Source organism: Ursus arctos, unplaced genomic scaffold (genome assembly GCF_023065955.2).
Source record: "Ursus arctos isolate Adak ecotype North America unplaced genomic scaffold, UrsArc2.0 scaffold_11, whole genome shotgun sequence".
In the NCBI taxonomy this organism is placed as follows: Eukaryota; Metazoa; Chordata; class Mammalia; order Carnivora; family Ursidae; genus Ursus; species Ursus arctos.
Window position 1 is genome coordinate 45,831,109 of NW_026622775.1, and position 72,089 is coordinate 45,903,197.

Sequence of the window (72,089 nt, forward strand, 5' to 3'; positions counted from 1 at the left end):
CTAGGAGGGCTAGACTGGATTAAGTGAGGGAACGTCATAGAAGGAGATGTCAGAAGACAGCTTAGAGTAAGGCCAATGCCTTGTAGGTCATTGTAAAGACTTTGGCTTTTACTCCTAAGGAAATGGGAAGCCATTGGAAAGTTTTCAGCTAAGGAGTGGACATGATCTAAAAACGGTGGAAAAGAATCACTCTGGTTTGTTATTTTAGGAACAGTCTGGGAGGTTTGTGGGGGCACAAGAGTGAAAGCCAGAAAACCATCTGCAGGCCATCAAAATAATTCAGATTGAGATGATGGAGGCTTGATCCAAGGGGCTCAGGATATAGAAAAGATGTCAAGGTTTGAAGCCGACAGTCAAGAAAGAATTCTTGTGATGTCTTTGGGCAAAAATATGGTTTTATTAAAGCACGGGGACAGAACTTGTGGGCAGAAAGAGGTTCAATCAGGTCATGAGCAGTAGCCCATTATATACTTTCAAGTTGGGAGGTGGTTAGGGATAGCATAAGCCTCCCAGGTTGTTTGAAAACAAGGTTTCCAGGATTCTGAGGGAGCTAGTTATTGTTAGGAAAAGGTGATTTATTACTGTTTAGTAAAAACTCAGTCATGAGGCCCTTCAGATGTATATCAGTAGGCCATATGCTTGGAGGATGATTGCCAACATGTATCTTGAGGGGTAGAGATAAAAGTAAGTTTCCAAAGGCATTCTTATATGTTAAAGAAGATTTACAGGATCCTATGGGTTGGGCTAAGATTGCCTCTTGCCCTTAGCAAAGTAGTAACATCAAGGCAGCTGAGTTGCTAGAAGAATGTCACTCTGCCCATTTCAAGGATTTGTCAATGGGCTGTAAGTAGTAAAGAGATTTAATTTTTCTTTTGCCTTTGTTTCCCACATCAGTCACAGTAGAGGTGATAAGACGAGGTCAGATCCAAATATATGTAGTTAAGCTGAAAGAATTTCCTGACAGTTTGAAGATAGGGTATGAGAGAAAGAATGGAGGCAAGGCTGATTCTATGGGCTTTGATCTGAACAATTATTTAAACACTTCTTTACTATTTCAGGAAATCATGATTGTGCCAGGCATTATCCTAAGCCCTTTGCCAATCACAACTCACTTAATCCTCATAACCCTATGAGACAGGTGTTATTAGCATTCCCATTTTATAGATGAGGTACTTGCTACACAGATTGCTTAAATAACTTGTGCAAGGTCCTTGTGAATGTTGTTCCTACTAACTGAGATGGATCAGTGTAGGAGTGGAATGGATTTGTAACAGCGTTAGAAGCTTACTTTTCTACTTTTTAAGGTCTGGAGACCACTAACTGTCCAGGCTCAGTCTACCTGTGCCTTCAGCTGCTATTAGTTCGTAGTATATATTTTTTACCTACAAGGGTTAAACTAGGTACTCTAGGTTGGCACCAGGACACCCACAGCTTGGGCTTCCACTGAAAATAATGGTATGCTGATAATAGTTACCAGTCCTTTGGGGGAGAGGGGTATAGCATCTTCTGAGCATTTGCTGATTTCTGTGATGCAAATATTCTCACCATAGCCAATTTCAAACAACACAGTTTTATTGAATATGGAATTTGGAAGAGATGTACACAATTTGCCCTCAGTTATAGCACACCACTAACTGGAACCTTCATAATGATTTGAAAGTGCTAGTGAACATCTAGCAATGGTAATTCAGGGCTCTCAAATGAGAAGGAGAATTTATGTTTGGAGACATAGCCAAACTAGCTGGGAAAAGTAATTTACACTTGAACCAGAAGTTGAAGTATAGATGATAAAGCAAGAATAGAGAGAATAATCCAAGAATGTGGAATAATGATGGGGCTACGTAACTATAGGAGAGGTCAATGATTGAAATAGTTGATTCCTGGTGGTTGGCACAAGGGTCCAGAGCAGAGATGACTAGGATGTAAGATTCAGCCAATCAGAAGTCTCAGGAGTAGGTAGAGGAATCCAGTCAATGTAGAAAAGAGGAATCAGAAAACTTCAATAGCAGGCAGTAGCTAAAGAGACTCAAGCATAGTGTTTGTCAAATCAGTGCTTCTTCAAACCATCTGCTTCCCAATCTCCAAAAGGTATTTTAAAAATATTTCTGATGCAATGTGTCTGGGTTGGGTAAGGACCTTCTTAATATACACAGCTTCTTAAAAGCTCTGTAAGTGATTTATATATAATACTGGGTTTGAGAACCTGGTAAACAATAAAGGCAGGAGGAATCAGTTTATCACAGCATCCTAAGACCAAATAAAAGACACCTAATTATGAGATTAGAGTTTAGGACCAGTACAGTAATACCTGAAAGGAATGGGACAAAGGTAATATGGCAGCCAAGTAAATGTGATACACAAGTAAAGACTGATGCTGAGACCTGAACACCAAGGAACACATAAGGCATCCTCATCAAAACTACACAAAAGTTCCTGTAAACATCACCAAGAAGTTATCAGCTTCTTAGCAGTGAGTGCCAAGAGAAAATTTTGTTCAAGAAAATGATACCACCATTCTACTTGCACAATAGAGTGGAGGATAGAATACAAAGAAACAAGACTGAAAGTAAGAAAACTAATTAGGGGAGTAAATGAAGCAGATGACAATAAAGGCATGAACAATGGCTGTGACAATAAGGTTGGGAGGGTGAGGTTGGTTTTAGAAATATTTTAGAGTTAGAACTCACATAGGATATTTGATTGGGTATGGAGAGGGAGGAATAGGCAGAAATCGAAGAGGATCCCCACGTGTCCAACAAGGGTGATTCAGCAAACACTTGCATTCAGGTAGATAGGCACCTAAGAAGAAAAAGAGAGGTGAGAAAGTGTATATTCATCAAGAATCTTGATTGCCAATGAGAGAAAATAACTCAATTGGCTTAGGGGAAAAAATGGCTTTTCTTACTGCATGAAATTGAAGAAAGGACTAAACCAACAATAGTGTAGTGAACTATGATAGCTATGGCGTAGTCTTCTTAGAACGTATTTTAATATCCTTTCTAATAAGGGTTCTCATGTTTTGAATACAGCTAAGTCTGACCTACCCACGCACACAGACGTAGCATGTGAACTGGGTCTGGCCAATCAGAGTACCCCATGCATTTGGCCAGAGTGATTAGCTCAGAGGTGGTAGCTCATAAGACATGAGCTGAGCCAATCAAGGGCCCTCATGAGACTTCTTATTAAAACTGGCAGAGACTTTCCTCTAGAGCTTTTGTCTTTGGGGTCACCATTTAAGAAGAATGAAAGACTGGAGCAGCTCACAACTCTCTTCCTCAGCAACCTAGAAAAAGCCTAATTGCATGAAGTTCAATTGAGACCAGCTCAAACGCCGAGGCAAGCAGAGATGAGAGATGGATAAAAAGAGATCCAGCAATTCTGTAGTGTCAGTTCCAGGCATAAATAGAGGCCTGGTGAATGCAGTTATTTCACTGATCATGTTAGCTACTTTAATCTCCTTCCTAACCACATAAGAAAACAGATTCCTTTTTTCTCCCCTAAGCTGGTTAGCAATGGGTCTCTGTAATATAAAATATAAGATTCTCCATTAAGACCTTGAAAAGGCTAGAGATACAAATGGGCCTCAGGAAAACTAGATCAAGGGACTGAAATATCATTGGTCCTCCACCTTTCACCTACCTCTCTCTGGACATTGGTTTCATTCTCTCTCACTACAGACCACTTTCTTTTACATAGTTGGAAATATGGCCAAAACAGCTCCCTAGTTGTACTTTTCATAGGTTCTATCTCTATTTTTGAACTTGGTTCTATCTCTATTTTTAAACTAGGTTTTATCCCTATTTTTGAAGTTGGAAGCACAGAGAGTAAAAGGCAGTCTTACTCTCTGCCTTTTACTCTCTGTGCTTCCAAGTACAAAAATTCTAAGAAAGGATTCTAATTGACCTACCTGGGTCATAGAATAATAGACCAATCAATTGTAACTAGGGTTTTGAAATACTGTTATTGGCTTAGTAGGGGCCGGGCTGACATCCCTGAACCAATCAAATGAGGCCAGTGGGGCAGATTCCTATAAGAAAATAGCAACACTTAGGGAAGCTCAAGGAGGCGGCACAGGAACAATCCCAAGAAGAACCAAAGTACTATTCCCAGAAGAAGGCCAAACATAGCCATCAGTGTCCCTTACTGGAAGGATGATATTTTAAACACGTTGAATTTGAGGCCCGGTGCAGGGCCAAAAGTTGGCCAAGGAAATGTGGCCTGTTAAAATTGGAAATGTGGCCTGTTAAAATTATCAGTCAGGTCTACCAGGGACAATGTCTGGATATCATTGATTCTGATGAAATAGATCACTTGGGACTATAAACTACAAATTTAAACTGTAACCTATATATAATTTAATTTTACCCCAAGATTACCTAGAACTCCAGTGCTCAAAACGAGCATGCACAATTTAATACGGTTATGTGCTATGGTAGACTGGCATTGTGAGTTAAGAGAAAAGGTTGGGAATCACAAAGGCAGGGCCTTAGGAGCAAAAAATCCTGATCTGTGTCTCTCTCCTCTTGGGCAAGAGACCAAGAGATGAGGTCATGGACTAGCAGAGCCTCAGGACCCCCAAGATTTTGGTCTGAACCACTGGAATAATGAGATTGCCATTGACCGAGAAAGGGAAGATTATGAGTAAGGCAGAGTTGAGGTAAGTTTGAGTTTTCTCTCAGACTTTTAAATGGAGATGTCAGGTAAGCCATTCAAAATATGACTGGATTTCAGAAGAGCAATCTGGGCATTCCGATATTAAGAGGTCGGGGGATGAAATGAGAAACCAGATTGATGAAGGAGCCTTCAGAGGATAGGAGAAAAACTGGGAGAATGTGGTGTTCTGGAAGCCACATCACTGAAAAACATCAAAAAGAGAAAATCAGCTGTGACAGATCCTGCTGACGGGTCACATAAATAATGACAGAGAAGTAATTGTAGGATTTAGCAATGTGGCTGCCACTGGTGATTTTGACAGTTTCCATTAAGTGATGGAAGCAAAAGACAAAAGTTACACTTTAGCCATGGATGCCGGCGGAAAAGACTGAAATTAAATGGGACACAGTTCTGGAAACCAGAGGATGCATAAGATGTAACATCTCAGGAACCTGACTTTTCCATGTTCATGATGTCCCATAAGCTTCACACTTCTCCCATCCACAGGGACACCAGGAGAGAGACAAAATCGGGTTTGGGGAGGTTATTTGATAAACTGAGCAGTGTTTGTATGGCTTTTATTTTGCTAAGAGAGATTGAGTATCATATGAATCTTCTGTTTAAATGAACAGATCAGACTAAGCTTTAAATTAAAGTTAATGTTTTTCCTTCTTACCAACAGTGAAGAGAAAAATCAAATCTAGTAAAGATAAAACTAAAGGAACTACATTTTATACTTACATTGGATTTGTTGTCTAAGTTTTTTGCCTTCGTGGATTCTTTTTATTATGTTTTTTCCAGGTTTATTGAGGTATCATTGACATGTGCATATTTAAGGTTATAATGTGATGATTTGATATGCATACATTGTGAAATGATTACCACAATCAAGCTAATTAACATATCCATCACCATACATACAGTTACCTTTTTGTGAGTGTGTGTGGTGAGAATGCTTAAAGTCTCTGTAGCAAATTTCAAATTTATAATACAGTATTATTAACTAGTCACTGCACTGTACGTTACATCCCCAGAACTTATTCATCTTATAACTGAAAGTTTATACCCTTTGACAAACATTTCCCCATTTTCCATACCCCCCAGGTCCTGGCAACCACCATTCTACACTGTGCTTCCCTGAGTTTGATTTTTTTTTTTAAAGATTTTATTTATTTATTTGACAGAGATAGAGACAGCCAGTGAGAGAGGGAACACAAGCAGGGGGAGTGGGAGAGGAAGAAGCAGGCTCCCAGCGGAAGAGCCTGACGTGGGGCTTGATCCCAGAACGTCGGGATCACGCCCTGAGCCAAAGGCAGACGCTTAACAACTGAGCCTGATTTTTTAACGCCCCTGATTTTTTAACGCCCCTGATTTTTTTTTTTTTTTTGATAAGTGAAATATATGAGTGGAATCATGCAGGGTTTTTTTTTTTTTTTGCCTTTCTGTGACTGTCATCCACACCCCCAATGACCTTTCCTCTTTGTCATTCCGCCATAAGTATTATGTTAACTTTCACCCTGTGAAACATTACTGAGAAAATCACATGGTCACACCAAACTGGCAGGGTATGAGAGGTCATATATGTTCATTGGAGGGCATGTTAAAGATTATTTACGCAAAAGGATATCCTGGCTAAGATTGGACTCAAAAGATTTTATATTTTTGGTGAGTAAAACTAAGTAAAAACTTTTAATTGAATGTGGCACGTAATAAGTTGTTGGTCTTCTAAAAGGTAGACTTTAAATTACCTAGATAAACTGTTCCCTTGTTTTTAGAAAATCAACAGGTGAGCCTTTTAACTACACAAATTTAAGGCAAGTCCTTTGTTCCTGACAAAACTGTGGTGACCTGTAGTTTAAAGTCAAGTGTTGTGGTTCGATCGGTCATTGTGTAGGGTAGAATCAGAGCTAGATCTGTGAGAAGATGGATTTCATTTCTTTTATTATTATTATTATTACTGGTTGACTTTTTCTTTGATTTTGTTTTTGTTTTCTTTTTGTTTGGTTATTAGAAGTTTTGAGGATTACTTGTAAGAGATAAGGCACAGAAGACAGAAGCAGCTTTCCTGAAACATAGCATGAGCAGAATGCTACAAGATCCAGAAGATACCATGGTGAGAAGAGACATCCTCTGAGGTCCTTATAGAACAAACAAGGCTCTGCTCCCTTGGTGAGCTGTAGCTATGAGAACATGGCTATGGTGTCACATACTCATCAGTTACAGCAACAGGAGATCATTTTTAGACTACTTGGATGGTAGTCGTTTTTAGCCTGGGGAAGCTAGAATAAGGAAGCAAGAATATGAAAATGTCACACTGGGAGTGTGAACACCTGGGAGGCTCCCTTTGGAGATTGGCAGACAAAATTGCGAGACACTTGGATGCTGAGGTCTTGTAAACATAGTGTGGGAGGCATTGTAATTTGGGTATTAAACATAAAAGAGGTCTAATTTTATATACAAAGACTGGTGATGATTTCTTCCAACTTCCTTATTAGGTACAAACTCTTTAAGTGTTTTGACCAAGATTACCCAGGAAGAGACCACGACTTATGCATCAATATTTTAAGCTCTAGGAAGTTATAATAATATCAACTAAGAAAGTAAAATAAAGCAAAAATCTTCTCTACCATTCATCAGTCCAGAATTGGAACTGTAGATAAAGCCAAGCACAACTTTATCAGAAAACAGTATTTCTCCTAAATACATGCTACAGCTGTAAAGCACCATAAGAGCCCAATTCTTAGAGTATCTACTGGTTTCTTACTGAGAAATCTTCTTTTCTAAAATCAGACTATCAGAAACACTTTTGTTTGAAATGATTTCAGTAGGAATAAAACAGCCCACTCTTGTCAGGAAGAGTTAAGTCGTGATGCAGCAAAGCAGCCTTGATTTCCAGGCCATGTGCAGAACTCCAGATAGCGGGTCTCTGCACAGAACATTTGACATCTATTTTAACGTTGTTTCCAAGAAAGGTCCATTTCACAATTCAAGACTGATGTTGGCCTCTTTACATACGGCACTGCTTTGCTCTGAGCCCATCAACACTCTACTGCATTTACATTGCACCTGAACTCCACTCTTTTGCAAAGTCCTTAACTCTTCCGTCCTTTGCTGAAACACTTCACAGTTCCTTTGATGTGCAGTCCCCCACGTCTCAATGAGTCGGTAAACCTGACTTATTTAGTCTACAGATTTGTCCCACAGGGTCTCAACTGATTGCGCTAGGAAAAGACCATGTCTTATATTTTAGAGTCTCCTTTAAGCATGCTAAATTATCTGTATTTTATCCTATTCCATAAGCAGAAGTAAAAAAGTGATCTGATTGCAAATCAAAGTATGTTTATAGCTCAAAGTTTCCATGTGATAAACACAAAAAATTCTTAAGACCAAAGAGAAAAAAAATCAGTCTTTAAAATGAAAACAAAACAAAACAAAATAAACAGAGTTGGTTTCCTTTCACTTTGCTAAAACTCAGGCTGTGCCTCTTAGAATACAATTGTCAACAAGGGGGGGTTTTCTCCTTATTAATATGATGAAGCAAGTAATAGGACATAACCACTGTATCACTTGAGAGATGCTGAAAAACTTGAAATATGAACTTCCAAAACCTCCTTCCCAGTCCTCATTCTTGACCTATGACCTTGTTTTCTATCTCACCGAGAAGCAGGAAAAAAAAAAAAAAAATGGAAGAGAATATGCTCCAACTCCCACCACTTCTTCCCACCCTCCCGCAATTGCACCGGAATATCGTTGCTACGGATGACCTCTCCGTGCACCTAACAAGGACTATCCCCTCTGCTTTCGTGCTTGATTCCATCTGCTCATGCCCGTGCAAGGGCCTTGTTCTAGTACTTCACTTTGTTTTTTCCCTGGTAGTCAGCATCCAAGTCAGTCCCCAGTGATCCTCCACTCTTGGTATCCATGCCCTTATGTAGTCTCTTCTCTCACGGAATCAGGGATGAACCGTGTGACCCATAGAATACTGCAGAAGCAATGATGTGTGACTTCAGAAGCTACATCATAAAGGACAATGACACTTCCACCTTTTTGAATTTCTCACCCTGGGAAAAGCTGCACCATGTCATGAGAACATTCAAGCAGTCCCATGGTGAAGGCCATGTGAAGAGGACCGGAGGTCTTGCACCACCAACTAGACCCAACTTGACAGTCATGTGAGTAAGACAACTTGGAGGTAGAGCCTCTAGACCCAACCACATCTTCAGATGACTGGAACCTCAGCCAACATCCGACTGCAACTTTATGAGAGATTCAGTGAGAGTCTGCCCAAGAGGCTCCTGGATTCTTGACTCACAGAAACCGTGAGAGATAATAAATGTTTGGTGTTCTTTAAGCCACTACATTTGGGGAAAATTTGTTGTGCAGCAATAGATAACTAGCACATCTCCGATGATTAAAATACTTTAGTGGCTCCCAATTTGCCTCAGAAAAAAAAGCCGAAGTCCTCTCGATGACTTGCATCCTGTTCTCCACCATTACCTCTCCAACTTCGTCTCCTACCACTCTCCTTCTCTCACCTTAGTCCCAGCTGTAGTGACTTCTTCACCATTCCTCAAATATGCCTCAGGGCCTGTACTCACCATTCCCTCCTCCCTCCCCCACCTTTTTCAGGCTTTTACTTAAATGTCTCTCTCTGGGTGAGGCCTTTCCTGGCTACCCTTCCAAAACTACAGCTTCCCTACATACACTCCACCCACACACATTCTCCATTATCCCCTCCTCCTCTGTTTTTTCTTTCCCTAGCGTATATTACTACTTAATATACTATATATGTTGCTTATTATCTGGCTCCCCTTATTAAGGCGAAAGCTGAGTCGATGCAGGGATTTTTGTCAACTTCCAGTGCCTAGGGAGGTGCTTGATTTATTATAGTACACATTCCATAAAGATTTGCCCAATGAGTATATGAATGTTCAAGCTGTAAGAATACTCAATTAACAGTAACTTTAAAAATGCTTCCAACATAGACCTTTTGTGACCCACTCCAACTTTATAAAACTGCTTTTTAAATTTACTGCTAGAAAAGGCTTCTTTCCTGAATAATTGTTTCACAAAAAATGCAGTTAAATGGTAAACTATCCTAACCAACTCCTTGCCTTTTTCCTTGTGGAACTCAGACCAAAATTGAAATCAAATTATAGTAATTATGTGAGTCCTTAGTCTGTTCCTTCTATTTTGTTTCGTCTTGATTTTTTCTTTCAAGTTTCCTGTTTTTTATCCTTTATCTGCACTATTTCATTGTATATTCTCATTCTACAGTGCTTCAAAGACATTATGAAATTAATATAAATAAAAACAAATAAGTAAATAGTGTTCGTGTTTTCTTAAACTCAGAATAGGAGATTAAAACCATCATTGGTTTAGTTTACTTAGAGAAATGTGAACTTTCTAAGGAGCAAAGCTTTAACTTTTTTGTGAGCCCTTTTAAAAAGTCAACATAAGGTAATAGTTTTATTATTCATCAAGATAAACCTTCTTATAAAATATTTCACTGACAAATATGCTATGAGTCAAGACAAGAATATTTATTTCAACATTAAGTCATCAATTCTCAGTACCATAGTTTATTTTACCCAGTTTCAAATAATTCTTGGAAAATTTTGTTTGCTTTCATTATATAATAAAACTCTTCTTAAAAATATTTGTGTTAAGTTGATTCCTTCTTTTCCCAAGAACCCAGGAAGAGCTCTTTTAAACACTAAAGTACATGATTATACTATCTGATGAATCAGCAGGGGTTTTTTTTGCCTTCACACAATTCATCATTTCTCATTATATAGAGAGACCCTCAAAATGGATCCCTGTAGGATCGTCCAGGATCACTTAGCAACTAGGGGAAGGAGAGAAAATCACTGAGATTTTTTTAAAGCTGTTACATCCACACATACCCCAAAGGGTCATGAAATGATAAACCCAAGTTCAGAGATTACATATGGGAAACATTGGCTTTGATTCCATAGGAAAGAATAAAATAGTACTTGACAGTAGATGTCTTACTTTATAAATACTTCTCATATTTAGTGAATAGTTGAAAAAGACAAATTATATATATATATATAATATAAAATATCACCATATGTTAAATTTGATATAGTTGGTATGCTTCACCTGACTGAGAAAAGAGTGTAACTGCTATGAAATAATCACAAACTCAAAATAATAATAATTTTGTAGATTTTATTTTTTACAACACTTTCAGATTTACAGAAAAAATGAGAAGATAGGACAAAGTTTCCATGTACCGCCTCTTTCCCCTCTTACATTTCCCCTATTATTAACATGTTGCATTAGTGCGTATCACTGCACATTAATGATGTGTTGCACATTACAATCATGAGCCAATATTGATACGTTACTAGGAACTAAAGCCCATAGTTTATATTAGGGCTCACTCTTTAGATTGTACAGTTCTATGGGTTCTAACAAATGTATAATGTCATATACCCACCATTATAGTATCATACAGAATAGCTTCAGTGCCCTTACAATCCCTATGCTTCACATACTCATCCATGAACATCCACTTCTGTCCTTGAACTCCTTGCAGACACAGGCCTTTTTCTGTCTCCATAGTCTTGCTTTTCCCAGAATGTCATATACAGTTGGACTCATATAGTGTGCCATTTTTTCTGGTTGACTTTTTTCACTTAGCAGTATGCAATTTAAATTCCTCCATGTCTTTTTGTAATTTGATAGTTCATTTCCTTCTATTTTTAAACAATATTCTATTGTACAATGTACCATGGTTTGTCTATCCACTCACCTATTAACATCTCAGATGCTTCTAGTTTTTAGAAAATATGAATAAGGCTGCTATAAATAGTTGTGTAGGCATAAGTTTTAATTCATTTGGACAAATACCTAGAAACATGATTGCTGGATAGTATGGTAAGACTATGTTTAGCTTTGTAAGAAACTGTTAAGCTGTCTTCCGAAGGAACGATACCATTTTGCATTCCCACCAACAAGGAGAGTTTCACTGGCTCCACAGCCTTACCATCAGGTCATATGGTCAGATTTTTTTTGGATTTTAGCTATTCTAATAGGTATACAATGGTTTTAAACTGCAATTTAATTTGCAATTGCTGTTTCTATTTGCAATTGCCTAGTGATATATTGCTTTGAGCATCTTTCCCTATGATTATTTGCCATTTTCGTATCTCCTTTAGTGAGATATCTGTTTGGATCTTTAGTCTACTTTTCAAGTTGTGTTGTTGAGTTTTAAGAGTCGTTTAAATATTTTTGGGTGGAAGTTGTTCGTCAGGTATATATTTTGCATATATGTTCTCCTGTATGAGGGTTGCCTTTTCATTTTTTTAATAATGTCTTGCACAGCAGTTTTTTTCTTTTTAATAAGTCCAATTCATCAATTGTTTACTTCATTGATTATGCTATTAGTGTTGTTTATGAAAGCTCATCACTAAACCCAAGTTCACCAAATTTTATCCTATGTTATCTTCTACAAGCTTTTAAGTTTTGTGCTTTACATTTAGGTGCCTGGGCCATATTAAGTTAATTTTTGTGAGAAGTGTAAGGTCTGCATCTAGCATTGTCTTGTACATGATGTCCAGTTGTTTTGCACCATTTGTTGAAAAGCCTAAACTTTCTCCACCAAATTACCTGTGTTCCTTCGTCAGAGAATGGATGATTATGTATGTGGGAATCTGTTTCCTCGGCTCTCTATTCTGCTCCATTGAATAGACAAGTGTCTACTGTCTATACCACATTGGCATCATTGCAATGCTTGATAGTAAGTCTTGAAGTTGGGTAGTGTCATTTCTCCAACTTTGTTCTTCTTCAGTATCGCGTTGGTTATTCTGGGTATTTTGCCTTTCCACATAACTTGTCAATATTCACAAGATAACTTGCTAGGATTTTTATTGGGATTGCATTGAATTGATAGACCAAGTTGTGAAGAAGTGACATCTTAACATTACTAAGTCTTCTATTCACGAACGTGGAATATCTCTCCATTTATTTAGTTCTCTGATTTCATTCATCAGAATTTTGTAGTTTTCCTCATATAGATCTTGCAAGTATTTTGTTAGATTTATACCAATTTTTTTATTTTAGTGAGTGCTAATGTAAATGGAATTATGTTTTTAATTATAAATTTTATTTTTCATTGCTGATATACAAGAAAACAATTGACTTTTCTATATTAACCTTGTATCCTGCAACCTTTCTGTAAGTGCTTATTAGTTCCAGGAGTTCTTTTTGGCAATTCTTAGGAATTTTCTATATATACGACCATATCATTTCTGAACAAAGACAGTTTTATTTCTTCCTTCCCAGTCTATATACCTTTTATTTCTTTTTCTTGTCTTATTAAATCAGTTAGGACTTTCAGTATAATATTAAAAGGCAGTGGTGAGAAGGGTCACCCTTATCTTGCTCCTGATCTCAGTGAGAAGGGTCACCCTTATCTTGCTCCTGATCTCAGTGAGAAAGATCTAATTTCTCACCATTAAGTACGTTTGCTGTAAGCTTTTGTAGATGTTCTTTATCAAGTTGAGGAAGTGCCCTCTCTTTTCCTAGTTTGTTGAGTTTTTTTTTTTTAAGATTTTATTTATTTATTTATTTGACAGAGAGACAGACAGCCAGTGAGAGAGGAAACACAAGCAGGGGGAGTGGGAGAGGAAGAAGCAGGCTCCCAGCAGAGGAGCCTGATGCGGGGCTCTATCCCAGAATGCCAGGATCACACCCTGAGCCGAAGGCAGACGCTTAACGACTGAGCCACCCAGGCGCCCCTGTTGAGTGTTTTTAACATGAATGGGTATTGGATTTTGCCAAATGCTTTTGCTGTAACTATTGATCAGATCATGCGACTTCTCCTGTTTAACCTGGTGGTATGGTAGATTACAGAAACTGATTTTTGATTGTTGAACCAGTTTTACATAGGTGGGATAAATCCCATTTGGTCATGGCATATAATTCTTTTTTATACATTGTTGGCTTATATTTGCTAATATTTTGTTGATTTTTGCATCTATGCATCTATGAGAGATATTGGTCTGTAATTTTCCTTCCTTGTAATTTTCTTATCTGGTTTTAGTATTAGGATAATGCTGGCTTCACAGAATGAGTTAGGAATTGTTTCTGTTGCTGTTTTCTGGAAGAGATCATAGATAATTAGTAGATGTTCTTCCTTAAATGTATATTCACCAGTGAACTCACCTGGACCTGATACTTTCTGTTTAGAAGGCTACTCATTATTGAAACAATTTCTTTAAAGATATAGGCTTATTCAGATTATCTATTTCTCCTTGAGTGAGTTTTGGCAGACTGTGTCTTTCAAGGAATTGTTCTATTTCATCTAGGTTATCAAACGTGTGGGCGTAGAGTTGTTCATAATATTCATTATCCTTTTATCATCCAAGGGATCAGTAGTGGTGCATATTTTTCATTTATATTAATAGTAATTTGTGTCTTCTTTTTTCTTTTTTTAATTAACCTGGCTAGAAGTTTATTAATTTTATTGATCTCTTCAAATAACCAGCTTTTTGTCTCATTGATTTTCTTTATTGATTTCTGGTTTTCAATTTTATTGAGCTCTACTCTAACCTTTTTTTTCTTCTCCTTACTTTGAATGTAATTTTTCTGTTTCTAGTTTCCTGTTGTATACATTTACATTATTAATTTCAAAGCTTTCTTTTCTGATGTATGAATTCTATGTTTTCCTCTAAGCACTGATTTCACTCATCTCATAAATTTCATAAATAGTATTTTCATTTTCATTTAGTTTGAAGTTTATTTTATTTTGAGAGCTTTTTTTTGATCCATGCATGACTTATTTAGGTGTGTTGTTTAGATTCTAATATTTTGGGATTTTCCAGCTATCTCTCTGTTATTTATTTCCGATTTAACTTCACTGTGGCCTGTGAGCATACTTTCTATGATATTTATTCTTTTAAACTTGCCAAAACATATTGAATAGCCCAGAATGTGTCCATGGTGGTCCATGCTCTATGTGAGCTTGAAGAGAATGTATAGTCTCCTGTGGGCGGATGAAATATTACATAACTGTCAGTTAGATCCAGATGGTGATAGTGCTATGCAGTTCGACTATATCCTTACTGCTTTTTTGCCCACTGGATCTGTCAATTACTAATGGAGGGGTGTTGAAGATTCCAACTACAACAGTGAATTCACGTTGATTTCTTCTTGCAGTTTTCACTGTTTGCCTCGTGTGTTCTGACACTCCGCTGTGATGTGCGTAGAGAAGATGGTCATGTCTTCTGGGAGAGTCAACCCCTTTACCATTGTGTTATGCCTCTTTGTCCCCAGTAATTTCCTTGCTCTGAAGTCTTCTTTGTCTGAAATTAAAATAGCTATTCCCAGCTTCATTTTACGATTAGTGTTAGCATGGTATATCTTTATCCATCCCTTTTAATCTGTGTCTTTATAATTAAAGTGGGTTTCCTGTTAACAGCATGTATCTGGGTTCCGTATTTTATTTGTTCTATCTTTTAATTGCTGTATTTAGATGGCTCACATTTAAAATAATTATTGATAGAGTCGGATTAATACCCACCGTATATAGTTTCCTATTTGTTGTCCTGTTCTTTGTTTCCTTTGTCTTCCCCCCTTTTTTTCTACTTTCTCTGGTTTCAATTAAGCATTTTATGATTCCGTTTTCTCTTCTCTCTTGGCATATCAGCTATACTTCTTGTGGCCATTTTTAAGCAATTGCCCTAGAGTTTGCAGTATACATTTACAACTAATCTAAATCACCTTTCAAATAACACCATACCTCTTCATAGATAGTGCAAGTACTTTATAGTAGAGCGTTCCCAATTCTTCGCTCCTGTCCCTTCTGACATTGCTGTCATTTATTTCCCTTAGGCTATAAGCTCTATAACCTTTTAAGCTATAACCACGTAATACGTTGTTGCTATTATTGTTTTATAGTTATCTACTAGATTAATTAAGAATGAAAAATAAAAGATCTTATTCTGCCTCCACTTATTTTTCTTCTCATGTTCTTCCTTTCTTCGTCTTGATCCAAATTTCTGAACTATATTTGTTCTCTTCTTTATAAAAATCTTCTTTTAACATTTCTTCCAAGATAGGTCTACTGATAAAAAAAAAAAAATCCACTCAGTTTTTGTCTGAGAAAGTCTTAATTCCTCTTTATTTTTTTTTTAAAGATATTATTTATTTGTCAGAGAGAGAGAGAGTACACGCAGAGGGAGCAGCAGGCAGAGAAGGCAGGGTGGGGGGGAAGCAGGCTCCCCGCTGAGCAAGGAGCTGGATGCAGGACTCGATCCCAGAACCCTGGCATCATGACCTGAGCCAAAGGCAGCTGCTTGACCAACCGAGCCACCTAGGTGTCCCTCCTCTTTACTTTTCAAAGAATAATTGCACTTAATTCAGATGTCTAAATTGATGAGCTTTTCTTTCAATATGAAATATTTCACTATACTCTCTTCTTGCCTGCATGGTTTCTGAAGAAAGTTTGATAAAATTCTTAACCTTGCTCCTCCATAGATAAGGCATTCCCCCCCCCACCCCGTCTCCCTTCAATATTTTTTCTTTGTCTGATTTTCTGTAATTTGAATATGATACACCCCCATGTAGATATTTTCTGTTTTTATCCTGTTTAGTGTTTGAGCTTCCTGGACCTGTGATTTGGTATCATCTGTCATTAATTTTGGAAAATTCTCAGCCATTATTACTTCAAATACTTCTCTTCCTTTCTCTTTTTTCTTTCTGGTATTTTCATTACCTCTGCGTTACACTTTTTTTGTAATTTTCTCAGTTTTTGAATGTTCTATTGTGGTTTTTCAATACTGTACTCCTTTTACATTTACGTTTGCAAAGTTTCTATTGACACATCTTTAAGCTCACTATTTCTTGGCTGTAAAAAAAGCATTCTTCATTTCAGTTGCAGTGTTTTTCTTTTCTTTTCATTCTTAAAATAAATGAAAAGCATTTTCTTTCCATCCTTAAAGTTGTCATCTTTCATATTACACATCTTGTTTTGCATGTTAACTTTTTCCAACAGAGCTCTTTGCATATTAATAATAGGTAACTTAAATCCCGAGTCCGATAATTCCGAAATCTCAACCATATCTGAGTCTAGGTCTGAGGCTTCCTTTATCTCTTTAGATTGTTTTTTCTTGCCTTTTAGTATGGCTTGTAATTTTTTTTACAAGCCAGATACGATGTATCAAATAATAGACACTGTTGTAAGCAAGTCTTTAGTGTGAGATTTTCTTTTTACCTTGCCAGAAGTTAGGTTGTATTTAATATTTGCTAGAGCTCTCATAGGTTTCAATTTCTCGTAATGTCCTTCCTTCTGTCTCTTCTTTTGTCTTTGGGTTTTCCTAGAAATCCTTAAACAGTGTTTGTTTCTTGCACTCTCAGTTATAATCCACTGTTATTCTTGGAACACTTTTAATATGGTCATAAGGTATTGGGGAGTGGAAGCCCTCTATACTCTTATGAGTAAATCTCCATTTTTAGTGAGCCAGGATCCCTGGATTGTAACCTTCAGAGAAGTTTCCTAACCCTTTTTTTTTTTCCTCCCTCCACGAGAGACAAGAAAACTAGAAGGGCCTCAAATTACCCAACTACTCTTCTTCCAAGTCTGATAAAGCTCTGATAAAGATGTTTACCTAGAAAGCTAGTCTTTATTTCAGAGAACAGAGGCTCTGAGCATGTTTCATAATGGCTACTTTTTCCCTCCCCTTGCCAGAAGCAAGAGAAAATTTTTCCCTGATCTTTACTGTGAGAACATAGCAGGACTCCTGAAGGTAAACTCCTGAAGGTATGGGTGCTGGCTGGACTCTGGGTCCTCACCATTCCTGCGGAAGAGCCCTCTAACCATAACTGGCTCTAGTGGTCATAAGGTATGATTCTCTGCATTCACCTACCTCTGCGGTTTTCAGGGAGCTGATTTACCTTGTGACCTCGATCAAGTGGTAGATCTAAGAAGAGCTGCTGATTTTCAGTGTGTTCAGCTTTCTTCTTATCCTGATGACAGGAGTGATAACTCCCAAGATCTTTAAATGCCATATCAGAAACCAGAATCCTAATATTTTTTAATATATTTTATCTCTTGACTACAAAAAAAGGGTGAGATACACAGATCTTAATATGTCAGTAATAATATATATTAGGAAACAGGCTTAGAGATATTACACGACTTTTCCAGAGATAAATGGTTAGTATATGAGGCTAACCTGGATCTTCCAATACAGACTTTTATGTTTAGACGTTAACGCATATGAAGGAAGAATTTTAGTTTAAGCAGAGGATCACCCATGTTTGGGTTGGATCTGTGGCATCATGTGAAAAGCGCTAGAGCTGGGACATCCTGTAGTAAATGTCCTCAATCCTGACTCAGCCAACTCACTAAGATTTTAGGAAATTCACAACAATGTGAGTCTCAGTTTCTCAAGGTGAATCTGAAGCAAGAATGAACCACATGATCATTGAGGTCTCCTGTAATCATGAAGTGAAACAATTGTAGGTTGGATTTAAGCCCTATGTTTTGGGGTGAGAGAGTTCGTGGGGAAAGGGAAACTTGTTTCCTCAAAATTTTTCTGAACTCTGAATTTCTGAATTAATCTCTTCCCTTAGGTGAAAAGCCTTAGCTTCCTTAATTCTTTAAATGACATGATACTTTTCCTTCCCATCTGCTACTTACACTATTGGGTTTTTTAAAATATTTTTATTTATTTATTTATTTATTTATTTATTTATTTATTTATTTATTTTAGAGAGAGAGAGAGAGAGCATGAGCAGGGAGGGGCAGAGGGAGAGAGAGAGAGAGAGAGAGAATCCCAAGCAGGCTTCACAGTCAGCATGGAGGCCAAGGCGGGGCTCAATTTCATGACCCTGAGACATAACCTGAGCCAAAATCCAGAGTCGGCTGCTTAACCAACTGAGCCACCCAGGCGCCCCTGCTTCTCACACTATTGTTTATAAATATGAGTAATGTTTACAGCAGGACTTCCTTCCAGGATACCTCATCTTTGGGCTGTCCTTATGCTTTCTTCCTCTTGTAACACTACAGTCATCACCAACTACTGAACTGTCTCTGTTAACTTTCACTTCCTCAGAGAGGCCTTCCTTGATCTCCTAGACAAGGACAGAACCCAGCACTTCCCCTTTTCTGAACTTATTTGTTCATATCTGCGTCTCTTGCTATTCTGGATTCCATATGAAGGTAGGACTCCTATAGGTCACTGCTATACTTCCGGGGCTCTTGAGTCCAGAACAGTGTTGTCCAATAGAACTTTCTGCAATGATAGAAATGTTCTGTAATCTGCACATGTGACTATCGAGCCCTTAAAAAGTATCCAGTACAAATGAACCACTGAATTTTTATTCCAATTCGAATTCAAATAGCCATATGCAGTTAATGGCTACGTACCTGACAGTGGAGAACTAGAGCAATGTTTCTCAAAATCTAAATCAAGATGTCAGGAATCTGTATTTTAACTCATTCTCCAGGTAATTCTCCCCAGCAATAAAATTCGACAATTGATCTAGAATGTGATTCTCAGTACAGCTACACATTAGAATGAGCTGGTGGAAAAAATGATCCTCAGCCACATCCCCAGCTGGTCTGCTCTGGGGTCCCGGTATTAGTATTTTAAAAACTAAACAAAACAGAAAACCTCTTGGGTGATCGTAATGTCCAATCAAGTTTCAGAGGCCTGGAACGTAGTTCTCACGTGGTACTCAGTACCTATTAGATAAATACAACAGGAGAAATGGTCTGGGTGCATTTAGAAAGGATTAGTGACTACAAGTGGAATCTTGTGTTGTCCCAGAGATGTCAGTGACGTTAGTGGTTCAGATGAATTTCTTGATGGTGATAACAAATTCAGCTTTAGATAGCCTTTTATGATTGTATGAAATTCCTTGGCCTTTTCTTTCATCCATGAACAGTACAAATACTACCTAACTCTGGGACTTTTAGAGGGTGACACGCACAGAGCTGCCTGAACCATCACCTCTTAAAATACACAAAAGACTTTCTAGTTTGCTGGTTGATTGACACAGGGCCTGAGGACGCCTCCTCAGGGTCACGTGAGTCACAAGACCAGGCACGCCCGCGCAGGAGCTGGGGGAAGGTGTTTCTCAACCTGCTGCCTGGGGCGTCCTCCAGGTCTCCTTTATTGTAGCGCTCCCTCCCCCTCCCGCCGCGCTGACGGTAATTGTCCCGGCAGGAAATAATGGGTGGCGGGGCAGCCAGGTCGCCCCGAGGCAACAGACCTCTGGGTCGTAGGTGCTAGAGCCCTCCCTTCTCCCGCCCAGTCACAGGTAATTTGTCCCGGCAGGAAGTAAAGGCCGGCCGGGCTGTGCCAGCAGCTGGGGGAATAGGCCGGTGCGGGCTTCGCAGCGGCGCAGTGGAAACGAATCGAGTGGGTGCCGTGCTGGAGGGAGTTTCAGCGCCAGCCCCGAGCGCAGTGAGTACGAGGAACTCAAAGGAAACCCAATAGCTTTGCAGCGGAGTGTCTCCTGATTTTTCAGAATGCGCTGATTGTTAGAAAGGAAAAAATCAAAGCTCAGGATTAGTATGTTCGAGCACTGAGAAGTTTAGGCAAGATGCCGGCAGAAAGTTGCCAGGAGAGTTGAGGAAATTAACATGAAACTAAAACTGAAATCTTAGTTGCAGAACAAGTATTATTAATCAGAACGTGTCAAGTACTAACATAAAAAGGTCTACATAGAAGTTTAAATTGACAGGAAAAATTGAGAGAAAAAACATTTACTAAAAATAAGTGAAATAAAAGTACAAAAATAAAAATGAATGAATGTAATTTAATAAAATATCAGAGGACACTTGAAAGCAAGCATTTAAAAACTACTTTTAAGTGCTTTGAGATTTGTTAATTCAACAAGTCTGCACTAAAAAGAATTGGAGTAATATGCTAAAAGTGATACTGCTTTACTTTTGCATATAAATTTTATTGATTTAGAAAGGTAGATCCGTCCTTCAAGATAGTGCATTTTGCCAGCTTGCCAGCCCACATTGAAATTAGATGACTTGCTTTCTGAAACGTACTAGAGCTGTATGCAATAAATTTCATTTATTTGCAGGTAATAACTTTAATTAACACTGATAATGTTCACTCCGCAGTCAAAATGCAGCCCATGCAATCTGATCGGCACTTTAAATTATCACTTCAACCGGAATGAAATCTAAGAGGTTTGAAGCTGTCAATAGTCTTTAATAAAGCCATCTTTTCACTAAAATAATGTGCCACTTCTGAAAGTTAGACATTCTCTTATCAGTGTACTTATAGAGGTTTTGTTTCACTTTGCTATTTAATTTAAATGGAAAAAAAAGAAACTAATTCCTTAGCTATCACCAAATCATGTGTCTTCTTAGTCCCGTGATATCCTTCTCAGATAATGCCAGTTCCTCTGGCATAACAGGGCTAAAACTTCTTTGCACCTAACGTAAGACTATTATTTTTACTGAAGTAGTGTTATTGTGTTAGTGTTTCAGTATGTCTCAGAGTCTCTTCCTCAACTACATCCCCAAGGAGAATATTGTCTTATCAGCATTTGTTTTGGTTTGTTTTAAGAAAGCACATACAACTTCAAATAGACGTTTTTCTTACTAAGATTTATTGAGTAATTTTGAAGTTATCCCTGTTTTCAGTTAAATTGTCCTTAATAATGCCAAAGAATATATATTGTAGGTAGTTCTATATTTAATATTCTCTGCAAGAACACATAAGGAACAATACATGGAAAAATGAAACACCTTTATTTTTTTTTAAGATTTATTAATTTATTTATTTGATAGAGAGTGCACCAGTGTGAGCGTGGGTGGGTGCTGAGAGGGACAGAGGAAGAGGGAGAGAGAATCTCAAGCCCACTACTTACTGAGTAGAGCCCCATGGAGGGCTCAATCCCAAGACCCTGAGATCATGACCTGAGCTTAAACCAAGAGTCAGACGCTAACTGACTGAGCCACCCAGGTGCCCCAAAATACCTTTAAAGTAAATATCATTGTAAAATAAAACAACAAGGAAAGGTGATTTCAGATGTACTTTATTCAACCCCTATCCACAAGAAGTCATCACAACATTAAATTTGGAGGGAAAAAAAGACTGGATTCATTATCTTCCACTCCAGAGGGCTTAAGGAGATGAAATGAACCAAAAAGTCAATACACAAAATATGATTTCAAAATGGTATTGTGGAAAGACTCTGATTGCCCCTTTGATAAAAGGACTCTTTTGTGTTATTTTTTTTTCTCTTGTAGATTATGCAACTAAAAGAGTGAATTATATTCAATTGCCTTTTCTAATGTTACGAAAAATGTCTAAGTTCTTAGCTATTTCTTATTTTGGGTCCTTTTCTTCATAGGGAACCAGAACTACTTAATAAGCTTAGCAGTGCTGTCCAATAGAACTTCCTGTAATGGTGGAAATGTTCTATAATCTGCACTATTGAGATAACTACCGGCTATATGTGAGTGTCAAGCATTTGATATTTAATTAGCTTGGCTAAGGAACTGATTTTTTTTTTTTTTTTTTTTTTTACTTAATTTTAATGAAAATTTAGTTATCCACGTGTGGCTAGTAGCTACCAGATGGCACAGCTGGCTAACTGTCTCACACTGTTCTGCTGCCTAGGTGATGGGTTGTGCATCATACCAGTCGATCTTGTACTTTAGAAGGTTCCTTTTTTTCTTCTTCCAAATTTTTATTTAAATTCTAGTTAGCTAACATGTAGTGTAATATTGTTTTCAAGAGTAGAATTTAGTGATTCAATACTTACATACAACACCGAGTGCTCATCATAACAAGTGCCCTCCTTAATGCCCATCACACATCTAGCCCATCCCCCCCCACCTCCCCCAACAGCCCTCAGTTTGTTCTCTACCCTTAAGAGTCTAGGAGAGGGCTGCCTGGGTGGCTCCCTTGGTTAAGCATCTGCCTTCGGCTCAGGTCATGATCCCAGGGTCCCGGGATCAAGTCCCGCATCAGGCTCCTTGCTCAGCGGGGAGTCTGCTTCTCTCTCTGCCTGCCACCCCCCACCCCCCCACCCCCGCTTGTGCTCTCTCTCCCCCTCTCTCTGACAAATAAATAAAATCTTTTTTAAAAAAAAAAGAGTCAAGGAGATTCTGAAGGGATATTTCAAGGACATAAACCTTGAAAAGATTTAAGAAATTCTTGAAGAGATCTTTAAGGGGTTCTTCTATATGTTCAGTTATTTTTCTTTTTAAGTCATAGCGATACAAGGTTTCATGAACTACTTAAACTAATACACTCTATGAGGGTACTACTGATGAGGAAAGTGCCTTTGCCTCTAGGTAATTCTGAGTATGTAGCAGCAATACAATCTACACGTGCCCTTCGGCTCCTATCTAAAATTTTTAAAAAGCTTTTGCTTTTGAGGCACTGACAGTTTTTTTATATATTTATATGAAAAAGGGGGGCAGAGGGAGAAAGAATCTTAAGCAGCTCCATGACTAAGGCAGAGCCCCAAGTGGGGCTCGATCTCATAACCTTGAGATCATGACCTGAGCTGAAATCAAAAGTCGGATGCTTAAATGACTGAGCTGCCCAGGTGCCCCAGACTAGATGTTCTGAACATCTTCACACATGCTCACTCATTTGGTTGTCACAACAACCAATTGAAGTAAATTAAGTCCTGGTCCATAAATCTTTTCGTTATACCAGTCCACCTACACAGGATAATTTTTTTTATAATAAGAATTATCTCCAGACGTGCCTAGGTGGCTGAGTTTGTTAAGCGGCCAACTCTTGGTTTCAGCTCAGTTCATGATCTCGGGGTCCTGGAATGGAGCCCTGCGTTGGGCTCCATGCTCAGCAGGGAGTCTGCTTGAGGATTCTCTCTCCTTCTCCCTCTGCCCCTCCCCCATTCATTCTCTCACTCAAATCAATGAATGAATCTTAAAAAAAAAAAAAAGGGTTATCTCCAGATTGGGAGAAGTTAGGCTTTCAAGCTCTGAAGACAAAGGTGGGTTTTTCTAATTGTAGATTAATGATCAGAAACTATTTGTTGGTAAAATAAAAGAAAAAACGAATGAACATGGAGTGTGAACATAATACATAATTTCAAAGTGTCCTAACTTGATCAGGAAGAAGGACTCAGCATACTTTCAAAAAGCTCAATAAATACCACTTAGTAATCACAATTTGTTCACAGACTCACAACTTCTTAATGGTTTTATTTTTATTTATTTCAGAAGCTCTTGAAAAGGACACCAAGTGTAAAGTGAACCGGCTCATTGTCAGGCAGTTCTGGAACCATGAGCACTAACGGAACAGACCTAACAATTGGTTTCATCTCCTCTTCTGTAGCTGTCCTTTTGTTTGGCTCAAACTTTGTACCGCTTAAAAAATATGATACTGGTGATGGTAATTATTTTTCCTTCATGGTTAACTTTCAATTACTTTCACATGTGAAGTTCTCTTTTTTGGTGTTTTTTTTTTAATGATGGCTACACATTTTCTTGTAACTGGCGCCAAATGAATAGAGTTTATAATAAATCATTTGATAATGCTCATGCCAGTTTATCTGTGATTTAGTCAGTATAGAATAGTCTTAAGGTTGTGTTTCATGGTAAAGCTGGGAGAGTGACTGTCAGGAAAGCATTTGAGCCTTACCTGTTATGTTTACAAAAGAAGAAAGTTAGTCAGTTCTACTAATATACACTTGTTTGGAAAATGTGAATTTCAAATATGCTTCATATAATAATAAACAGTTTGAGCACAACATGAATTTTGTGCTTATGTGCCATTTTTTTTTATTTTTCAAGGTTTTATTTATTTATTTGACAGAGATAGAGACAGCCAGAGAGAGAGGGAACACAAGCAGGGGGAGTGGGAGAGGAAGAAGCAGGCTCCCAGCGAAGGAGCCTGATGCGGGGCTCGATCCCATAACGCCGGGACCATGCCCTGAGCCGAAGGCAGACGCTTAACGACTGAGCCACCCAGGCGCCCCACTTATGTGCCATTTTGACTCTGATACAGCACTCGGTGAGCACAGAAAACTGCACCCAGATGAATAAAGACGCGTGGGAAAGCACGAGATGCGCTTACACACACACCCCTCTCCATCCTGCCACTCCCTCAGCACTACACCTGTTCACGTCTGGTGTTAGGACCCCCGCATCCACCAGCTTCACCATAGCTCACAAGCTGCCACACTTCTGATGCCCACTCCCCTAAGCAACCTTCAAGTCTTTTTCAAGTTAAGGTGTCATATTTATTGTAATACTTGTGAATTTTTTAACCACTTAGCAGTATAAAACTGAACTTTTTTTTTTATTAGTTCTTGTCTTTTTTTTTTAATTAGGTTTCTGTCTTTTTTTAAAAATATGTTGTTGATGAAATGTTTTTTGAGTGGTGTTCCCTTTTCCCCCATAAAATCTCCGCGGTTTTTATTATGTGATTTGGCACAGTGCCGTGTTTTTAGGAACGCACGTGACACATTATAGTTGACCCGACTGTAATATGAACTTCAGTGAAAGAGAAGCAAGAGTTTTGTTTTTTTGGTGTTTGTTTTTATCCACTTGCCTAGGAGATGATAGCCAGGAGAAGGAGATGTTCAGATGTTATGCTGAACACCTGGCGGGAAGCAGTGACTGTATCACCTCACTTCCTTATGTCTTGCTACTACTTAAACAACAGAATTACAAATCTTTTTCTTCCAGAGCCTTTCTTCTCTTTTTCTTTGGAGTTAGGATGGAAATGGAAACTACTAAAAGAAGAACAAAATATATACTAAGGGGTAGAGGAACTGGCTTTTAGGTTTCTCTCAACAATTGTGATCCTGGACAAGTCTCATCAGCTCTTTTGTTCTCAGTTTCTCATTTGGAAAATGAAGAACTTGTAAGATGAAGTTCCCTTTCATCTCTGTGATCTTCCTTTTTTGTCCTAGAGGCTAACAGCTATTTTTTTTTCTCTCCTCCACTGTGAGATTGAATTGAAGTAGGGAAAAACCTTCCACAGGCAGAGTCAGAAGTGGTACACAGAGTTATACCCGGCCTAGTGTTTCTTCCAGTATCGACTTTCTCTTTAACCGTGTAATCCCTAAACCCTTGATGGTACAAAGCTTCAGGTATAGATAGACCTCATATCACCATGTCATCTTCAGCTAACTGGCAAATGGCAACCCAGAACACAGAAGGAGAACGCCCTGACCCAGAATGCTAGTTCTCATGCTTGTACCATCTGGCTCATCACAGGCATTCAACTCTAACTGTGAAAGGTCTTGCATGTGGCCATGAGTGGCTTTGTTTTTATCCCAAAGGTGACATAAATGATCCCGAAAGGTTTAAATTACTACTGTGCTATTCTGAAGTTCTTGATGCTGTGTTTTGGTGAGAGATGGCACTAGGTATAACATTCATGTAAAAATGCATAGACTTAGTCTTGCCAATACTCTTCAGTAGAAAATTCTTGATTTGTCTAATACGTGAAACAAAAGAATGTTAAGCAGGAATGCACTGTGCTTGGCAAGCTTTGGAGTAAACAGCATCGGTTTAAATTCCAGCTCTACAAACCGTTAGCTGTTGAGACAAGCTACTTATCTCACATTCATTTTTCTCCGTCTTTAAACTAGGGTTAACTGTGATGCATAGTAGTGGTAAAAATCGCATTAGGTGTGCAAAGCACCCACATAGAGGCCTTCAATATGTTGTGACCATTCCTATAATAATATCTCTTTGATACTTCTAAGCATTAATTTACTCAAATCAGTTTGAATCACTGAAACCAATTTCTTTTATTTCCAGGAATGTTTCTCCAGTGGGTACTTTGTGCTGCCATATGGTTGATTGCCCTGGTGGTCAATCTGATATTACATTGCCCGAAATTTTGGCCTTTCGCAATGGTTGGGGGCTGCATTTGGGCAACAGGTAATGCTGATATAATTTATTCTGTAGTCATTTAATACTATGATCAAAATAACTCTGGTTCATAGTAAAAGGAAATAGTGCAAACAGCAATTCTGAATAATCCTTAGTCATAGAGACTAGAAATTAGTTTAGTTTCTTTCATTCAGATGCTTAATAAATATTTTGGGTACATTTCCTGACTTTTTCCTCTTAATGATTTCTTTCTTAATTCCTGATAGAAAATTATAGCAAAAATGTTTCAGTTGCTCTCTGTTCAAGCATAATTCATATATTGGTTTAAATGCTCCAGTCTTTCTTTCTCTATGTTAATCGGAAAATATTTTTTTCAATAGTAGTCTCTACTAATAAAATATTTAAGACTTGTCCTTAAAAGTAGGCAAACAGACACATTATCATTTCAAAAGCACTGGCAAAAAAAAAACAAAAGCAAACAAAAATCTCCCCTCTGTTGCTTTATCAATACCTGGAATTATATAACTGGAATTTATACCTTTGTTTGACCAGTAAGGATGGTTTTCCTTCTATTAATATTAATATATCCCAGGAGAATTCTATTCTATTTAGCAAAAAAAATTCCAAGTATCAAGGATTTTTTAGAGGTTAATTTGATTAAAAGCAAATAAATTTTAAAATGTTAAAAACTTATTGGATACCCCCTTAATTTGAATTCCTGCAGAATTAAATAATCTAGTGAAGTTCCTGAGTTGGGGGACAGAAGAGTTCACTTTTAAATTTCCACTGGAATTTAGATTATTATATCTCCCTTATACCTTGGTAGGATTATGTTTATCATGTCTAATGGGGAGAGGGATACAGAGAAAACTCTCTGTATCCTACAGATCTTTATAACAACTATAGTATTTATAATTACCCAACAGGTTTCATTGGGATTCCGTGGGGGAGGGGAGGGCTGTAATTGGAGAAATGTTGCAGATGTGGATGCTATAGGTCATAGTAACTGAATGGAGATGGGAAGTAGAGGAAAGGGAGCAGCCAATGATGACGTAGGGATTTTATCATAGATGATTAAGAGGGTGGTGGTATCACTGACAAGAGTGATGAAAATAGAGAAAAGTATGTGTCCAAAAAGAAAAGTGATGAGTTCAGTTTGGGACCTTTTGAGACTGAAGTTTCTAATGTTCCCACAGTGAGGGACATCTGGTCGGAGATCTCTTGTTTTGGAAGCAGAGCACAAAAACTCTGGAGAAGGTCCAGGCTAGAGCAATAGCTCTGGGAGCATGTGTCTCTAATTGATAGCTGAAATCCTTAAATTAGGTCAAGTGCCCAAAGAAGACTATATAGCAAGAGGAAGAATGTGTTCAAGGGAAAATGTTTAGGGGGCACCTAAATCCAGACAGTATGACAAGAAAGAGTAGCCTGTGAAAGAGAGAGACAGGAGGGAATCAGGAAATGACAGCATCTTGGAAACCACCAGAGGAAACCTTTCAAGAGAAGATTGCAGGACTGAGGCCAGACTGCTCAGAGGTTAAGAACTATAAAAAAAATAATCAAACAATTTGTCCTTGAGTGACCTTCTAGAACACAAAGCAATGAATACAGGGCTCTAGAAGATAAGTCAATGAGCATGGAAGAGCAGTCTGGGGTCATATTGGGCCAAAGGCTTGATTAGTGCTTGACTTTGGTTCAAGTCTAAGAGGACAGTCACTACTAATTTTATCATTAGCAGTTTCTGAAAAAAGTTATAGAATAGAGACCTATGTTAAGGATAAAGAGCATTGGGGCAATTAGGCAAAGAGCTAATTCATCATTTTTCTTTGTAAGATTTTGTCTTACGCCTAGTTCTAGCAATCATAAACCTGCGTATAATGCCAAAAAATATAGTTCTTTCATTCAAAGACTGAGGAATTGTGCTTTCCTACATTTGTCCAAATCCCATAAGCTTCATTTGAAGTTAAAAATTAATTCAATTTATAAATGTATTTTTGAATTAGAAATAACATATTTTTTTCTGTATGTTACATCTCCAGGGAACATTGCTGTTGTTCCAATTATCAAAACCATTGGTTTAGGCCTTGGAATCTTAATCTGGGGATCATTTAATACCTTAACTGGCTGGGCAAGCTCAAGGTAACACAAAACAATTTCAACTAAGATTCTCTACACTGATAATAAGGCAAGTCCTAGGGATTGGGCTAGCTGAGAGGAATAACCTGGTTTTTACCCTCACAGAGATTACAGCTGTAAGATATACACATGAAATATGCTACTTTTAATTATTATTTGCCCTAAATTCTAATATCCGATCTAGATATTTGGTTAAGATACAGTAAAGAATTATCTCTTCAGAACAGAAGAAGGAAGAGAGGAGGGGAACTGATGAGTATTTTCCCTTTCTATTGTGTGACAATTTGCTAGACGTGTTATATGCATCATTCTCCTCTCCTTTTCACAAACATGAGGTAAGCACTGCCTTATAAGAGAGCTGAAAGACAAGGAGATTGAGTAACTTGCTGAATATCACAGGATGACTAAGCTAGGCTTCAAACCCAGGTCATCTAGTTCTAAAGCACATATTCCTTCAGGAACCTGGGCCAGGGTCAGCAAACCATGGCCCACCATCCCAGCCGTTTTTGTAAATAAAGTTTTATTGGAACACAGCCAAACCCACCCATTTCATATCGTCTCTGCCTGCTTTTACACTGTAGTGGCAGAGTTGAGTAGTTGCGAGGGACCATCTGGCCCACTATGCCTAAGATATTTACTCTCTAGTCCTTCAAGGAAAAGTGTGCCAGCCCCAGCTCTAGAGGGGTCCAGAGGGTCACCACAAGCCACATGGTGTCCGTTTATATTTAAAGTTAAATGAATTAAAATTTGATAAAATGAAACATTCAGCTCCACAGCTGCACTGCCCACAGATCAAGTGTCAACAGCCCTAGATGGCTAGAAACACCCTGTTACACAGTGCACCTGTAGAAGACCCCTGTCACCATAGAAACTTCTTTTGACTGTGCTGCCCTTGTTCACATTAAAATTAACACTCAAACTGAGTTTGGGGAAGAGGAGTAGAAGGAAGGATGTCACTCTCACCTTACTTTTTGGGCTCCTCTTCCCTCTCAAAGCATTATAGCAACCTCAGTAATAACAAAAGGAACTAACCTCCAATCTAGTCTTTCCTGGCCTTTCCCCATTCTTCCACCAGCTTCTTACAAGTGCTATTTTCTTTTGCTGCTTCTTCTTGCCTCTTTCATTCTTGCCCTGAATGGGTCACAGTAATTGTTAGTAACAATTTCTACAATGTCAAGGCATGAAAAAAATATATATATATAAAATATATATATATATATATATATATATATATATATACACACACACACTATATATATATATATATATATATATATATATATATATATATGGTGATGCCAAAAAGTAGTGATCTTTAACCAAGCAGTTACTTAAAAGGCTGTCTCAATAAATAGTATACAAAATTGCAGCCAATTAATTAGCATTCACTTAGCCACTAATCTATTTTGTCTTCCTTCTTCCTTAATCTTAATAAGAAAGGGACACTCACAAGTACTTTTACGTATACTAACTCATTTACAATATCTTTATAAGAAGGAAGGTATATATATAATAATAATTATACCTATCTTATAGGTACCCGCTTTTTAAACATGGGGAATTGAGGCACGGAAAAGAGTTAACTTGTTCAAGTCACAGTTAGTAAGAGAGGGATTTAGGATTTGAATCCAGGAATCTGACCCTGAGTCTATGCTCTTGAACGCTATGATGAACACATTTTCAAAAATACCTACTTTAATGTAACTTTCTCAATTCCAGGTTTGGCTGGTTTGGAATGGATGCAGAAGAAGTGTCAAAACCGGTGCTAAATTATGTCGGAGCTGGATTATCAGTAGTAAGGTACACAGTCATTTCTGATCTAACTGTTCTTCCAAACATTTAGAATACCTTTTAGAGATCCCAATGTGGTCACATTTTTTTAAACGTGCATTTCATAAAAGTGACATGATTTGTCCTCAGACTCTTCATTTACATTTACAGATTTGCCTTTCGAGGACAAAAAGGGCCAGCTCCGGGGTCCCAGCCCCCAGCTTTAATTCTTGAAAACTCCGAGACCCCAGGAAAATCGTTGAGCTGCTTTGAAGCTCACTTTCATTTATGTGTGACCTTTAGAAAAATTATAGTACATAGCTCATAAATTAGAATCAAATGGCACATTATTTTGCAAACTAAACAATACTGTATAAATACATGTTTTCTGGCTCCCAAGGCCCCTGGAATAGCCATTAATTCTCTCCTCTTATCTCCTTTCATTACTCACTTCCTCTTGCCCCCCCAGTTTCCACATTCCTGTCACCTCATCTCTTCTTATCCCAGTCAGACAACTACTCTCTCACTCATACTCATTTAAATACGTGTTTTGGGATGTGTCTGTGTCTAGTCGTATGCACTATATGAATGAAGATGAAAATGACTTTAAATCTCTATATGGCAGTGTTCGATCAATAAAACTCCAGCAAGAATTAGGTCACCTTAAATTCAGTCCCCTTTCCCTTCTAGACTCCATTTATATTCCCTGTCAGTGCTTCACATAATGGATAGCCCTGCCTGGAAAGATTTTAGTACTTTTTTATTTTTCAGGGAAAGAACACTATATTTCTCTTCCTCCTGCAATGATGGCTTTTCCCCAGCCACATTCAGGAACAATCTCTTTGTCATTGAAATGTTACCTAAGAGAGTGGTTGCAGGCCAATTGGAGAAGAAATAACATAGATTATTCTAAAAAAGCAGATTCCTGACATTTTTGGTTAGAGGCAATTTTATGTATTTTGTACAATTCACATGGCATCCTAGCGTTGAATAGCTCTCTCAAAAACAATTTCTTTACGCCCCAAAATTGTAATGTAGCGTGCCTTAGTTTTGACTTAATAGTAATTTAAGACCAATTTTACAGTCTGTCAGGCATTGTTTTTCTCCATATTTCTTCTTTCTTTAGAAAGTGTACATTCTCTAAAATTGCAAATTATTCCTATTCTACCGACTTCTACCTCTATGACCTTGGGCAAATTACTTAATTTCTCCAAGCCTTGGTTTCTTCATGTGGGGCTAAAGTGAAGGTAATAATTGTGCCAGGCTTATAAAATATTTTAAAGGCGAAATGAAAAGAAATATGTTAAGTGCTTTGTGTATTGCTAGGTACATGGCTAATGCTTTGTAAGTTGGGTAATTTTTATTATAATCATCATTATTTGTATCAATAGCTAGTTCATGTTCAATTACTGGCTTCCCTTCGGGCATCTGTTGTTCAGCTCTGTGGTAAACTGTCAGTGCACTTGGGAATCAGGGGGCTTGGTTTGGAGCTCGGGCTGTGGCACAGAAATGCGATGATCTCTTCCTGTAGTGCATTCTGGCTCCCTTTTAGGTTTCTTTACCAAGAGAACCTTTTGGAAACTTTCATTATTTTAACTCCGTTAAATCCGTTTGTTCAAGGGCATTCATTGAATAAGCTTGGAGTTTCGTGGCCAGTATAAAGAAGCTTGGAATATGGTCACATTTGTTTGGGCACCTCCTGTTGCTTTTCTTTTTAAAACTGAAATTATTGATCTTATCCTCTGTACAGTCCAGTTTTTAAAGGATAGGTGAGATTGTTTTCAGCATTACATTTTCCCTATATGTAAGGTAGGTATCAGTCAGTTTCTACAACCAAAACCACTCTAGGTATTTTATTTTATTTTATTTATTTTATTATTTATTTATTTTGGGAGAGTGGGCAAAGGGAGAGAGAATCTTAAGCATGTTCCACACCTACCACAGAGCCTGACCTGGGGCTCGATCTCATGACCCTGAGATCACAACCTGAGCCAAAATCAAGAGTTGGGTGCTTAACAGACTAAGCCACCCAGGGGCCTCCTCTAGGTATTTTAAACAGCAGAGCATTTCACACAGGGAATTGTTTACAAAATTTCAGTAAGGCCTTTTGGAGCTAAAGGAAGAAGGGGGCTCTGCCCAAAGCCCTGGAGCCCACACTCTAACCAGCACAGTTGCCTCTGCCCTGAAACTACCAGAGCCGCCATCCAAACAAAATGGCTTTTCTCAACTTTTAAGTCTATTTGTATGCCTCCCGTTGGTAAAACCTAGCTGCTAATACAGTTTGGGAAGACAGTTTTCAGCCTAGAAAGGCTCCATGGTCAGGAGAGAATATATGGAGGTGGGTGTGGAGCTGACACAAAGAAACAATGTTCTCTTTGACAAACTTTAATGAAGATCCAGGAGTCAGAGTTCATAAAAAAGCAGATTTCCTTTCCAATTAAAAAAAAATTGCTTTGGTTTATCCATGAGTCTACTCCCCATTTCTTTGTCACTTAACTTGCTTTTCCTGGAGAGTTGTGTTGTGAGGAAATCCAGTCTTTGTTTCCAGCCATTACCTTTCTTCAGAGCCACAGTCCTTATATCTAACTATGGACCAAGCTTGACATCTCTACAGAGCTGCCCCCCAGGCACCTCCTCCCCAGTCTGAGATGAGATAATGCCTGGAAGAAGACCCTGCCGGGTCAGGCACATGGTCAGCCCTCCACCAACACTAACCGTTAGTTCCTTTCTCTCTGCCTTCAGTATTTCCCAATCAGAATTACTTTTCTTATTCTACCCTTCCCTGCACACTGGTTCCTCTTCCTGTGTTCCCTCTCTCCTAGAATGTAATAGCCACGGTTATTCAAATTCAAAACCTTAGTCATCTTGAGGTTTTTTTTTTTTCCCTTTCATACCCCATTCTGTATCTAATCCTGTAAAAAAAAAATTTCTTAATGTTTCACAGGTTCTTCCTTTCTTTTCCCCCAGTTCTTTACTATATATCCACCTGCATATGACTGTAAAAATCTCACATCTAGGGGCACTTGGGTGGCTCAGTCAGCTAAGCGTCTGACTCTTGGTTCTGGCTCAGGTCATGATCTCAGGGTCATGATCTCAGGGTCATGAAATTGAGCCCCATGTGAGGCTCCACACTCAGCTCGGAGTCTGCTGGGGATTCTCTCTCTCCTTCTCTCTCTGCCCCTCATCCCACTCACTTGCTGTCACTCTCTCTCTCTATCAAATAAATTAAAAAGAAAATTAAAAAAAAAAAAAATCTCAGAGCTGCCGCCAGGGAGGAGCAGGCCTGCCACCTAGGACTGGGAGGGAGGAGGAGGCGAGAAGATGGCAGGCGACCCCAGTGCTGCCAACAGGAGCATGAAGATCTGGAAGACCAAGAAGTTCATCAAGAGCTTGGAGACGGCCCGCGGCCATGGCACAAGCATGATATCACTGATCATTCCTCCCAAAGACCAGATTTCATGAGTGGCAAAAATGTTAGCAGACGAGTTTGGAACTGCTTCTAACATTAAGTCAAGTAAACTGCCTTTCAGTCCTGGGAGCCATTACATCTGTACAACAAAGACTCAGACTTTATAACAAAGTACCTCCAAATGGCCTGGTTGTTTGCTGTGGTACAATTGTAACAAAGAAGGAAAGGAAAAGAAAGTCAACATTGACTTTGAACCTTTCAAACAAATTAGTAGGTCATTGTATTTGGTATTCAACAAATTCATACAGAGGCTCTCACAGCACTACTCTCAGGTGACAGCAAGTTTGGCTTCATTGTAACAGATGGTAGTGGTGCACTTTTGGGCACACGCCAAGGAGACTCAAGAGAAGTCCTGCACAAATTCACTGTGGATCTCCCAAAGAAACATGGTAGAGGAGGTCGATCAGACTTGTGTTTTGCTCTTTTAAGAGTGGAAAAGTGACATAACTATGTTCAGAAAGTAGCTGAGACTGCTGTTCAGCTGTTTATTTCTGGGAACAAAGTGAATGTGGCTGGTCTTGTTTTAGCTGCATCAGCTGACTTTTAAACTGAACTAAATCAATCTGATATGTTTGATCAGAGGTTGCAATCAAAAGTTTTAAAATTAGTTGATATTTCCTGTGGTTGTGAAAATGGATTCAACTAAGCTATTATCTCTGAAGTCCTCTGCAACGTGAAATTCATTCAAGAGAAGAAATTAATTGGATGACACTTTGATTAAATCAGCCAGGACACAGGCAAGTACTGTTTTGGAGTTGAAGATACACTAAAGGCTTTAGAAATGGGAGCTGTGGAAATTCTAGTAGTCTGTGAAAATCTGGATATAATGAGATACAGTCTTCATTGCCAAAGCACGGAAGAGGAGAAAATTATCTAACTCCAGAACAAGAGGAGGATACATCTCATTTCACAGACAAAGAGACAGGACAAGAACATGAGCTGACTGAGAGAGTATGCCTCTGCTGGAATGGTTTGCTAACAACTCTAAAAAATGTGGTGCTATATTGAAAATTGTCACAGATAAGTCATAAGAAGGATCTCAGTTTGTGAAAGGATTTTCTGGAATTGGAGGTTATCTTGCAGTATCAAGTAGACTTCCAGAGAATGGAATACCAAGGAGGAGATGATGAATTTTTTGACCTTGATGACTACTAGGTAGTCAACATGGGTCCGGCAAAATGTGCCTCATTCTCCAGCATCCAATCCAAGGAGCATACCCGTGGTGGAATACAAACAGATCCCTGCCTAACAATTGAAACATTTCCAGAACTTAGTCCGTGAGCACTGGATATTGAAAAGAAAACTGAAACAAAACCAGACCCAACCCTACACTTTGGGTTGTCATGGTGTTAGTGCAGCAGTCTAGAACTGGATATTGAAAAGAAAACCGAAACAAAACCAGACCCAACCCTACGCTTTGGGTTGTCATGGTGTTAGTGCAGCAGTCTAGAACTCAGTTCCTAAAATGCCACTTTGGACTAATTTAGAAAAGAATCCCAGTTTTTACTTTTACGTGATGGTGAAATTGGTTGCTTTTATATTTCATGAAGAAAAAAATTTTTTTTAACCTTCATACATAGAATCAAAAATACTTTAACTGCCATAAAACTTCAAAAGTTAATAGAAATGAGAGCATAAAAAAAAAATCTCACATCTACTTTCCCTAGTTCCATTTTTTCCTATTGCCAGTATAGCTTGCTTGTATCTGCTATCAAATCAGTTATCACTCTTCTAATTAAGAACCTTGGAAGACTCCCATTGGATTCAGAAGAAATCTGTCTCCTTAGTCTAGTATGTCCACCATCACAGATTTTCAACCCGTCCTCCTAGATAGCTTTCTCCCTGTATTATCAATTCACTGACCTAGGATTATTTATCACACCATACCCCAGACACTTCCCCCAGCCCAAAGACCCTTTCCTCAGCTTCCTTGGCCTTCCTTATATATCAGTTGAGATTTTTTTTCCATCCTGTGTTGTTTTCTTGATTTCCCTTCATCCTAATTAGAGTGAGTTGTCCCTAAACTTCCATTGCATTTTGAACTTCTTCTATTATGGAAGGGTCTGTTTTGTATTACTCATACAATTCCTTTATCCTTGAACTGTGAGATCCTGAAGGACAAAGTCTGTTATTTTCTTTGAATACCATTCTCCCACCATCACCATCAGACTTTGCCACACAGTGCTTGACACTTAAAAGATGCTCAGTAAAGCCTTGTTAAATTAAGTTGTCAGGGTAAACACGTACACGCAAGTTCTAATAGTAAGATGGGTAGGATTACTAATCTAGGGAAACTGGAAAGATCAAAAATGTAGAAAGGCACTCCTGCATATCACATATTGATTTTTCTAAAATTTTCCATGCTTTTGACAATATTCACAGACTATCATGGACCTTTGTGTCTGACATACTGCACCAAGTTCTGTAAGTCTTTAGCCCAAAAGACCTTGTGATCTGTTTGGTTTCATGTTCATATCCATAAGATAAATTTCATTACCTTGTCCTAACTTAGTGCCCTGTAGCCCCCCTTAATCTAATTGAGCTGACTTACCTATTTTGTGACAAGCACTAGTCACACAAGTTCAAAGCCACTCATATCTTAGTTCTGATTTTTTTTCCTCATGCTCGAAACCCCCTCTCCCATCCAATAGGTTCTTTATTTCCTAACGCATTTTGAGATTTTACCATGTTCTCAAAAGTACACTAAGAATTTTGTATGCATTACTATTTAATTCTCATCACGGCTCGGTGAGGTGGGCACATCCCCATTTCTTTAGATGGAAAAAGTTGAGGCTCAGAGAGCCTAAGTGATTTGTAGGAGGGTCATACAGTCATTTGAAGAAACACTCAAAGACTTTCTCATTGGTACCCTTCAAGTATTTCTAACATACCATCCTGTATTGTTATTAGGAAAACACCCTGGTCTATACAAAGTGAGGGTTTTCATGGTAACTTTGAGAAGAAAATGCAGTTGAGATGTCTAATAATAGCTTTGCAAATTAGCATGTGTGTAAGCACACATTTAACTAAGATACACACATTTAATTAGGCTTTATGCATTCATTTTTACTGAGTGTTAAGCACTTTGAGGATCTTGAAGGAGATCTTATCTTCCGTCGAATTAGAAAATCTGTAGAGAAAAAAGTTTACAAGGACTTGTGGTAAATGGTCTGGATTATGCGATGACTATTCTTAGTGTTGTGGGAATTCAGACAAGAAGAAGAGTCAGTGAGGACTGAGGTGGGAGGGGGGAGGTTTCTTGTCACATTAAGCACTTCAGTCCTTCTTTAGTTTGGATAAGAAGAGGGGAGTATGTGCTGCGTTCAGCTAAGAAAGAGAAGCAAGAGCAGGTGGTTGTGGAAGATGGGGGTGAAGGAGAGGTTAGAGCAGGGACAAGTCAGAGATGAAAATCCCTGTGGAGAATTATGTGGAGTAGGTTATAGGGAACATAACAAAGGGGAATAAAACTCAAAAGGACAGTTAAATTTGCTGTAGAAGGGAATATGGAACCATTAAAGTTTTTAAAGCAAGTAGTAAGAGACTGAACTAAGGAAGCTAACTAAGAAATTTTAAATTTGTATTTAAAAAAGTACACATTATAAGCACTAGTCTGCACTTTGCTACCTACACTATTTCAGCCTCCTCTGTACTTTGAAAACTTATTATATTGCTTTAGCTCTGGAACCATGCAAACATATTTTTAAAAGGAATGTCAAAGGTATACCAGAATTGTTAGTTTCCTAAGTTAATTTAATATTTTAACAAATTTTAACCTATTTGCATGGTTCAAAAGTCAATGGTAAGTGAAGCATTTGTTACATGGATATATAGAGCATTATGAGAAGATGTCAAAGGGGGAAAAGTCATCAGGCTTATGCATGTGTTTTTATCTCTTAAAATATACTCTGCAGATCTTTCCATATCAGAGCACAGAGGGTGTCCTCATTTCTTTTTTTATATCTGTGTGGCATTCCATTGTGTGACCATGCAGATTGCCTCCTCTGAGTGTGGGTGTAGCGGTGTTCTCGGGCCCCAGAGTCTCCTCCACGGGGGTTGCACAGTGCTGTATTCACATCAGTGGTAACTGTCCGCTAAAGTTTGTCCAACAAGGATGTTGTTAAACATTTAGGGTTTTGTCAGTATAAAAGGTGAGAAATAGTACTTCCAGGTGGTTTTCATTTGTATTTTTTTTTTCCGTGTGATTCCAGAGGTAAGCAAGAATAAAAGAAAGATGCTGCTGTTGATTGAAACAAGAAAATCAAGAGGAAGGTCTGATTTGAGGGGAAATCTTATGAGTAAGCCTTCTAACTCATTGCAGTTAAGGACAACGAGAGATGTCAAAGAGAATGTCATCCTAGAGAAATGGCAGGGCCCCTGAAGAGGCAGTGTGGCAGTAATCGTCATGCATTAGGACTGGATTTAAGCTGTGTTTTCTCATAAAATTCAGGCAGCTTGATATAAACCAGGGTTCTGATAAACATCACTAAAATTTATTTTCTTTACAGTGCTTTCATATTTTTGTTCATCAAAAGTGAAATACCAAATAACACGTGTTCTGTGGACACCACACCATTAATGACAGATCATGTGAGTACAATATGAGAAACAAGTGATTTGAAGCATAAAAAAATTAAGATAAAAGGAAAATGCATAGATTTGAGACACAGATGAGAAGGTAGTTTTTTTTTTTCATTCAGGACCATCGACAATATGTTTGTATATTTATTATAGTTAGGTCTACGTAGCAACCAATCAAGATTGCCCCAGGAAACTTCTCAGCAAACGCAGAGGTCTATTTATATGTACTAATGGTAGATCCCAACTAGAAGATGTATATACAAGCTCGTATTTTGGAATGGCTTAAGGATTTCTGCAATGGGAAGACCCTAAGTATTGAAGAGGAATATGAAAGTTACTTTAGAAAGAGGGAGGAGACAGGTCTTAAAGTAGGCCAGGGGAGAGCAGTGGGGAATTGATCAGAGGCAGAGTCAATGAAAGGAAATGTCAAGTCATATGAAAAGAGGAGTAGGACTTGATTTTCTTCCTTTTTCTCTTTCATCACATCCTGTTCTACTCAAAGGTAAAGACAAGAAATACGTAAGAATTGACTGTTTGACCTTGAAGAACCTAAATTAGTCTGGACTGGCAAATCTAGATTAAACAGGGACAGCCTATAGGAGAGTTGACAAAGCATGAAGGCCAGTGGCTACATACACAAAAGTGATTTCAGGGCAATTCCCCATGCCCATGAGCCCAGACTCTAGTCCTTCCTGGTTCAATCTCTCTTCTCTCTAAAGCCGGTCCAGTGCTACCCAGCTGCCCTCGGAAACCAGAGTCCTGCACCCCTGCTGAGGCATTGCCTCCCTGGAAGGTGCTGCCTCTACTCCTTCAAAATTAACCTTTTCTTCTCCCTTCCTTCTTCTCCCATCAAAACCCTCATCAAATAACGTGACTGAAACCTTAGTTAAATTGACACAAAGTTAACTAATAATTAGCTAAAGTATAAGAGAAAAGAGATTTACTAACCCATAAACATCTAATCCAGAAGATGTTGCAGAGAGAGAATGGAGGAATTGAGACGGAGTGAACATGTCTAATGTTCCTTGCCTCCCCTTGGAATTCAGATACCTCCTGACCAACCACTCTTCACACCAAGGGAGAGAAAAAGAAAAACGCAACTCAGAAAAAGATATATTGCAGGTTAACTGCCTTAGATTTTTCCAGGCACGATGGAAGGATATAAGCAAACCAAGTGTAAAGATACACGAAGAGCATGATTGGATATCATGCAACCATACATCATGAGCTCCTCCTCATTGAAAGAAAGCATTATTGCCAAACTTGACTTAACACATGGCAAAGAATTCAAAACTAGTTTCTTATCTCTTACAAAGGCATTAGGAGTATCACGTTAAAGAAATGTCAACTAAAAGGCAAAGATGATTACATTCAATATTAGAAATATTATAAATTGGCTTATAATTCTTCCTGACTTAGAATATTAACCTAAAAAAAAGAATATTAACCTAATCATGAAACATGGCTGAAAATGTTTTATTAACTAATCCAGCTAAAGAAAACTGAATTTAAAAAGTACCTATCAGGGGCGCCTGGGTGGCACAGCAGTTAAGCGTCTGCCTTCGGCTCAGGGCGTGATCCCGGCGTTATGGGATCGAGTCCCACATCAGGCTCCTCCGCTATGAGCCTGCTTCTTCCTCTCTCACTCCCCCTGCTTGTATTCCCTCTCTCGGTGGCTATCTCTCTCTCTGTCAAGTAAATAAATAAAATCTTTAAAAAAAAAAAAGTACCTATCAATCTTAAGTATTCTGTACAAGAGTCTGAGTTTTCCTTGGTTCTAATTTTTTTTACAAATTATTAAAATATGCAGATGAAACACAAGCATGGTTAACTCCTGTTACTTTTGATAGGTGTATCAAAATAGCCATATATTAAACTGAAAAAAATTAAACAGAGAAGTTTCCAACTGCCAAACCTTTCTGAATGAAAGAGGAACAGAATCAGAAACATTTGAGTCTGGAGATACGGACAGAATCAGAATGCATAGTGTCACATGCTCATATTTTAAAGTATGTTTGAGAAAGAAGAGAAAAACATTGAAAATCTTCTTGTCACCTGTGATTATCAACTGAATGCTGTTTCTGTTTTGGTTTGTGCCAATATTTTCCATAGGCGATCAACAGCAGTCAAGATTCCTGTCCTGGTTATTCCTGGGTGGATAAACTTTCTACAGCCCAACAGCGCACAGTGTAAGAAGAGTTTCTGTTATTCTTTTCGTATTTGATTAAAGCAAGGATTACCGGAGTGAAGTGATACTCATCTAAGTTCAAGAAGCAAATGGTAACATAAGCTTTGACTCCCATAGTCCATGGCGGACAGACTTTCTTGTCCCTGCTGAATTTTTAGGTATAGAGGTCCGTGATCTCAGTGTGTCGAGAAATTCCCAACCCACTGCAGTAATAAGCAGCTGACAAAAACAATCTCATTTTGCAGCACTTTTGTGCCTAAAGTGAAAGAGGTAATACAGGCCAGAGCATATGATGACCAACAGGCTCTCGGCAATGACAGTCAAAGTAGGCAGTACACTTCTCTAATACTGCACTGCCCAGGGTGCCTGGCCTCCACTTCCTCCAGAAAACCCCTACACCCCTGTGTTAGATGACTTATAGTCTCAAGATAGTCATTTACAAATATAGTAGAATATTTTGGGTCCAGGTAGTTATACCCTTCGCTCTCCTAAAGACTGAGAGAGTTTGGCTCACCAGCAGTCCCTGTATTTTAGAGTTTCTTGTGGGATGTGTTTGGATTAGCAGAGAAATAGGATAATATGTAAGTGGATAGCTTGCATTTTACAATCGATGACTGTTCTGGACTTCTTTCGGTGACACACATAAGCCCTTCAAGAATATAAAGCATTTCCTTTGTTAGTATGTACACTGACCTCACGGTGGGAAAGAGGCTGTGCCTGGTGCATAATAAATGCTCAATACATATTTGAATCAATTGAGTGAATGAGAGAATGAGCTCACAGAGAAGCTTTGGAAGATAAATATGTTGCTGTTTTTGCTTCAGAGTAAAACAGATCTCTCAAAACAAAACATTTTTTCACAAACCTCTGCCATTCTAAGGGAATATTTGTTAAGAAAAACATTTTTGATTGTCTCATGATTAGCCAGACCTTGTGTATTAGTCCGGTCTGTGTCTGGGACACCCCTTTCAGGACTGTGGAGTCCAGGCTTCCCCATGACACAGGGATTTCCCGGGTGGATAGAGCTGATTGCCAGGTTGGCCCTATGAGTTCCTATTATAATAGACCTTAAGAATTTGTTTTTTAAGCTTGGAAAGGAATGTTTGTTTGTTTGTTTTTGCCTAAAACTCTTTCCTGTTTCATGTCTTTGCCCTTTGTATAAAGTGAAAGGGACTGTTCCAAAATATTAATCATCTCTCCCCAAAATTATTGGGAACACTTGTCTCATGCAAATGTGGCCCAAGTCTGAGGAGTCAACATGACTCCAGTGTTTAAGATGAAATATTTTCTTTTGTAAAAAGACAAGAAATGTTTTACGCGAACTATCCAAATTGTTTGATTAAATCAGCACTGTTGACCATACCCTTGTCAACGAAGGCATGGGCAAGCATGCATTTAGTATTTTGTCTGCCCTAGCCCTGTGCTGGATATTATCGAGTGTTTGAGAAGCATAGAGCATAGTGTCAGTCCACAAATAGTTCGTATTTAGAAAGCCAAGTTTATTATGCAGGACGGTATAATGATAGCAATAGTCACATCTAAGTAATGACAATTTATAATGATAATCCATTATAATTTCTGTAAATCATACACTTCCGAAACTAGGCAGTGGGGGACAGAAGCTGCCCTTTTAGTCCCGATGCCTCTCTAACCCTGGAGGGTATTTCTTTGACTTTTGACAGTCACAGAGCTTGAGATAGATGTGTGATTTCTGCATAACTGCTTGTGATTTACACTTTGAAGCATGCTTTAGTTATGATTCCATTTGTGTGTTTGTCAGAAATACTGCTGTGGGCCAAGATTAACAGTGATGTATTTGTTTTTTAAGGGGCTGCAGTCTTGCCGTGATATCTGGAATGCTCTATGGGTCTACATTTGTGCCCATCATTTATATCAAGGACCACAGCAAAAGAAATGACAGTATATACGCAGGGGCAAGCCAGTATGGTAAGAGTAAAACATTATTTTACTTTATACATAAACTCAATACCTGTTTTCCTACTTAAGAATATAAAAAGAATGTGATCATAGTAAATCCTGGTATATGACTTGATCTTACTTTTTCATTGTAAGTGGTGAATTAGAAAACCACTAAAGACTAAAAGTAATAAAAGACCGTTTGAGTCTTTTCATATGATCGTCAAAATACAAATATAATCAACTTTATTCTAATCAGGGTTTATATAGGCTACTTAGATCTTAACACATAGTTCCTGGCTTTACAGTAAGATTTGGAGATTATTTTCCAGTTAGGTAATCTCTGAGAAAATATGTATTCTTCTGCTCTTTTTAAAAAAGCTAAAGTGCAGTACCTATCACTTTAAAATCAAGTAAAGGTCAAAGTATAACCTTCCTAAAGGTCAAAGTATAGCCTAGTCAGAGGATATTGTTTTTAAAGCATAGAGGAGTGCATTGAAAAGCCCAACATAATGCTCCCAGATTATCTCAGTTTCTAGTGATAGATTGAGTCTGTCTGTTGTAAACTCAACCCTCCGTCCAATAGCCCTCGTACAGGCTCATCAGGAGATGAAAGAAGGTCTACTTCAGGGGTCCTATCATTTTGTTGAAGCATGGCTTCCACCCATGAACTCATAAAATAATGAGATCATAGGTAATAAAGTTCCAAATTGGATGGTACAGAAAATTAATGTGATCTACGTTCAGATAAGGGAGAAATTTGGAAGGCAAAAGTCATGAGGGAGAGACTGATGAAAAAACTGGGATTTGAAAGATTTTAATTGAGTGGCTATACTGCGGGGACACCATTATTTCTTCCTCCCTTTTTAAATTCAGTCCAATTAGCATTCAAACCTTTGACTAACTTCTTTTTTTTTTAAGATTTTCTACAAATATTTTTTGTGTTCTTATTATTTTCATCTGTAAAAGATAAGAACCAATAAAAATAGAATAACATAGGATAAATTAAAAGAGAAGGAAAAACAAGAATGAAGAAATAAAATGGAACCAGGAACGAGTCTAAAAGCTGTGACATATTTGTACACTTGCTAGAAATGAGCTATAAATATGACTCTAAGATTTCTTATGGACACAAGGGAAATCAAATCAGTCCCACAATTCAGTGAACACAAGATAAAAAGAACTAATCATCCAGGAGTACAGTTGTTCTTGGTCCTGGGCCATAATAAATAATGTCAACAATCTCTTTGCATAAACAATACAATCAATTCTTAGGGACCTTTCTTATGACAACTTTAATGCCGTCTAATAGAAACACACTTTATTCCACTTTATTAAAAAATAATTCTAGGGAGGTGCAATTTTTTATTTCATTTATCTAACAAACACATAAGTATTACATGCACTGTGCTAGACACTATTCTAAGCACATTACAATAACTCAGTTGACCTTCATAGGAAGCTTATTAGTTAGATACCATCATTATCCTTGTTTTACAGTTGAGAAAATTAAGACAATGAGGGTTTAGATCATTTGTCCAGGTCTCAAAGTTTAGTGGATTGCAGATCCCACCCAGCTGGTCTGTGCTTTTATTAAATATGCTATGCTGCCCCTTGTGGTAGTTCATATACGTGTTCTTATATGATCCAGAAGTAGGGTTGAAGATTTTAGAAGAATAGACATACTTTTTGACCTTCAAGCTTTTCTCCTTAAACATGACCACTCACCTTTGTCAAAATTTTAGTTGAGAGAAACGTTGAGTCCAATGTGAGCTTCCCAGCCAAGAACCTGTAGGATACCCATCTGTATGACTAAACAACAGTCTGTTTAAACAGTCAGTGCACTTGGGGTTTCTCAGATGACCACCATCATGTGTCATTAACTCCCCCATGTACTGAGGCCTATAGTAAACAACTAAAGAAAACTCTCTTTGAGATAACTTCCTGAATATGCTTCCATACAGCTGTCATCTGCAACAGAGATTCTGGTCTCCGGATTAGTCGCCATATAAAATTAGCACCCCCCTGTATTTTTCATGCCACCCCCACTACAGTCTATTTGGAGATTTGCTACAATTGCCATTAGTAAAATTAAGTCCGAAGCCTATTCTTAAAAAGAAGATCGTATTTGCATAATATTTGTAGTTTCTTGTTTATCTTTCCAAGATAATCAGAAAAACCAGCCTTTTAGAACTGATTGTAGTAACTAATATACTACTTAATATTTCTAAGTTTTAAATATGTTAATTAAAATTCTATATAAACAGCATGTAGAAAACTAGGATGATAAAATATAATTAATGGTTCCTTTACTTTTAAGGCTAATTTTGATGAGTTTGTTTTATTTTGAGAACCCTAAATATATTTGGGATGAATAAAAGGATGCAGTTGAGAGTTTTGTGGTCTGTCTTTTCAGATTTAGACTACGTTTTTGCACACTTCAGTGGCATCTTTTTTACAAGCACAATCTACTTTCTGGTCTACTGTATAGCCATGAAAAATAACCTCAAGTTATATCCTGAAGCAGTCTTGCCAGGTAAGAACATTTACTACAAAAAATCTTCTTACTCTGTAAAAGTATTCTCTACTCACTTAGCTTGAATAATCATCTTCCGGAAACCAAGCCATCCTGAGCGTGTGGTCTGTGTATATATTCCCTAATTGCTTTGGCCCAACTCACCACTAAATATGAAAGATTTAAAAACCATGAAACTTGATACGAAATGCCAGACATTACAGAACCTGAAACTTGAACAGTGAATCCAAGATGATTTCCTGTGCCAAAATACCTTGTGTATTGACCATCAGACTTTATTATTTCTTCTTCATTACCTAAGGATGCTTATTAAAAGTCAGAGTTAATAGTACTTTGTAGTCACTTAGGTAAACAAACATTTTCTCTGAAAAATAAGGAGAAATTGTTTTAGAGTTTGAAAAGGGTATATGATAAATGCACATTCTTTGGACTTAATCCATTCAGCACTGGTGGTAAAAAAATATATACAATTTCTTATATAGGAGTTTGCCATAAAGCAATTTGGAATGTAGGCCCACAAGTAAAAAACATATATATATATTTAAGAATAAAATAAAGCGTATATCAGAGATTCATTTTGAATACCTGATTCATTCAGGTCAAAGTATGCCACTATACCTTATAAAAAATGATAGGGTATTTATTGACCACTTAGCTAAAGTATCCTGAACGTTTTATCTGGTATTTTCATTCAAATTCTAGGAGCTTTTTTTTTCTTAGCTATAAGCATCATTCTGAATTTCACATATTAGTATGTTGATCTTTTAAAGTAAATGGTGTTTGCAGACCATGCCCAGATCCAATATCTTCCCTAGGTCCCTCTCCACTACCCAGTTTTATCTCAACTACAACTTTGGGTATTTTATTAATGTCAATAAAATGAAAAGGTTGATAATTATACCCACAGCAGTCAAGAACAACAACAAAAAACGACTTAGCTTCCAAAATGATCATAAAATCATGCTGGCCAAATATGTCGATAGGAATGCATTGAAATGAGCGCTTTAATATTCCCACTGTTTCCAGAGTGTGGACTTTTCAGGAGAGGAACGTGGTTTGTAAATGTGCGCTGTTTGCATGTGTTTCAGGATTCCTGTCAGGAGTTCTTTGGGCAATAGCCACCTGCTGTTGGTTCATAGCTAACAACGCTCTCAGTGCTGTGGTCAGTTTTCCAATAATCACTGCTGTAAGTAGCTGAATGTTTCTCCAAATTTTTGTTTTTCAAATGTAAATCTGATTTTTCTGAAGTATTCTGAGTGAATCACTGGGGACTGTCATGGAGTTCAATTGTTCAGGAGGACAATTTGTGTAAGAGATTCATGTAAATTCACCGATACCCTCTCCCCTCATGTCCCTGATTGCTAAGAGACCATCGCTAGCCTCGTTTTAGCAGGTTTATTCATCTTTGATATCCTCGCAGTTTTTGTCTGGTCATTTTACCTGATGTCATTTTGGATACATTGTAATTTGCTGTTTATAACAATACTTATCTCTGTACAACAGTTTACAAATTAAAAATGCTTTTGTGTATATTCCGACGCTTGAATCTCATGACAACATCATGAGACAGAAAGTACTTCAGAATCCTCATATGGTACTTCAGTATTTTTAAAGGCTTTCAGGAAGTCCTAAAGCAAACTGTTGTCTCTGGATGAGTTATGTGATTAAATCTTAAGTTTTGCTTGGTGCTTCCAAAAGGGAGTAATACAGTGGGGTAACTGGTAACATGTTATTTCCTCAGAAGAGATCATTTATTTTCTAGCACTAAATTCTTAATAGAATGTAACATATGGGGCCTTTTACAGGGGACATAAATAAGAATAAATAATATTCCTCAAAAAAATCTATAGTAGACAGAGATTTGGTTTTTCTGTCACTGTGTCTTGTATTAAATTATGGTAAAGACTTGGGATAAAACATTAAAGCCCAATTCCATGGAAATAAAGTGCTGAGATAGGTGAGGTTCAGGGAGATGGTTGATGGGAATAGTCACTGTAGCTCTTGGAGACTTGCCTGTCAGAAAGACTATTCTCGAATAGTCTGTGATATAAACAAAGTCTTCTCACCCACCAGGTTTAGCTTCCTCTGGTGCTTGGAGATTGTTACCTGGGAAAAAACAGTTGTTTCTGGGACTTGAGGGAATTGGGCAAAAGTTCTGGTAGGGGGGCGCCTTGGTGGCTCAGTCATTAAGCGTCTGCCTTCGGCTTAGGGCGTGATCCCAGAGTCCTGAGATCAAGCCCCACATCAGGCTCCTCCACTGGGAGCCTGCTTCTTTCTCTCACACTCCTCCTGCCTGTGTTCCCTCTCCCACTGGCTGTCTCTCTCTGTGTCAAATAAATAAATAAAATCTTAAAAAAAAAAAGTTCTAGTAGGTTCTTGCTTGGTTTCACTTTTGTTACTCTAGTCAAGAGCAATATTTTCTACATGCAGAAAAGATTCAGAAAAGATTCAGTCTTTTCCTCAAGGATCTTACATTCTTCTTTACTTCTTGGGAGAACTGGATTTTTTTAACATTAACTTTTTTAGTGGAAAATTTCAAACATACCCATCATCTGGCTTCAACAATTATAAATATGATCAGTTTTATTTTATCAAAAGAGCACTTTAAAAAAGAAATTCTAGCAACGCTGTTCTTCCCAGGTACGTAAATTTCCACTGTTATATACCCACTGGTAACTAGACTGTGAGTTTCTTGAAAGCAGCTATAGCTTATTAGCAAATAACATTTAATTAAAAAGTAAAGAGAGAGAAAGAGAAGAGAAGGAAGGAAGGAAGGAGGGAAGGAAAGAAGGAAGGGAGGGAGGGTGGAAGGTGAGGAGAAAGAGAGCGGGGAGGGAGGGAAGAAAAAGAAGAAAAAAACCCATGTGGCAGGAGCAAGGGCTTGTTACTCTGCTCCAAGTCTTCACTGATAAATCTAAAAGCTGAATCAGTTTATCCAGAAGTTCAGCTTCTCAAGGTAGCCCAAGCTCACCTTGTTTTCAAAGGCTGATTTACAAATACGTAACTTATATTCATTTTATGAAAGGAAAATATGCAATCCCAGTTGCCAACACAGCTCTGTCTCTTACCTAAGCTGTCCTTCCTATTTGGCTCTCCTTTGCCCGAGTCAAAGAGTATGTACATACTTGGGCCTATGCCTGCGCGTACTTTTAGCAAAACATCACTTCCCATAACCACATTACTCCTCACAATTACCCTTAGACCATGTCTAAACTGGTATTTAGGAAATGATCAGCCAAAAAGTCTCAAAGGTCAGTGATACCTTTTGGCATTGTCTTCTATCATGTTCTCTGAAGGAAAATAAATTTCTTAATTAGAGAGGATAAAATTCTTGAGTGATTGACCTGATAACATTATTATTATATCTCCTTTTCTATTGTTTCCTTCCACCCTGTCCAAAGTCAGTATGGAATTGCCTAAAGCACCCAGATGCTTCTTGTTTGGTTTGGATTTTGAGGCTTAGGACCTTACGTCATTGATAAAAGACAGTTCCTCTGACCTATTTCTCTGGCTCTTTTGATGTTGAATTTTCCAGACACTGATAAACAGAGAGTAATGTATTTTTACATGCCAGGAGTGGAGTCAAACTTTGTTGACCCAGTCATGTAGACAGTTGGAGTAGTGGAGGGGGAAAAACATGTTGGATTGTTTATGAGAAACTCTTCCAGAGTTTGTGCAGGGCTTGAAAAGGAATCATAGAAATGCTGATACAATACCCTCTCCACAAACACCATGATTAATCCAAATTCCAATTTTTTTCCTTCTCAGCTAAAAAAAGTTAATAAACTTGAATAGCTTCAAATTTTGAACTGGAGAATCATCCTTTCTTTCCACCTCATGTCTTCTCATTTCCCTTTCCTAGATTATTTCATTCTTGTCTGAATAAACCTATTGCTTATTTTTCCTTACATGGCTTTTCTGTCTTCCTATAATACTGTCTTTAGCATCCATTGGAGTTTAATGTTAGACATAGTTCATCACTGTGCAATAGTTATCAGTTCAAGAATTTTTTTAAAGTACGTTATTTGCCAGATCCAAAAGAAATACTAACTACAGTTTCTTCAGTTGTGAGATTGCCTCATGCTGAAAAAAAGTGGTTAATTATTCCCACACTTTTGGGGCATCTGGGCGGCTCAGTCAGTTAAGCCTCTGCCTTCAGCTCAGGTCATGATCCCAGGGTCCTGGGATCGAGCCCCACTCCGGGCTCCCCGCTTGGCGGGGATTCTGCTTCTCCCTCTCCCTCTGCAGCTCTTCCTGCTTGTGTGTTTTCTCTCTCTGTCCCTCTCTCTCTCTCAAGTAAATAAAATCTTTAAGAAAAATTATTTCTACACTTTCTCCTATTAATCCTATTTCTAGTATCCTAAGTTCATTAAAAAAATAAATCATTTGCTTATTAAAATTTTATTGTAAGTAGATCACATTTATTAAAGTAAATCACATAATAGTATAACATCATCAGTGTAATAAATATGAAAATCAGAAAGAGACAAAAAAAATCTTCATTTTTTACCGAATGCTGCTTAGTTTAATGTTGAGTTAGGGTTGAGATTATGAATAGTTTTCCCTGAGAATACTGTTATACTGTTTTTATGGTAGAAAGTTATTCAATGAAAGTATTAGGTCAGCTCTCCAATATACTATATTTAGGTAGAGTTCAAGTTACAGAAAAAAATAACCAATTTAATTACAGTTTTTCTTTTTATTCAAGGGTCCAGGATTTATAGCTGCAATGTGGGGTGTCTTCATGTTTAAGGAAATACAGGTATGTACAAGAAAGGGTAGATTTCAAAAACAGGTCGTAGAGCCAGGTAAAGGCATTTCATACTATGTTTGTGTTATTTTCTGAAAACTGTATGTGACCCCTAAGCCCAGGGCAGAAAACACATGAATGGATTTGACAAACTCAGATGTTCAAAATGCTATCATCCCTAACAAGGAAATAAAATACTAAAGATATGATAATTATTATGGAACATGTTTCTCTCCATCCCAGCTCCCAGAGGGAAAATGCTTTAGTTGACTTTTTTTTCCATGAGAGATTTTGGCTACATAATCCAATAAAATATGATAGAGGGAAATTTTATTTAATGTAAAATATGATAGATAAACAAGATGAAAGATTTTTTTATCCTAAAGATTAAAATATCCCTGAGGCAAATGGAATTTGGAAATAGACTTTTTTGTTGGTTCTCATGCCTCCCGAAGGCCTGAGCAATTTTATAGGAAAATAGTATGGTAGCAGGTGACTACTCCCACTTCTCTTTCAAGTGTAAATGATGGTGACTTAAAACTGATTTAAAATAGCTCTAGGGTGTGTGTGTGTGTATTTTCATTAAAAATTGTTTTAGGGGCACCTGGTTGGCTTGGTTGGTGGAGCGTAGGACTCTTGATCTCAGGGTTGTGAGTTCTAGGTTGGGTGTAGAGATTGCTTAAAAACAAAATATTTTTTTTAAATTTTTAATTGTTTTAGCATTTTTCCCATTTACCTTTATTTGAGGAATATATGTGAATAGTATTTTGTAATAGTTTTTACTAGAAATATATGTAAATCAAAGGTACTATGTCGAGGTATCATGGATATAATAATTCTCTGTCTTCATATGCAGCTGTAATAAAAAATTCTTGGTTCTAAAAAGATCTGATGTTCCTAATCTCTGCGAACCAAAAAGCAATCTGTGTACCTGGATAATCCTTAAAATGATTTTATTCAGTTTTAGATTTAAAATATCATTTCATTTATTCTAAGTGAAATGTTTTGATTTAGAAAGCCATAATTTGATAATACAGGATTCTCAGATTTAAAAAATAATAAATTTGTTTAGAGATATGCACCAGGATCTTAATTTTTATACTTTTTAAAATACACAAGACAACTTAAAACATTTATAGACCCATAAATTTCTTCAATACACATTTCTCATTTATTTTAGTTAGGGTTGCTTTCTGCAAAAAATAATTATATGTCCAAAACGTGCTGTAATCTCTTTGCAGATATTTCATCTGCCTCCCAAAGGAAAATAATTGCTATGTAAGAATTGGGTATTTATTATCTAGTATAACGTCCTGAAGCCTTAGAAAATCACAAGTGAGCATAGTTTATTTGCAGTTATAGATAAAAAGAAACATAAATGAAGACTAGATTTAATACAAAGGATTTGAAAATTATTTTAGTCACTACTACTGTAATAATGATATGAACTTAAAAATCTTCTTCCCTAGTTATAAGAACTTGAGAGACAGAACCCATTGAGCCTAGTGGTAATTCCTGGGTCCTCTAAAATGATACTAAAAGACATTCAAAGAAAGCCTTTTTAAAAAGACACCTTTAAAAAGACAGCTAAGGTCAAATACAGCAGAATTTTTTTCTTTAAATGATAAGCCATGACCAAGTAGGGCTTAATTCAGCAGTGCCGGGAAAGTTCATAATAGGCTAATTAATCAGAGTAATATAATATTAGGTAAACAGCGAAAAACTGTGTGATGATATATATTTAAAAGACGTGCTGAAATTAAAAACCAGGGTTTTTTTTTTTTATTTGAGAGAGAGAGAGAGCACAAGCAGGGGAAAGGCAGAGGGAGAAGCAGACCCCCTGCTGAGCAGGGAGCCCAGTATGGGACTCGATTCCAGGACCCTGGGTTCATGACCTGAGCTGAAGGCAGATGCTTAACCGACTAAGACACTCAGGCACCCTAAAAACCAGTTTGTTTTTTTTTTTAAAGATTTTATTTATTTATTCGACAGAGATATAGACAGCCAGCGAGAGAGGGAACACAAGCAGGGGGAGTGGGGGAGGAAGAAGCAGGCTCATAGCGGAGGAGCCTGATGTGGGGCTCGATCCCATAACGCCGGGATCACGCCCTGAGCTGAAGGCAGATGCTTTACCGCTGTGCCACCCAGGCTCCCCTAAAAACCAGTTTTTAATTAAGAGAAAACTTCTTAGAAGTGCTACGGATAGGAGAAAGCTGTCTATTATAACAATAGCAAATGTGTAGCTAAAGTGAAACCTAAAAGTTCTCTCTCAATTATACCTCAATAAAGCTGAGAAAAAAAGGAGTTCTCTGTGAGTTGAAAGTCAAAGATTTCTCCATCACTGCTATTATTCAGTATTTTCTGGATTTCCTAGCCAGTGTGGTAAAATAAAATTAAGAAAGAGAAATAGATGTAGGAAAGAAAATGAGAAAACTGTCATTGGCATGTAACATTATCTTCTTTAAAAATCTAAGTGAATCAGCTGAAAATCTTGAGATCCAATAAGATCACTTGGTAAGGTGCCAAAATATAGGATAAGTATAAAATCAATAGCTTTCTAATATGCCACCAATAAGCAATTAAAAAGAGGAAAATAGGGGCACCTGTATGGCTCAGTCGGTTAAGCATCTGGCTCTTGATTTCAGCTCAGGTCATGATCTCAGTGTCCTGGGATCGAGCCCCAAGTGGGGCTCTGCACTCAGCGGCAGGGAATCTGCTTGAGGATTCTCTGTCTCCCTCTCCCTCTGCCCCTCCCCCTGCTCATGCTCTCTCTCTCAAATAAATAAATATTTTTTAAAAAGGAAAATAAATGCTATTAAAAACTACAAAAATTATAAAAGTTTAAGAAAATAATCGACAAGGAATTGCTAGATTTATAAAATCATTCACTTTACCACAAAAGTTTACTACAGAACATAAGAAAATATCAGAACAAATGGGGAAGCTCACCACATTCCTGACGGAGCAACTCACTGTTGTTAGTAGGCAGTTGTTTCCAAGTACAGTCAGTGTGGTTCCTACAAATTCCAATGGAGTTCTATATGGAATTTTGAGAGTGAGTTCTAAAGTTTGGCCAAGTATGGATGTAAAAATAAAGAGAGAGAGGACCAAGCTGGAAGCAAAGAGTGACTTTTATTGACCTTCTGGGCTTAAAAAAAAAAAACAAAAAAAAAACCTTACAAATCTGTCTACAAACAAAACTTAAGTATCCAGTGAGGCTTAGGATTCAGTGCAGGTGCCTAGTTGCCTCTTAACAGGTGATTTAAAGGCAAGTTTTAAATACTTTACATGCCAACTTGCTTAAGAAAGAGCTGTCAACTAAACACTGAAACCAAAATCCTATTAGAATTTTTTTTAAGATTTTATTTATTTGAAAGAGAGAGAGGGCATGAGTGGGGGGAGGGGCAGGCAGGGGGAGAAGCAGACTCCCTACGGAGCAGGGAACGCGACCCGGGACTTGATCCCATGACCCTGGGATCATGACCTGAGCCAAACGCTAATGACCTGAGCCAAAGGCAGATGCTTAACCTACTGAGCCGCCCAGGCTCCCCTATCAGAACTTTTAAAAATTATTTTTCTTAGAAACAAGATAAAACCCTAGAGGAAAACAAAAGCAAAACGTATCTTTACCGACTTCTAGGCCCTATCAGTATGTCTTGAAGCAATACTCGAAGACACATATTTGAAAGTCTAAAACCTATAGCAGTAAGAACTTAATCTGAAATCCAAGCACTTTTTGTGCTAAAGCGTTTAATGATTTCATTTAGTCTTAATGCCATCCGGGCACCACTTGGAGGCTTTCCACTTCCAGTGCTCTTTGATATCTGGTATGTGTTCATCTTTGGGAAGTTTGTTTTAGAATTTTACTTTGAGCTATTTTAAACTTAAATGTACATTATTATCTTTAGAAACATACTTTAGACACAATGTCTACAGAAATGCCAGTGCAGGAAATTACTACCACCACAATTTATAGGTCAGTAGCTCCTCCCAGATAAAGGAAGATATCATCTGTTATCTTAGTAGCTGTTTCAAAGATCCAGGTTAAAAACTTTGTGCTTTGTGGAGAATGTTAGCATGATCTTTCTAAGTGTTTATATTCACCTTTGACGAGGGGAAACTATTGCTATTGCCCAAATATAATCAGTCTTTGTCTTTAGGAGACTATAGACAGTTTGGACAGATTCTTCACCTCAAAGGGGAAAAATATTTTACTCTCCGAGAGAGAACATTATTCTTCTGACTACACAGACAATAAAGGAGAGAGCTCAGCAAAGTAATCACATAATTAGGTTGTAAAGTGCTGATAATTGAGGACCATATGTTGTTTTTTCTTATTTAAGTCATTGTATCAATTGTCTAATTCACAAAGGACACTTGGAAATCACCTGATTGTATTCATTCTTTGAGCAAATATTTGAGTGTCTCCTCTCCTTTGGTACTGGTATCTAGTAAAGGTTGCAGTCTTTAAAACTGATGTCAGGGGGGCGCCTGGGTGGCTCAGTCATTAAGCATCTACTTTCGGCTCAGGGTGTGATCCCAGCGTTCTGGGATCGAGACCCACATCAGGCTCCTCCGCTGGGAGCCTGCTTCTTCCTCTCCCACTCCCCCTGCCTGTGTTCCCTCTCTCACTGGCTGTCTCTCTCTCTCTCAAATAAATAAATAAATCTTTAAAAAAAAATAAAAAATAAAATAAAATAAAACTGATGTCAGGGAACATTACAGCCTCAGCAGGAGTGTGTGTGTGAGTGTGTGTGTGTGTGTGTGTGTGTGTAAACAAGCCGCTCTGTACTTGGAAAGGCTTTGTGGTGCTTTCATTTGTGGAACTTGTACTAGAGTGACTTCTGGTAGTATTCATGCTCATAGAGAATCAGAAAATTTAGTTGGCCCCAGCCCAACTTACAAAGACATCTCCCCTGTCATCAAATAGAGGTCATTTAATCCATTTTTTTCCCCAATTCTTGATGAAGTTGAAGAAAGAGGATATATGCTTTTTGGAATTTTGACTATATTAATTGGCATTAATCTTAAGAGATAATAATAATATTATATGTGATATTATATATTTATATAATTCGACTGTCAGGAGATCTCAATGTTGTTTTAAAATTTCTATCTAAAGTTAGGGAGATACTGGTCCTGTTTTACTTTGCGATGTTCAAACCCTGCCTTAGAGCCTCAGGACTTATATTTAAAGAGGAACATAGACAGCATGGCAACCATTCAGATGGGAACAGCCAGGGACCTTGAATCTATTTCATATGAAACATGGTCAAAGGGGCTAAAATACTGGTCAGAAAAAAATAAGCTTTAAGAATATAAGACAGTTATTTTTTTAATGTTTGAGGGTTTATCTTGTGGGAGAGAGATTAGAATTGATCTATCTGTACCCCTGGAGATAGATAGAACTTACAGTAAATTGGGGCACCTGGGTGCCTCGGTCCGCTAAGTGTCTGCCTCAGGCCAAACCTGCCTGTTTGGCTCAGGTCATGATCCCAGGGTCCTAGGATTGAGTCCCACGTCGGGCTCCCTGCTCAGCAGGGAGTCTGCTGCTCCCTCTCCCTCTCCCTGCTTGTGCTTTCTCTCTAGTTCACTCTCTCTCTCAAATAAATATATAAAATTTAAATAAAGAGCTTACAGTAAATTAAATATATTTACTTAACACAGCAAGATCCTTTGTTAGGGGCACCTGAGTGGCTTAGGTGGCTCAGTCGGTTAAGCATCCAACTCTTGATTTCAGCTCTGGTCATGATTTCAGAGTCGAGAGGTGGAGCCTGGCAGTCAGGCTCTGAGATCAGTGGGGAGTCTTTCTGAGATTCTCTCTCTCCCTCTGCCCCCCCCAAAATAAATAAATCTTTTCTTAAATAAAGTTATTTCTTGTTTAATCAAAGATAGACTGGCTACATTGGGAAGTGGTTGTCAGTGTTTCCCGCCTTTAAGACCAGGGCACCCACCCATAATTGGGCAAGACAAACAGTCTCTCTGTTCCTTCCTTGCCCTTCACATCCATCTCTGTCTCTCCAGCTGCACGTCATCATTCTGTGCCCAAGAAAGCTGTAGTTCCCTCTTCCATCATCTCCTTGCATCCATTCTGGACCCCTCCAACCTGTTCACCATCTACAGAAAAGAGGGTGGACTTAATGAAATGTGAATCCCATCTTTTAACCACATCCAGCTGCCCATTTCTTTAATGTCTTCCCATTACTTGGAAAAATAAAACCCCAAAGGGTACATGGCCTGTGAGATCCCACAAGCGCGGACCATAGCCCTCCAACCTGGTTTTGTTCCACTTAACTCCCGTAGCTGTGGTTACACTGACTTCCTTTCAATTCCTGGCAAGTATCACACTTTATCTTACAGCAGAACTTTGCATATAAAATTCCTTCTACTTGGAATCTCTGCCTGTTTCCCTACCCAATTACTTGGTGCTTACAGTTAGAAGCTGAATTCCTCACCCTCCCAACCAGCCTCACTAAGATTCCTTTGTAACACCCCTCAGAAACAATCATGGTCGTTTACTTATTAACACCCCTCTCGCTTTGTAACATTCTTTTCTGCCATGATTAACTTTTGTCTCCCATATTACACCATTATCTGAATAAGGGCACACCTTGCTTACCATTTTAACCCCAGTGCATGTTGATGCAAAGTGGGTGCCCACATGTGTTTACTGAGTGGGTGAATTAGGAAGGTTCTAATGGGTTTGCAAGACAATCTGGATGACTAGTTGGAGGGATAGCAAAAGGCATACAGGAAGCTGTTAGTAAGGTCCTTAGCAATCTGGACGTTCTGTGCTTTCTGCATGTTCGATTCAGATTTTCTTAATTACACTTACTCTTTTTTTATTATGCAGGGTCTACAAAACTACCTATTGATGATATTTGCATTTTGCATCATCTTGACTGGAGCATTATGCACTGCTTTCTCTAAAATCTAACAATTACAAGACCAGCAGATGGCAGCAGTGGGTAAGAGAACCCTGCTACAGGACTCCTAGCGATTATGCTGAGTTCATTTTCACACAGCAAATGGATCTCAACCCGTCTTGGACTGGGTAAATGATTTTTTTTTCACGAATGTGAGAATAAAGGAAAACTAAGTTGCGGTCAAGTATTAAAATGGAAAATTCCTCTAATGAACTATTTATGTCAGTAGGACTTTACTGGGTAATTAAAATGTCTGCCCTCTTACAGCATTACCGCTGAGAGTGCTCCTTTACCATAATATGTACTTGGTGTTGCATAAGCAGCAAAACAGTGTGGAGTTCATATACACAGAGAATTTTGTCTATGTCCAAGTTGCCAACATATTACCCTTGTTAATGAAGAGAGGCAGAAAAACGTTGGGGAGAGAAATGGGGAGAAGACCTACGTTATAATGGAATTAGATTCCAAACCTGTCTAGATCCTTGCCAGAAAAAGTAAATGTCAGAGTTAGTAACTGAATATGAAAAAGGCCATTTCATTTTTTGCCCAAACTTATTTTTACTTCAAATTAATATTGCTCAACTCTACGTCACCCCCTCATCTTCACTCAAAATGCTTTTGATTATCTACAGATAAAATCTGTCTTCAAAGGACAAAGATTTCCAACCATTGAGAATATACATATAATATATCTACAGACATATACAGATACACACACGTAAATACACACACATATATGTCTGTATGATTCCAAACGGGAAATTCTAGAGTTGCTGTAGTGAGGGTCTAGCTTATTAGAGTAAGAATTTGCAGGGACCAAACCCTTCTTTGTGTGTAAAATTTTTTATTTTTTTTCTGAAATACACTTTCCTAAAATCCCTCTTTAAACTGGAAGTTTTCTTCCTGTGTTAACTGGTGGTTTCCTTTAAGGAAAAAAAAAATAACGGACATGCTATTTTTATATACATATTCAGAAGAGACAGGACAGCATTCTGTTTAAGTGTATGCACTCTGGCGCTGACCCAAATGGCTTTCATCTTCATTGTATGACTTTAAAGGAGTTCCCAAGCCTCCTGTTTCAGATTCCTCATCTATGAAATGGACATAATGATAATGATAATGGCTATTGTAAGGTTCAAATTAATTAAAATCTGTAACATGTTCATTGAGTGTCTGGCACTTGGCAAACATTGTATCATTCTTAGCTATTATTGTTATGTACTGTTTGAGAAAGAAAACGTGTCTGTAGATTGGGGAATATTTTGTAAGAGCTACTGCCCTCACCACCAGCCCATCCAAACAACTAGTTATTATTCATTCCTCTATTTGAGTGCAATTTAAATAATGATACTAGAGTCTCTATTTCATTACGAATTCTTCGATTGTAACACCTTACCAAAACTCATTTTAATTTTAACCTGAAATATAATTAATTATGTTGATAACTTTAAATAAATTGACATAACTCAAAAGCTAATTTGCTTAAATATATTTTCAAATTTCATACGGATAGCATTCAATTCTGGAGTTGAGATTGCCAATCTATATGCAAAATTTTTAATGTGAAATAAAGCAGTTGCAGAAGAAAGATGAAAAAAAATCTTATTACCACTATACAGTTTCTGCTACCACACAATGCTTTTAGTGTTGGTAAGAGATAAGAGTAGTGTGGGGGGTAAAAACAAGCTTTTCAAAATGGTTACCATGCGGAAAACTTACTATGTAGAGGTTAGTCTAAACAGGTGATGACCAAATATCCACTTTCTTTGCTCAATTTAAGAAGTTAACACCTACTCTCTCTATTAAGTTTTGAGGCTTTATTCTTCCTTGTCTAGTATGGTCAAATTCATGTGTTTTAACTTCTTGCTTGGCTTTCTGTCTCTGTGTACGGAGAAGTCACTACCTGAAGTAGGGAAGTGGCATCCCAGTGAGGCTGGCATCCAGATTATGGGAATTGTTTATTATCAAAATAAAAACTCTTAACTTCTCAAAATTCCTAATGGGTTTTATGGAATTAATAGTACCGTGTTGCCCCGGAGTTACCAAATCTCCATGTATTCCTCTTGTATTCGTTTGTTTGTACTACCTATTTGTATCAATATTTGTGAGCTGAAAAACACATTGATAAAAAAGGCAAGTTGTAGAACCATGTGCACAGTATGATACCATTTAGGTAAATTTTGAAGAATCAAAGTAATATACATTTTTCTATAAATGCCTATATATGCAAAAAATTAGAAAAATACATATACAGAGCTCATAATAATGTTTGCCTCTGGTGAGGATGAATGAGATCAGAATGGCAACACCAGGGTCAGTGTGAACTTGAGCATTATCTTTAATACTCTAATTTTTATGGCAATGAATTCATATATTTGTTCTTTAATATGTGTTAAAGAGTCAACAGCGAAAGAGCTCAGAACATGTGTTTAAATGTTAAAGTAATTAAGACTAGGTAAGGAAGATATGAGTATACGTTATTTTCCTCTTTATTTTTTTTTTAGTACTTTTTAATTTCAAGACAAACATGCACACTCACATGCACACACAAGTAAAAAAGAGATCAAGGGAAAGTTGGGAAATTTTCCAAATTAAAAGTCCTACCTTCTTAAGATAGAATCTAGAAACTCACTTTTCTAGCCTCCTTTGCAGTAGGATCTCTCCTTCCTGATTATGTAGACTCCAAGGTCAATTTGTGGTCCTGCTGGAGACTCTGTGAGCTACCTAAAAACACTTGTGTCAGAAATTTGCCTCATTAAAAAAACAAAACAAAAAACTCACAAATATAGCCTATTTTAATCAACTTTAATGAGGTATAATGTGTGTCCAATAAAATTCTCCCACTTAAGTGAACAGTGTTACTCTTAGTAACTTACTGAATCATACATTAAGTATTTATTGGGTGGATCCCTTGCATCTGAGGCAGGCTAGGCCTTGGAACACATGAATAAAGCAGCCATGGAACTTAATCAGAAAATCCCAAGATATCGAGTAAAAATCTTAGAGGGCTATAAAGGAAAATTAGGGGGTGCTATGAGGGGATACAGTAAGGGGTCTGATCATGAAAGATAATCCATAAAATGAGGCCTCAGCCAAATTAGTTGCTAGTAGTGAAAACAAAAGATGTATGAGAAAGTTTTTTATTTTGATGACTTTTTTTTTAAAAGCACAGTTTGTATCTTACATCTTTGCTAAACTCAGCTATTAGCTCTAATTGGTTTCTTACAGATTTCTTAGGATTTTCCATGTAGCCATTCATGATGTCAGCAAATAAAGAATTTTACTTCTTATTTTTCAATCCAAGTGCCGTTCATCTTTTCTTTGCTTTATGGCCCTCCACTGTATTTTGAATAGAAGTGGTAAAAGGGGACACCCTGGTCTCACTCCTAATCTTTCATCATTAAATATAGTATAAGCTATATGTTCTTTTCTTTTTTTTCCCAAATGCTCTTTCTCAGGTTGTGAAATTACCTGAGATTACTACAAATCTCAGATTACTGAGATTACTTGAAATTTCTGTTTGTAGTTTCCTGAGAGTTTTTATCAAGAAAGAATGCTATATTTTGTGAAAAAAAAATTTTTTTGCATCTTTTGAGATGATTTTTTTCTTTTTATTCTGGTAATATGGCATATTACATTAATTTTCAAATATTAAACCGATGTTGCATTCCTGTGGTAAACGCTACTTGGTCATGATGTGTTATTAGTCTATCTATATATTGTTGGATTTAATTTGCTTTCGTGTTCATGAGGGATATTGGTCTGTAATGTCAGAGTAGTGGCTTTAAAAAGTTTGCTAACAATTGATACTATTCTTCCTTCAGTTTTTGGTAGAATTGAAAAGTAAAGCTATTTAGGCTTCATTTTCTTTAACATATATTTGTTGATTCAAGTCATCTATTTCTTCTTGAGTGAATTTTCTTAATTTTTGTCTTTCAAGGAATTTACTCATTTCATGTACATTGAGACATTATTGGCATAATATTGTTTATAATATTTCTTCATTCTCCTCTTCATATCTATAGGATCTGTAGTGATGTCCACTTTCTCATTCCTGATATTGGTAATTTGTTTCTTCTCTTTTTATGAACATTCTAGCTAAAAGTTTATCAATTTGATTCATCTATTCAACAAATTAGCTCTAGATTTACTTGAGTTTTCTCTACCCTGTTTCTCTCTTCGATTCATTGATTTATTTTCTTCTCTGTGATTAATTGTTTCTTGTACATTTTTGACTTGTTCTTATTCTCCACCCCCTTCCTCTTTTTCTAGATCTCCAGTTATACATACATATATTCTATTTGCCTTGACCATCCCAAATTCTTATTTCTGTCTACTCAACTCAGGATGTCTGCTGGGCTCTGTGTTCCCCCTTACAGCACTGCAGCCTGCAAACTCTATATAGGCAGTAAAATTGAAGAATTACAGTACTCAACTTATTTGTTTCCCCTTCTGACGGGGATCACGGTCACGTCCTGCCTGTGGTCCAACATATCATACATTTTACCTGTTTTGCTATTTCTTTAATGTATAAAGATTACCTTGGTTCCTATTACTCCATTTTTATTGGCAGTAGAAATCCTCTAATTAGCATTTTGTTACATTTTAATTTCAACTTCTCTTTTGTCACATTTTCATGAAAAGCAACATCAAAGAATAATTACGCATTGTAGTTTATTGAATATGGCTCCCAAAGAAATATAACTAAGTTGTAATTTTCAGTACCTGTGAGTATGACCTTATCTAGAAATAGGGTCTTTGCAGATGTAATTAAATTAAGGATCTCAAGATGTGATCAACTTGGATTTAGGATGGACTCAAAATCCAATAACTATTATCCTCATAAGAGAAAGGAAAGAGATATTTGATACAGAAACACAGAGAAGAAGGCCACATGAAGATGGAGGCAGAGATTGAAGTGATGTAACTGCAATCCAAGGAAGGCCAAGGATTGCGGGAAGCCACTGGAAGCTAAGAGACAGGCATGGAAAGGGGTTCTCCTTCAGATCCCCTAGAAGGAACCAACCTTGCCAGACTTCAGCCACTAACTGTGAAAGAATAAATTTCTGTTGTTTTAAGGCATCAAGTTTGTGATAATTTATCGTCCTATCCCTAGGAAACTAATCCAATGAGCATACAAAAGAAGACGCACAAATGCAACCCATAACCTTTAATACTGGCAATACTACTACTCAGATAAAGATGTTGGCTAAGCTGCAAAGCAAACATAGAATAAGGAGAAAAATTACATGTTGTGAAGGTCTCAAAAAGTGGCTTTTTGTCTTAACAGAGTTGAGAATTTCATCTTTAGATAGTACAGGATGGGCATACCTCTCTTCTTCTATAAAATGAAATAGAATATGCCAAGTGATTTTTGTTTGTTTGTTTGTTTGTTTGTTTGTGAGAAAGAAAGAAATGAACCAGATGACCTGGAATGTTGTATAAAGCATTTTAGGCACACATGTCCTCTGTATAGAAAAAGCTGTGACAGGAATTAGATAAAAGGAGTAGGATTTTTTTTTAAGTTTCTTGATATCAACAGGAAGATTTTTTTTAGCAAATAAAGGACATCAGAGCTAGCTCGGTTGTTTTTTAGCTACTGAAGTCCTCATGTGGGAATGCATCTCATTTTTTTCCTGTTGAAGACAGACTGTCTCTCTGGACAACAGTTAAACTCCTATCTTTTTAAGCATCCTGAGGAAAGTGAAAAATAAAATTGAACAGAGAATTTTAATATGTGTGTTGTGACTTACTTATCATCTGTTTACACTGATGCTAGAGTAACCTTTCTATGTATGTGTGTGTGTGTATACATATATATATATGAAGAAAATTATTAAAAATAATTGGCTCACATGATTATGAAGGTTGAGAAATCTCAAGATCTGCAGTTGGCAATCTGGAGCCCTGGGAGAGCTCATGATATAGTTACAGTCCAAGTCAGAAACCTGAGAAGGGGAAGCTATGATGGTATAAATTGTTGTCTGCTTTTGAAAGCCTGAGAACCAGGATAGCCAATGCACTAAGTTGTACTCTGAATCCAGGTCCTCCAAAGGCAGGAGAAAACCCACGTTCCAGCTCAAAGACATTCAGGCTGACAGTGAATTCCCTCTTACTCAGCCTTTAATGAATTGGATGAGGCCTCTGACATGGGGGAGGGCAATCTGTTTTACTCAGTCTACCAGTTCAAATGTTAATCTCTTCCAGAAACATTCTCATACACACACCAGGAATAATGTTTAACCAAACACCTGGACACCCTGTGGCCCAGTCAGGTTGACACATAAAATCAGCCATCACACATGTGGTAAACCATTTTGGGGTAATTAGCTCTTTAGCCATAAAAAGAATTTGAGTTTAAACTCTTAAGTACACTGCCTTGTATTACTATTCTGTGAAGATTGCTTTATAATGTATCTGAGACTATAGTAAAAACATGCTTATTATAAACACACAAAAAAACATGGAATTCTTGGGAAATTTTCCTCTGGGTCATACCTGGTCTGAGAGTAATTAGAATTTCACTTGCTTCTGTTGAAGTCAAATTAAGCTCTAGTCAAATTAAGCAAAGGCGTTGGAGGCGGGGCAATAAGGAATCTAATAAAAAATATGGTTAGAACTTTTCAAAAAATTATCCACCGTCTGAAGAAGGAAACTCTATATATTCTCTCCACATACATAATATATTTCTCAATTGAAACATGACATATAGCTCTTGAAAGACAGCGTAAAGTAAGTTGTCATTTACTTGACCCGACACAGCATTATGAGTTTGGTGGTCAATTCATTCATGATACATTTTAAAAATACATAAAATGTTTTATTATGTATAAAATTCCGTAAATTTTGAGGGTAAAAGACTATGTTCAAAAACAATGTTTATATTTGGTTCAGAATATGATATAGTAAGACAAAGAGGTTTTAAGGGAACTTTGAGAATTAGTCTCATTGAGGCAACTTATGAAACTTGTATGTTGATAGAACATGGATAAAAAGAGTTGAAGAGAGGGGCCCCTGGGTGGCTCAGTCGGTTAAGTGTCTGCCTTCAGCTCAGGTCTTGATCCCACGGTCCTGGGATTGAGTCCCGCATTGGTCTCCCTGCTCTGTCGGGAGCCTGCTTATCCCTCTGCCTCTGCCTCTCTCTCTGTCTCTCGGGCATAAATAAATTAAATCTTTTTTAAAAAGGAAGAGTTGAAGAGACAGTAATAGCCCAACAAATAGAAAAATTGTAATTGAATATGGCATTTACTTTATTGAGGCACAATTTACATACAATAAACGCTCACTCTGATAATTTTTACAAAGTTAAACATTTGACCTGCCATGACACAAATCAAGTTATAAAGGCTTCTATCACCCAAGAAATTTCCCTCATGACTCTTTGTGGTCAATCCCCCAGGCCTACACCTTCTACCCCACCCCACACCACACGCACATCATTCTAGGCGATCACTGTTCTTCCCCCATTACAAATTTCGCTTGCCCTTACAATATCTGTAATAATATGATATGTTTCCTTGGTGTTTGGTGATTTTCCCTCTGCATAATGTTTTTAAGACTCAGATGTTTTGTTGTATGTATCACTAGTTTGCTTTGTTAATGAGTAGTATTCCAGCACATTTTATGGATATGCCACAATTTGTTTATCCACTCTTCTGTTCATAGACTACGAACACTCCTGCACTAGACTTTCTGTGGATATATGCATGCATTTCTTTCAGACATATACTGAGGAGATGAACTGCTGGGTGGAGGTGAGTGAACACTGAGCAAAGAGGTACTGATATCCAGGAACTGGCCCAGGACTCAAAGTTAGGCCTTGGGGTTCTGTTGAACAGATACAACTTCACAGAACATCAACATCAGACAAGGCCACCCTGTGACCAGGATGGATCAAGAGAAAAACTCACAATCATGTCTGAACATGGACAAAACATAAGTATTGTCCGAGCCACAAAATACCCCTTCTGGCTGAGATGAGTGCCTGGCTGCTTTACCAATGACAGCTTTGGCCTCTTTCTAGTCTTCCCTCCTCCTAGAGAAGATTTATAAAGACCGTCATTGAATTACCCATTTCCTGACAGCATCCAATCCAGAGCAAAGCCCCACTTCCTTAAACCCTCTCCAAAACCCCCTAACAGAGTCTCAATCCTAATTGTAATTAATTGCAATTACCAATATACACAAAATAGGGAAAGGGAGATGTTAAAGACACCACAGGAATCAAATCAGCAAAATACCAAGTGTGGGAAACTGTACGGGACAAAGGATTTGATTCCTTCAACATAGACACGTGTGTGTGCGCATACACACATGTGCACGTGTGTGTACGTATGTACTTCTGTACATCTATGTAATATATATTTAGCTGCTTATATATACACGTGTGTGGAGGTGTACATTCAGAGAAAGAGAGAAGGATCCATAGATGTGTGAACCAAAAGCAATATCTGGACCTTATTCCAATCCTTATTTCAATAATAAAGCAATTGAAAATTTGAAAACTGTCTAAGTTATCTTAAAGTATGTTTAGGTTTGATAATGGTATTTTGGTTACTTTTAAAAAGTGTCCTTTTTTAGAAATTCAAACAGAATTACTTATGAATGAAATCAAATAAGGTCTGGGATTTGTTACAAAATGCTACAGGGGTGGGGTTAAGTGGGCGGGGCTTTTAATAACAAAGTTGGACATTCATTGACAGTTACAGAGCGTGGTCGATGGGTACTTGGGGCGGCGTTATGTTATCATTTGCACATTTGTGTATGTTTGAAATTTTCCCTAGTAAAAAATTTAAAACATTTTCTAAAGTTAATATCCAGTAGGGTAAAAATAGCTTGTCATTTACTTAATTTGCCTTTCTTTTATTACCTGTTTTAACATTTTTCTGTTGACGTTTTCTCTTCGATGAATTGACATTTTGTACCACAATCCTTTGATCTATTAAAATATTAGTGTTTTCTTCTGGATTTGCATGTGTTCCATATTTTCTTAAAAATGCTCCTCTTTCTAGTTTTCCATCTGCCCATCTCCACAAAAGGTTTCAGCGTAAGTGCACTTAGCGTCATTTCTTTGATACAATGCATGTCTTCACTTTCTACTTTACAGTCTCACTTTCCTTAAACCCTTCTTGTCTCTCCGCAAAGCTACAAGCATCTTAATCTCATGATACGTTCCGATTTATCTTTGTAGTTTCCCCTCACTTGTTTAGGTAGCCAACTCAATATTTTAAATAGGTACACAATGAATGTTTATTGAATGAATTAAAATAAGATCTCAAAGGCCTCATTTGGTGCTAAAATTATCTTCTATCATGTATTTAGGTTTTATATTGAAAGAAGTTTATTTGAGAAAAATTAAGAGACTAAAATTCAAGACCATTTATAATTTCACTGTGTAACTTCTTTTAATAAGAGTTCACATCCAATTAATACAGTAGATAAAATTTACACAGTTAAACAGGAAACCGTTTTAAATCCTCTAATTATCAGAAAGAACAAAAAGTAAAACATAGTTTCTGTCGTATTTTCCTTAGTTAAAAACATGTCTTATGGTTAGAATAAAAAGAGGAACCAAATAAAATTATTTATACATTTTAGGAATTATTTTTTCTGAGGCTTAAAGAATACATTAGTAAAAAATTTTGTTGGCTCCCATATGAAATTATCCAAGATGATGTTAAAACTAAACAGCCAAGAAAATGCAGCCTTCAATTTTCTCTAGATAGAAAAATTAATATTCCAAGTTATCTTGGAATTAATCTTGTATTTCTTAAGGTATAATGAATTACACATTTTTTTTTTTCTGCTTAAGGATCAGTACCCTAAGGGGCGCCTGGGTAGCGCAGTCGTTAAAGCGTCTGCCTTCGGCTCAGGGCGTGATCCCGGGGTTTCGGGATCGAGTCCCACATCGGGCTCCTCCGCTGGGAGCCTGCTTCTTCCTCTCTCATTCACCTGCTGTGTTCCCTCTCTCGCTGGCTGTCTCTCTGTCACATAAATAAATAAAATCTTAAAAAAAAAAAAAAAGGATCAATACCCTAAGATATGTCTAATGTTTGCATACAGTAACCAAAGGCACTAGGTTTGGTTGCTGGGTTAAGATTCTATATCCTGATATTCTTTGACAATCAGGTATCTGTCTGTGTTCTTAAAATTTTCATTTTAATGTGTGTGATAAAATAAGGCATAAAATAAGTCATAGCCTACTTCCCTAAAATGAAGTAGCCTAAGAAATCCAGAAAAATAGTCTTTCCCATTATTTCTACATAAATTGTAACATACATGAATACCTAAATCCCAAGTATATCAGTGGTGTCATCTAACACTTACTATTTATAGCCCCTGAATTACAGTTGAAAAGTTTAGAACAATAGTGACCTTTCCAAAGAGAAGCCATTCAACTTTAATAATTAGGAGAAATGTTGTAGTCAAGTGAGTTAGTTAAAACGAAATATTCACTCAACATGAAGCATCTGGTAGCTTCACCTTTAGTTATTAATGTGTATTAAATAATCATTCATTTAATTCCTCTGTAAAAACACATTTTCAATTTTGACCACCAGAGGCCAGTGCAGGTTTAATTGTGAAAAATGTAAACTTTTTTTTTTTTTTTTTAAGTTTGGGCTTGTTTTCTCTATTTTTCCCCCCTGATTCTCTCCTCTGAAATGACTGTACTTTGCCATTTATGGATTTTTTAAAAATCTGAACTAAGAAAGAAAACTATTTTCTATCTAATACCCTATACGTCTCAGTTGAATTCTCAGTGTGACATCTGTTTTTCAGTCTTGGGTTTCTATTACTTTATGACTTTTTTAGTCTTTATCATTTAATTTCCTAGAAGTGGAACACATCACAAAATAAATCCATTTTTAGAGTTATGTAAACAGAAGAGTGTGTTGCCTGAGAACTTTCAGGGCATAGGAAAATTCTCAAAACCAGGACTACCCACAGTGGTGAATGTGGCTGAATAAATACGGAGCTAGCAGCCACATTATTCTCTGACCTAATGACATCATTACTTAATCATTAGGCTGAATGGCTTCAGGTTTCTCTAAGATACTCTAATAATTCTTCTTCAGCTTCATTAGACATTTTAGGTCACAAAGACCTGGGACTATTTGACCTGCTATTTTTGAAGACCTTTTTGCAACCCAAAGGCGGAAATGTTTTCCCAATAGGCTATTAAATAATCATTTGCTGTAATTGGATGGATTCTGAATATGGATTCTTATGGCTTCCTACCATCACCGGGTGGACTGGCTAAAGGAGGGTGTGTCCTCAGTTCCTATTTCCTGGGTACAGAATGATGTTTTACTAAGGTAACTGTCTGATGTAAAGTCGGGTACCAAACGATCCTGTTTGTTTCAGCTCTGAAATGCCTAGTGGAAAATTACCAAGAAGCAAATTCCATGGAGATAGGAAAGTTGGACATGTCTAAAATACTCAAATCATAAGCTGAGATATTTTCCAGAACCTTCTTCATTTCTCTTCGTTTACTCAACCAAAGTCATTTTGAATCCTGTCTCTTCACTTGTATCATCTTAATTGTGATGCTTCTTATTGAGGACCTCAGGTCTGAAATTCAAAATCACATATATGTGTTGTTTGGGTAATAAAACCATTAAGTTTTATATGGGAACGTGACAGATTTCTTAAATAAGTGGTAAAAAAATGTATATAGAAAGCTAAATCTCACAATATATTCCAAGAGATTTTTTGTGCATTTTATGTAGGGGGTGGGGGAGCAATTGGAAGGCAACTTGGAATTGAATGCTTTCCTGTAGGAGGGATTTTTTGCAGAAACCAGGCTCTCTCTACATGCTGCGCCATTTTATGTAAATGTGGATCTCTTTTCTGTGACCGTTGCAAAAATTCAACATGTCTAATTATTTCTGAACTTCAATGCTTTGTGGGATTGATTTCTCCTCCTGAAAAGATGTCTCAAAATCATAAATCAAAGGAAGACAACGTAATTTCCCTCAGCTTTTGTGTGGTTTTACCGGGTTCTGTAGCCCAGCTGTTTGACTTACTATTCATTCAGGCGAACTTTTCAGAAAAGTCTCTCAGAATCCAACAGGGCTTTTCTTATGGCCCATTCTTAGGCAGTTTAGTCATGGAAGAGAGAGAGAGAGAGAAAGGAAGGGAAAGAGGGAGAGAAGCACATCAACATAGATTGTTATTCATATTGGCTGGAGTTTAAACTACACTAAAAGAAATTTCTTTATAGAACAAGAATTTGTTGTTTTTTAGCATAACTTACCATGCCCATCTACATTCTCACTGAAATGGACATAGATTTTGTTTAAAATTGGTTTACTAATAAAACGAGTTTATTTTAAAACAATGAAAAAAACAAAAGTATAAAACTGAAAATTAAATAGCACCTTGATTCTCTCCCAATCTCTCAATTTTCATCTTTTACACACACACACACACACACACACACGCACACACAGGCACACACAAGATATTAGACATTATTTCTTATATTTATTACTAAAAAAATAAATAAAATGCTGCCATTAATATCTTTGCATGTGTATTTTGTGCATTTCTGTGTATAAGTTTATAAGGTATATTCCTAGTAGAATTATTATATCACAAGATAGATACATATTTTAAATTTTGATAGATATTGCCATAATACTCTGCAAAAGTTGTAATTGTATTTTAACCCTGCTAACAGATTTCTCTATATACTGCCAAATGATTTGTATCAGTTTCTTAATTACTTACCAATGTGATTTGATTAAAAATGGCATCTAAACATCTAGGGGGGTTTAGGTGTGTATTTGTTTGTGAGCAGAATTGATCAATTCTTTCTATGTATTATCAATGCCTTGCATTGCCTTTCTTGTGGTCTTTCTTCTTGTTCCTATTTCTTAACAATTTTGTCTAGGAAGTTTGGGACCTAAATGATAATTTGTAGGATCCTTTTGTATATTAAGGGAATTAATCTCTTTGCTTGTGGTGTACTTTTTTGGTAAATACTTTTCCTAGTTTATTTTTCATTTTGCTTTTGTTGATGATTACCACCTATACATTTAATTCTTACAAGGTAAAACATATCAAGTGTTCCCTTTTAACAGATTTTGGTCACACTATCAAAATAATTCTTATAAACCTCTGTGATTTTTCCTAACATTTTATTTTCATATCTTATATTTAAAGTGTTAGTTCATATGGAGTTAATTTTAGAGCAAGAGGTGAAGACTTACCTATGTTATTTTTCCAAAAATCTCGTACATTTTCTTAGCACCATTTGTTGAATAAATTCTGCTTTTCTTCAATGTTCTGAAATATTTTTATTGTATGCTAAATTCCTATAGGTACTTGAGTCAATCTCTGGATCATGTAATCATTTTTTTTGTGCTAGGACCAAGAGGTGTACTTCCTATGTCTTGATAGTACATCTTTTTTTTTTTTTTAAGATTTTTTTTAATTTATTTGACAGAGAGAGACAGCCAGCAAGAGAGGGAACACAAGCAGGGGGAGTGGGAGAGGAAGAAGCAGGATCCAGCAGAGCAGGGAGCCTGATGCGGGGCTTGATCCCAGAATGCCGAGATCACGCCCTGAGCCGAAGGCAGACGCTTAACGACTGAGCCACCCAGGCACCTCTTTGTAGTACATCTTAAAACTGGTTAGCTTATTCAAAGTTACTCCTCTTCCCTTACATGTTATTTCTGGTTATTCTTATATGTTTACACTTCAAGATAAATGTAGAATAAGTCTACCATGTTCCAAGCAAACAAACAGCAGCCACAATACATCTCTTAGTTTGTTTTTGTTTTTTGTTTTGGGGGTTTTGCCCTATGTGGGGCTTGATCTCAGAACCATGAGACCTGAGCAGAAATCAAGAGTTGGTCACTTAACCAACTGAGCCACCCAGGGACTCCCATCTATTGGTATTTTGATTGGACACCAGCTAAATCTGTAAATTTAATTCAGGGACGACTGACATCTTTCAAATTTTTTAGTATTTTGGTTGTGCTACTGCATGGTTTTATAGTTTATTATTATTGGTTTAAAATACCAGATCTTGGGGAAAAAAACAGTTCCTGGTTTTACTTATCAATTCTATTATTTGTCTTTTATATTTCTGTTTTAATCATTTTAATCCTCTTTATTTTTAATGAGTTAAGTTTTTAAATTAATATTTTATTCTATCTCGTAAAGTACTTACATCTATTAATTTTTCTATGAATATAGCTTTAGCTGATATATATAGTTTTTATTTTCATTTTCTAGATATTCTGCACTACCAGTTAACATATTCTGTTTTACACAAGAATAATTAAGATAGCATTTTAAAATTTCCAGGTGGTTAGGGACACTTGGGTGGCTCAGTCAATTAAGCGTCTGATTCTTCATTGCGGCTCAGGTCATGATCTCAGGGAGATGGAGCCCTGCGTCTGGCTCTGTGTTCAGCAGGGAGTCTGCTTGAGATTCTCTCTCTCCCCCTCCCCCTCTGCTCTTCCCCTATGCTCTCTCTCTCTCTCTCAAATAAATAAATAAATCTTCAAAATTTCCAGGTGGTTAAAGTTTTTAAATTTTTATTTTTATAGTTTTTATTCTTCATAAAATTAATGAAATCCATATTCTTTCTAGTTATTAAAAGTCATTGAAGCATTTTTGTGCACTAAGATAGGATCAATTTCTACAAATGTGTAATAGAAGCTTGATGGTAAGATGCCATGACTGTTCTCAGGTGTTTAAATTCTGCATACACAAATCAAATCAACCTTATTTATTATCTCTTTCACATCATTTAAACCAAATAGTTATTTTTAAAATTTAATCTGTCAGTTAATGTTTCCTGAAAGGATTATTTTTCTATTCACTTCCTTTTCTATTTCTTGCAGGTTTGCTTCTTGAATTCTGATGTCATACTACTTAGTTCAGAAAAATTTATTCCAGTTGCATCTTCGTTACAGAAGGTAAAATTTATCTTTATAAAGTTCCACTGGGTCTTTTGAATGCACTATTTGACCTAACTTTACATGAGTTGCTTATAGCGTATAGCTGAACTTTGCTTTTTGATCCAATGTGAGTCTTTTTATCTAACCAGTGAGGTTATGCTATTTATCATTATCCCTACAAACGCTGTTTGGTTTCATTTGTTCCATCATATTTTATGTTACCTTTTCATTTTTCGTAACTTCCCTTTCTCCTTCTTTTCCTGTTTAACCTGTATTTTCTGACCCTCTGTCCTTGTAGTTACAACGTGTATGGTGTGGTGTGGTGTCTCTAAAAGTGTGAACCAGAGACTAATAGAGTCAGCTCGGTTCTTGTCACACAGGCAGATCCCAGGCCTCCTGAATCAAGGATCTGAGAGGTG

The 72,089-nt window shown here is 37.4% G+C and overlaps 1 protein-coding gene and 1 pseudogene across 4 annotated transcripts; both read left to right on the forward strand.

Moving 5' to 3' along the window:
- Positions 1–19,731: 19,731 nt before the first annotated feature.
- Positions 19,732–58,750, forward strand: TMEM144 (transmembrane protein 144). Of its 4 annotated transcripts, none has more exons than XM_057310147.1 (13): positions 19,732–19,840; positions 19,945–20,096; positions 23,861–24,032; positions 26,414–26,536; positions 28,525–28,624; positions 30,341–30,421; positions 38,366–38,447; positions 40,551–40,627; positions 42,455–42,573; positions 44,960–45,079; positions 46,168–46,265; positions 49,788–49,841; positions 56,683–58,750. In XM_057310147.1, the coding sequence occupies exons 3-13, from the start codon at positions 23,924–23,926 to the stop codon at positions 56,764–56,766; spliced, it is 1,047 nt and encodes a 348-aa protein (XP_057166130.1). In that variant the 5' UTR covers positions 19,732–19,840; positions 19,945–20,096; positions 23,861–23,923; the 3' UTR covers positions 56,767–58,750. The 4 variants fall into 4 exon arrangements, with proteins under 4 accessions (XP_057166130.1, XP_026355336.2, XP_044240327.2 ...); XM_026499551.4 differs by having other exon boundaries at positions 19,968–20,096; XM_044384392.3 differs by lacking the exon at positions 23,861–24,032 and having other exon boundaries at positions 19,759–20,096.
- Positions 33,668–35,367, forward strand: LOC113255798 (eukaryotic peptide chain release factor subunit 1-like; annotated as a pseudogene).
- Positions 58,751–72,089: the final 13,339 nt, after the last annotated feature.

Coding starts and splice junctions, on each gene's coding strand:
- TMEM144 (XM_057310147.1), top strand. CDS start 23,924: ATGAGCACTAACGGAACAGACCTAACAATTGGTTTCATCTCCTCTTCT. Junction 30,422..38,365: donor GCTGGATTATCAGTAGTAAG/GTACACAGTCAT, acceptor TTTTCTTTACAG/TGCTTTCATATTTTTGTTCA. Junction 38,448..40,550: donor CACCATTAATGACAGATCAT/GTGAGTACAATA, acceptor TATTTTCCATAG/GCGATCAACAGCAGTCAAGA.